Source organism: Saccopteryx bilineata, chromosome 4 (genome assembly GCF_036850765.1).
Source record: "Saccopteryx bilineata isolate mSacBil1 chromosome 4, mSacBil1_pri_phased_curated, whole genome shotgun sequence".
NCBI classification, from domain to species: domain Eukaryota; kingdom Metazoa; phylum Chordata; class Mammalia; order Chiroptera; family Emballonuridae; genus Saccopteryx; species Saccopteryx bilineata.
Window position 1 is genome coordinate 157,669,403 of NC_089493.1, and position 71,920 is coordinate 157,741,322.

Genomic DNA, 71,920 nt, shown 5'->3' on the forward strand with positions numbered 1-71,920 from the left:
TGTTACTCTGGTCTTTCGGACTCCCATGGATTCCAACAAAAATGTTCAATGAACACTTTTTTCAAGTTGAACACATAAGAATTTCCACCATTTGTCAGGCATAGCTCCAGGTGTCTCACATATATGATCCCCTATAACAGAGTCAACAATACAATGGCTTAAGAATAAAGTACCAACTGATCTGTTTACATAACCTGAGCCAGTATAATTATTTTCTTAGGTGTCTCAGTGTGGCTGATGAAAGATATGGAAACCCTACTTAAAGAGCAAAGGACTTTCTATCTACTCACTTTACATTCCAAAGTAAGCATTCCTGCCCTCAGTCCTTTTACAGATTTGCTCTGCAGACTTCAGGGAATGACCATCTGAAGCTGGGCTGCCCAAGTGGAGCTTATCATCAGTGCTTGCTTGCTTGCTTGCTTGCTTGCTTTATTTATTTATTTATTTATTTATTTATTTATTTATTTATTTATGATAGAGAGATAGACTCCTGTAGGCACCCCGTCCAGGACCCACCTGGCAACCCCTGTCTGGGGCCAATGCTCAGACAAATGAAGTCACTGGCTTCGAGGGGAGAAGTGGGAGAGAAGGAGGGGGAGAAGCAGATGGTTGTTTCTCCTGTGTGCCCTGACTGGGGATCGAATCTGGGACATCTACATGCCCGGCTGATGCTCTATCCACTGAACCAACTGGCCAGGGCCGATTTTTAAAATGTTTTAATGTTAATCTAATTCCAATTGTTAAAGAAAAGGCAAAGTGGAGGCTGGAGGCTACAGTTTGAACATAGCACTAAACCAAACACTCATGAAATAAAAATTTCCCTGAAATGCTTATTCTGACCTTAAACAAAACTTAAGCTTTCTTAATTTCAGCATGACTTTACAGCTTCCTAGGAAGAAACTTCCTTACTTTACATGAGTATACAGTGCTCCTACCCTAAAAAGAATGTCAGTTTCTAGTAACCAATCATAATAGACAGCAATGTATTTCCTCATTCACGCTTTGTAAATTGAGCTGTAACTACTGAACACTAAACTTCTAACCACTTCCAGTTTGAAGTCTCCCTGTTCACAATATTTTCTTGCTCAATAAAATATTTCTAACAGTAAAGCTCTCTAGATTTTCTTTTGACACCATTCTAGACTAAGCACAGAGACCAAGGGTTTTTCTTTAACTTCTTATTTTGAGATACTTTAGTCACACTCAGTTGTAAGAATACAGAGATGCTTTACCATGTTTTTCCTCAAAAATAATATCTTGCAAAACTATAATACATTATCATGACTAGGATGTTGACACCAGTACAACCCGAAGATCTTGTACAGATTTCCCCAGTTTTATTTGTACTTGTATATTTGGTTCTATGCAGTGTCCACATTTGTAAGGTTGTGTACCACCAGTCACAATACAGAATAGCCAAGTTTGTTTTTTTCCCACTGTCATTTCCTCCAAAACATAGTACAATACCTGTCACAAGGGTTGAATGAATGAATGAATGAATGAATGAATGAACGAATGAATGAAGTGGTATACTAGCTCAGGTTCTAAGATGCCATAAACCAGCAGTGCAAATGTGATATATGTAATAGCCCAGAGGCAGGATTAGCAGGACAGCTGTGCCATCTGCCTTTTGGCCGGGTGACTGGGCATCCCAGTGTCCCTAGCTGATGGGTAGGGGATGGCAGGTATAACCAGTCCTTACAAGGGCAACACATGAACGTGGGACACATTGCTTCCCATTACATCCCACTAGCCAGAACTTAGTTGCAAGGACAAGTGGCAAAGGAAGCTGAGGTCAGTTTTATTATTTGCCTGCAATTCTTCCTCCCCTCCCTGCCCTTGGCAAGGTTCACCAAGATGGAGATGGTTTCCCCATCCCATTGATGTTGGGCTTTGGCCAGTGGAATGTGGGTAGAAGGGACTATGTCAGTTTTGAGCTGAGGCCTTAAATAGCCCACTGTTTCTGCTTGTCCCACTGTCACAGCTGCCTCCCTCAGTAAGAGTGTGCCCAAGTTAGCCATTGGTCCAGAGGATGCGATACAAGTGGAACAGCCTCCATTTGTTCATGGCCTGCTGACCTGCAAGAAAAATAAATGGCTTTTTTGGTAAGCCCTGAGATACTGGAATTGCTTGTTATGCCTCTTTAGTGCCAAAGAAACCTAATGGTCATGAAGTCAGCCCAAATGAGGAGTTCTATTACTGAAGAAGGAAAGCACCAACATGGATGGAGCAGAGACAACCTGACTTGTGGGGGATCCGTCAGGCATCCAGAGCATTGCCTAGCCAGTTTTGCTGGCCTGAATACAACATAAGGAGGCCTGATATCCTGAGACTAACTTGTGGGTGGAGGCACTGGAGATGGGCTGACCTGGTGCCAGCTAGCATGGAAAGAGCAGACCAGAACACCACTGTCTAGAGGCATCTTGGGAAGAGAGGGCTGGTTGGGAATGGGAGGAATGGTGATAATGGAAAACTGTCACCTTAAAAGGAGTGTGGGAAGAGTTTTCCTGGTGAGTCAAGAGATGGTATTAACAGAGGCCTGAAATAATAGTGCATTTTACCATATCAAATAGTTAATCAGTGTTTGCTTGTTGCCAGTACAGCTGTAGAGAATAATGCCATTCCAATCTGCATCCTATACAAGATTTGGAGTGCTTGAAAAAGATAACTGACGCCTCTACCAGATCAATCAAGATGCACCTGTAAAGCCTCCTTTCCTGCTGTGCTGGGGCCTTGACATGCACTCTGCACACTAACGGCAGCCTTTTCAATACTACTTGCTGATCATTCGGCCAACAAGAATTTGGGTGTGCAAAAATGACATCCAAGTTTTTCCACCTGGGAAATTGCTAGAGACATGCAAAAGGTAAAATCTTTTGAAAGCATAGCAAATTTGGGTGTGAAAATCCATTTTGAAGTGGATGAATTAGTTCCTGATAAAGTATTGGCTACTTACTTGAAACGAATTGAGGAAAATAAAACATAGTTAAAATAAAATATATTCTAAATTTTACCTAGTTTTTGTATTTATCTTCTTACTTTTATTATGAAATATTTAACACACTTAAAAATGTTAAAAGAATAGAGGCATATGTTTTACATTTGCTTTCTTTCCTTTCTTTCCAACCCCCGCTAACACAATGACAACACACATTTTCAAAACAAGTTAGGATGACCTCACTACCCCTAAATACTCTAGCACAGTGTTTCCCAATGTGGGGCCCACACCCCACAGGGGGGCATTTCAATAGTTAAGGGGGGCAATTTGAAAATGGACTCGACATGACTTTAACTCTTTCGCCCCGGGCCATTTAAATGCAATGCTAGATATCAGTGCCAAATTTAACAAAAAATGCAATTCTTAAATAATTGCGGTAAATAATTATTAAGTATAATTTCATTTGACGAGACCAAAATATCAACTGGGTGATTGGCGTCGTCAAGTAAACTTCGTCCTGGGTTCACCGCGGAGTGTGCCGTCTGTCGCGGGGAACCCCGGACGTTTTAAAAACTCGCTAAACAACGCAGTTATTCTCACCTAATTGGCCCATCGCAACTTCTGTAGTGTTTCACATCATTCAGTTGGTGTTAATTAGAAATAAGTGTCAGTCAAAACTGTTGTAAAAGCTCGTTGATTTAATAAATATACATATATATATTGTATAGATATAATTGGTAAGTATTTGATTTTATTTTTATCAATATTAAACTCTTTATTAAGTACTTCTTGCATTGGGGCTAGAAAGCAATAATATTTTATAAATATTATTGGGGCTATAATAGTGCGTGAACGACAATTTTAATTTTAGAAGCATAACTTTCCAGAAAATTTTGTCAAGTGGAAAAAATATAGATACCTTTTGATTTGCGGTGGTAGTGTAGTAAATGTGTTATATACATTTAAATAAATATGAATTTTTAGTATACGTTTACTCTATGTCACATTGAATATATTTTAACACATATTTTAATATTAGTTTTTAATTGATCTTATTTTTATTATAGCCCATAGTAAAATGAGTGGTGCAAGCAAGAAAAAAACTCGTCAATATTCGGAGAAATATTTAAAATTTGGGTTCATACCCGCTGTTCACGATGAGCGGATTCCTTTTTGTCTTTTATGCCAGCAATGCTTGACCAACGAATCAATGAAACGAGGTCGTCTTGAGGCGCATTTGAAGGCGAAACATAGTGCTCATATTAATTCAGATTTGAGTTATTTTAAAACTTTAAAGAAAAATTTTGAAAAAAGAACAATATTAAAGTCTCTATTTACTGCTCATACTTCAACTAATAATCGTGTTCTTGAGGCTAGTTATCAAATTTCTTTATTCATCACTAAAACTGGAGAAAATCACACTATAGGAGAGAATTTAATAAAACCGTCAATATCAGCATTTCTTAAAACAGTTCTTGAAAAAGATGACAAAAATGTAAAAGCTATGCCACTCAGTGACAATACTGTTAGCAGAAGAATAGACGAAATGAGTGAGGATATTGAAAAACAACTTATTGAAAAGCTGAAAACAAGAAAATTCTCCTTGCAAATGGATGACTCAACTTTGAGAGACAGTGAGGCAGTATTGATAACTTACGTAAGATATATTGATAAAGGACATTTTGCTGAAGAAATGTTGTTCTGTAAAAGATTAGAAAGCACCACTACCTCCAAAGATATATATAATAAGCTAAAAAACTACTTAGATGTCAATGATATGCCAATGAAAAATATAACATCTTGTGCTGCAGATGGTGCTCCCAACATGATGGGCAAGAAAAATGGCTGCTTAAAATTGATGAAAGATGCGAATCCAGAAATGATTCTTGTGCGTTGTGTTATTCATAGGGAAAACTTGGTAGCTGAAAACATCTTGCCTGTTCTGAATGAAGTATTACATACAGTAATAAAGTGTGTTAATGCTATTAAAGCTAGTGCCAAATGTGAGCGTCTTTTCAAGCTATTTTGTGAAGAACAAAATGAAGACCATGTGAGACTTACTTCATACTGAAGTAAGATGGCTATCTAAAGGAAACTGTTTGAAAAGATTTATGGAACTGTTTGATACTCTTAGTGATTTTTTAAGCGACAAACCTGAAATGAAGTATCTGTTAACAATAGATGGTAAAGCATTTGTGAGTTATTTAGCCGATATCTTTGAAAAACTAAATATATTAAATAAGCAACTTCAAGGAACAAATAAAACTCTTGTCAATGCAAAAGCAAAGATATTTGGTTTCATTACCAATATTGAGTTATGTCAGAAACATATTAACAACAAAAACTTTAAACAATTTCATTGGCTCCAAAAATGTGAAGTAACTGATACCGCTTTACTTGTTATTGTCAATCATTTGAATATTCTATCGGCTGATTTAAAAGAAAGATTTTCTGATTTAAAACAAATTGATTTCCCAACATGGATGATGCAGCCAATGTTAGTGGATTTGTCTGATATATCAAATAAGCAGTATCAAGAAGAACTCGCAGAATTGCAAAATGATGAGTCAGTTAAAGCTTTATTTAATATCAAAGGAGCGATGGCATGGCTTGTTGAGGAAACAAATCAAATACCCAAATTCAACCAAATGTGCAAGAAAACTGTTGCTACCGTTTCCATCTTCATCTTTAGCTGAATGTGGATTTAGTGCTATAAATGATTTACTGGTAAAAAAAAGAAATCGGCTGGATATAACACAACGTGGAGACTTGAGACTAAAGCTAACCAAATTGAAACCTAATATAAAATCTCTTGTGCAAGCATCAAGCACAAGGATCACACTAAATTAAAATAATAAATTAATATAGAAAAATCTGTATTAAAATTATTTGGAATTTAAATTTCTGTTTTTCATTATATGTTTTGAAATTTTACTTACTGTGTTTTGTTAACAATTTCATAGTGATTTCTTCCTAGAACCTATCATTTATGTTTATTAAGTGAACAAATCAATTTTTTAATGTTAAAAATTATGTATGTTACATAGGGGGGGACATAAAAATTTTAGAAAGGTTAAGGTGGGGCATGGCACAAAAAAGGTTGGGAAACACTGCCATGAATCTCCCAAGAATGGCAATTTCCTGTATAACCACAATGCACTACCACAACTACAAAAGTTAACTATCATTTTATAATCGCAACTAATAGCCAAACTTTCCCAACTCTCCCCTAAAGATTTCTGTGCACTTCCCTTCAGGAACTAACCAAGATTTGTAGATTCTAGAAAACCACTCAGCTTAACTTCTGCTTGGTTTTGATTTATGACATTGGCTTTTAAAGAGTCCAGGCCAGGGGGTTCGTAGAAAGCTGTACATTCTTCATTTGACCTGATTGCTCCTGCTTTTATCTTTTTTTTTTTTTTTTTTTTTTAGAGAGAGAGACAGGAAGGCAGAGAGATGAGAAACATCAACTTGTAGTTGCGGCACTTTAGTTGTTTGATTGCTTCTCATATGTGCCTTGTTGTGGGGGTTGTTCAAACCAGCAACCCTGGGATCATATCTGTGATCCTGCGCTCAAGGCAGCAACCCCGTGCTCAAGCTGGCAACATCAGGGTTTCCATCCAGGACCCTCAGCATCCCTGACATTCAGTCCACTGTGCCACCACCAGTCAAGGTCAACCTGATTGCTTCTTGAAGGTATCCTTTAACTTTTACTTTTAAGCCTGTATTTCCCTTAAAATACAGGAAGTAAGGTTTGGGGGCTTGATTAAATGTGATAAAACTTTTTTTTTTAATTTGTAAGACTACTTCAGAGACATCTCAAGAGAAAGTTCATATGTTGGGTGTTCTTACTACTATGATCTAAGGGTGATTGATGACTTGGCTGGAGAGTGACTGGCATATCTCCATGGAGAAAAATCTGTCTGGAAACAAAGACTGAGGCAAGGTTTACAGGCTAATATTTTATGACAAGTGCAATCTTATGAAAGCAGAAAGGGGAAGAACTAAGGCAGAAAAGACAGATGCAAGGGGGTGGGACAGCTTCATAGGCAGCTTGCTGGGTGTTTGGTCATGTGGGACATCTTCCATGGCACAGTGTGACATCACCACATCCTGGAGGAGTCCTACAGAACAAAAATTAAATACCTGGAACAATAAAGACCAAACCATCATAGGATACAATGTGTCATAACACTGGATGATAAAACAGTTTTATTTGTAATTTCTGAGTCAAGAGCTCATTGTTATAGATATTTTTAAAGTTCAATGTAAAACCATAAACATACTTTTTTTCCTCTTCTCAAGTAAAAGCATGAATGAAATAATGACTCTTTCAATCGGGATAGCTCTGATGAATGAAGCCAAGTAATCTTCAAGGATTGCAAAATTGAAAATCCTTCCCTTTAGAGGAGGAAATAAAACAAATTTTAAAAGCCCATGACTGTTGGACAGCACCTTAATCCCACATCATCACTTATGTTTATTGCCCAAGATTGGGTGCAACAATATTAGGTTCCGATTATACTTTTAGGAAGTGACCACGGCAAAATGAACAAAAGGACAAAACTGGAAACTCAGAGTTTAGTGAAAAACTGGCTGTCCCTGTGCAGGGACTACCGACTCTATGAAAAGGTGAGGTGGTTACAGAAGGTGATTTTTCCAGAACAATGCCAAGCTTGCCCTCACCTGAGAGTATGACACTAACTCATCCAACTCATTTTTACATAGTAATGCCTAAAAGTCTCAATACCGTACCAGAACTTTCAAATATTCTGGACTCTGACGACAGTAAGAATTATCATTAGCCATGTACACACACAGTCACTCACAGAAACAAATTTTTGAGACAAAATACAGGCAAAATACACTGATGTCCTCCTCCGACCCCTACCCTAGCTAAATGCTGGCTTGACCTGGAATCACACCTGTAGTCGTGGCTGGCTGATCACACCAGCCTAGGCAGAATATTTACTTTCCCTTCTTGTCCCACAGCTCCCAGAGGGAAGAGGAATTCAGTGCTATCAGAGGGAATCAGTAACCAAACCCTGGAGCCTGGGGGGCTCAAAGCCATTTGTGGAAGTTGCCACTACTGCTTTAACACTGTCTTCAAAGATACTGAGGTTCGCTTAGCATGTGATCCTGCCTCTAGGAATGACAGCTTTAGCAACAAAAAAAACCGGGATGCCTAGTTACATTTGAATTTCAGATAAACAATGAAGACTATTTTTAATGTATGTCCCATGCAGTGACAGTAATTCCTCATTTATCTGAAGTTCAAATTTAGCTGGGTGTCCTGTATTTTATCTGACAACCCAATTGGTTCTATGCCCGGCCTATCCTATTTTATCTATTTTTTTTAAAGATTTTATTTATTGATTGATTTGAGAGAGAGAGAGAGAGCGAGAAAGGCAGGGGGAGGAGGAAGAAGGAGGAGTGGGAAGCATCAATTTGTATTTGCTTGTATGATGTGTCTTGACCGGGCAGCCCTGGGATTTTTTTTTTTAAGATTTATATTTATTCATTTTAGAGAGAAGAGAGAGAAAGTGAGAGAGAGAGAGAGAGAGAGAGAGAGAGAGAGAGAAGGGGGAGAGGAGCAGGAAGCACCAACTCCCATATGTGCCTTGACCAGGGTTTAGAACTGGCAACCACAGTGTTCCAGGTCGACGCTTGATTCACTGCGCCACCACAGGTCAGGCTGCCCTATCATTTTTCTTTGAAGGTCCTAAATCTTACAGATGGGTCCAGACTGGACAGGATGTGGGCACTGCTGCTAGGAGGAAGAGAGACATCTGGCTGGGCCTCCTTCTGTTCCCGTTTCCATTCGGGCCACATACCCTGCAGCCCCCTGCAGGTTTCCTCATCTGGTGGGCACCCTCACAGATAGGAATTTGGATTGGCAAGGTGGTGCAAACCCTCCTCCTGCTGTGTCCACTGACCCTGGTGTCCTGGAACCTTGGCATCCAAAGTTCAGGGATGCAGACTTTGCCACTGCCACCTCTAGCTCCTAGGCCAAAGGCACAGTGGCCAGCTGTAGTACTTACTCCAGCCCGCTGGGAACTACCAGTGTCACATGGAAAAAACATACTCAAGACACAAACTTACATCAAGAGGAAGAGGGGGAGGCCTCCCAAGGAGGCAAAGAAGACCTTATGAATTTCCTTCTCCCTCAGCTTTTATGGATCAGTAGAACAGAGGTAACAGGATTACAAGAGGAAGGCCAGGTGATCAGGGGAAAGAATAACTAATGGCTGTTTTGCTGACATGGAGAAAGGGCAAATTTGGGTCAGTACGTCTTTTTTCTTTTGCTAATTAACATGCACAAGGGAAGGGGCAATCTAGAACCTCTAGGCTAATTTTCTAAAGCCTGTTCATAGGCATTCCTTTGTGTGTGCACAAAGGTCACTCAGTCACACAGCTTTTTGGTGTTTGCATCCAAGAGACATTCACTCAGGGCTTTTAACTAAAGTTCCCCAATCCAAGTCATAGAGGGTTCAAGGTTAGATGGTTGCTTCCCTACAGCCAGCCCTATCCAGCTGTTGAACAGAATCCCATTTCTCTCTCCTACAGTCACTCCAGGCTCTACAAGCGACCTCTCCATGAGAAAGGGGTCACAGGGAGGACAGGAATCCTGTCCTACTGTACTCCTCCAGTCTACATCCCCTCTCCCTCCTGCCTCCATTGCTATACATCCCATCATAAGTGTGCTTGCCTTTCCATCAAAGCACACTGCCTGCCCACATAGGCCAGCTCTGTTTATCTCCTCAGAATCAGTACCTTTGGACTTAGTTTTTCTTCTCATTCTCCTTTCCTCCCTACTGCCTCTGTCCCTTCTACCCCCAGCAGAAAACTGATCATTGTCTGAAATTGCTGGCAGATGGTTTAGTGAAGGACTCTGACCTTCCCTGACTTTTTGCTTTTCAGGTGGTTCCCTTAACATCTGCTTAATAATAGCAAGGAGAAATGTTAGCTCCTGATCAAGGCTTCTCAAAGATGCCTGGCACTCAGACCCGGATTGAGTGCAGAGGCCTTGCAAGGCCTCCCTTCCCAGCCTGGGTTGTGCTGGGAGGCTGTTGCAGCACCAAGAGAGGGAGTCCATGTTTTCTATCAGCTGCTGCAGCTGGACAAAGAGGAGCACTTGAAAAGTACAGGCTATGATCCTTGCCGTTCTTTCCTTTTGCTTTTATCAAACTTTTTCAGGAAACATATCTATCTTCTTCCCTTTGACTGCCAAGACTTATTGTGACAGCTGCCCAGGCCACAATTCCTCCTGGGCCTTCTCACCCTTTTTAAAAACTTACTTATCCATACTTTTCTCCCAGGGCCATCTGGGTCTTCCAAAGTAATAGATATGTGTATTCCAAACTGCCCTCTTGATGTTCTGCTTATATGTCAGAACTCACCCTTACTGGACTATTGCCCCTGAGACAGAGGAATTCCAAAAAGCTGACAAGCTGCCCCAAGGAGGGGCTCTGGATATACCAGGACTTTTGATTCAACATCCACATGCTCAAAATTCTTCTTGACTCCATATAATTTGTCCCCCTAGCTAGTACTGGTGCTCTTCTCCCGGAGAAGTGCCCTGCAGGATTCCTTTCTTCCTTTCAATAGAGCCTGTTACTCTGGTCTTTTGGACTCCCATGGATTCCAACACAAAGTGGAAAGGAAAGAAGGAAGGGAGGGAGGGAGGGAGGGAAGGAGTGGTATGGAATGGAGGAATCAGCAAAGGAGTAGGACAAGGAACAGCTCTACCACAGTAAATTTCAATACCAGGCAAAGAACCAGCACTGACAGCTACTAAGGTTTCAAAAAGGAAGTGGCATTTGAGCTGGTAATAAAAGACTTCAGTGGACTTTTGGGGGTAGACAAAGAAGAGATGGCACCACCATCCCTGGCCTCTTCCACAGAACAAAGTACCGGTGGTGTGCCAGGCATTGACAAAGCCCAGAAAAAAGTAAATCAAAGACATTTTTGAAATATTCTTCTCACTCTGGGTTATAGCTGAGTAATCTGATCCATTTCACACATCATACCCAGTTCTTTGCTGAAATTCCAATAGTTTTTCACCCATTCAAGATATGTCTGAATGTAAGTAAGCTTGCTATTCCCCCCAATAAGACCTCAAATGGGTCTGATTTATTTAGAAATCAATCATCTGAAAGGTCAGCCCCTTAAGTCATTAGGGATGAACCAGTGACACAGCAGAGAGGTGATTGTCACACAGCAATTAGAGAACCTGGAGCTGGCAGGCAAGAAGTATTACTATCAAAGCCAGTGGCCTGAACAGTTTTCAAATAATCCCTAATGAGTGCTCATTGGAGGTGTTGGATTGCCTTTAATTTACATACTTTCATTCTTCTGAAAGAGTCTAGTGTTGGATCTGAAGAGGGGGAAGGGCATATGTGGACCACATCTTTGTCCCAAAATAAGGTGTAAAACAGTGAATCTAACAAGAGATCAGAGATAGCACTTTTAAAACATTAATGTGTGTTTCCCTTTCTGTTATTAATAAATTATCATATGACAAATAAACTGTGCCTAGTAATTAGAAATGATGCCTTGGCCAGTTGGTTCAGCAGTAGAGCATTGGCCCAGCGTGTGGAAGTCCCATGTTCGATTCCCGGCCAGGGCACACAGGAGAAGCGCTCATCTGCTTCTCCACCCTTCTCCCTCTCCTTCCTCTCTGTCTCTCTCTTCCCCTCCCAAAGCCAAGGCTCCATTGGAGCAAGTTGGCCCAGGTGCTGAGGATAGTTCCATGGCCTCCGCCTCCGGTGCTAGAATGGCTCCAGCTGCAATGGAGCAATGCCCCAGATGGGCAGAGCATCACTTCCTGGTGGGCATGCCTGGTGGATCCTGGTTGGGCGCATGCAGGAGTCTGTCTGACTGCCTCCCTACTTCTAACTTCGGAAAAATATATATATAAAAAATAGCTGTCTGACTTAAACCCCATTTCAAAAAAGATAACAGAATTATGGTTTGGGAGTAACAGTTGTCATCGTTTTCTCCAAAGTCCTTTCCAATTGCTCCTCCACAAGGAGCTGCTGTAAAGGACTGGGAGGGTGACAGCTGGCCACTGTAATCTGACAGCATTCAAGACCAGACACAGGCCCAGCTTAGAGTACAGAGTACACATATTCCTACTGGAGCTCAGTTCTGCTTGAATAAAGGATTTACTACTCCCAAACCAGGGATTCTGCTCTGTTTCCCTTCAAGACCTTCCTGGTGTGAAAAGTGGACATAAGTGGAGCCATTTAAAAACAGAACCAGGGCAGCCATCCCAGAGGAACTGCTTGCATGTCTTGCTCCTTGAACCTTTTGTCACTCTAGGAAACTTCTGAACCTGTAAGAATTCTTATGAGTTTATTTGGGCCAAACTGTCGACAGTTGTTGGAAAGCAGTCTCAACGGATTGAGAAAAGGCTCCCAGAAAATGGTGGTTTTACCACTTATTTTATACATGAGCATCAAAGAGAAGGATGAAAGGGGGGAGGGTTTATATGAAATTGATTGGTAATAGATTACAGAGGCAGGAGAAAGCAAAGGGGAAATCTCTGGGATTGGATAAAAAGTAAAAATGTATAATATATACTGAAACTTCTTTTACATAGGCAGGAATAAGACATTTAAAGAGTTAACAATTAACAAAACAATGAGGCCGTTTGTTGGTCCTGCTCTGGTGGGATGCTGCACTCAGAGAGGCAGGAAAAGATTAGTCTTACATTTTATTTATTTTTTGTGAGACAAGGAGGGAGATGAGAAGCATCAACTGGTAGTTGCAGCACTTTAGTTGTTCACTGATTGCTTCTCAAATGTGCCTTGATGGGGGTGGGGGTGGGTTCCAGCTGAGCCAGTGACCCCTTGCTCAAGTTAGAAACCTTTGGGCTCAAACCAGCAACCTTGGGGTCATAGCTCTCCCATGCTCAAGCTAGTGAGCCCATGCTCAAGCTGGATGAGTGACCTCAGGGTTTCAAACCCGGGTCCTCAGCATCCCAGGTTGACACTCTATCACCTACACAACCACCTGGTCAAACCAGCCTTAGTTTTAAAGACATGTTATCAGTTACGTTACTGTTGAGGAGCCACTGCACTACCTCACCCGCAGGTGTTGTAAAGTACCAAAAGCTACAGAATCAATATTCATATTTTAAGAGGCCTGAAGAACATTTCTTTAATTTGGGTTAAGGTGTGCAGAGAAATTGTGAGAAATAGTCTCTGTACTGTGTGATTGGTATGACCAGGATGGCCCTTGGCATTGTATTGTAAATGCAAAGGGGAGAAAAACATGGATTCCCAGACATTCCACCACGCCTGTGGGGAAAGGGGTGAATGGCTAGCCAGGTACAGGGAGAGAAAAGCCAAAATAAACCTAATGAGCCATTTGCGGGCATTTGTCCCCACAGAAACTACATTTCCTATGTAAATGCGTGTGGTTAACACGTACGACTCTGGACAGAGAGATGGCAGAGAAACACTAGATAATATAGGAACACCTTTTAATATGTAAAGAGACATCTTTCTACCATTGTGTTGGCTTGCAAATTTTGTTTTCTCCAAAATGATGTATGGCTTGCAAATTGAACATGGTCCTATCATGTTAAAGGACATATGACTATAACCAATAGTGATAAAGGGCTCCTAATTACAATTTTTGCTTCTGTACTTCCCACTTACAATACTATAAAAACTAGGTAGAACAAAGGGCCAGCGCGCACTCCCTCAGATTTCTGTCGGAGTTGCCGCTGCTTGGTCAAGCTAGACAATAAAGCTTTGATGTGTAATCGATGGATTTTCTTCGTGTCTTCAACATTTCGAGTCCCTCCGGATTAGGCTTAACACTGTAGATGCAAAAGACAACAATCGTTTTGAGAGGGGAGAGACCAGAAGAATGCAGAAGGGGCCTGCAGGAATGACTGGCTCAGCCAGTTAAAGACTATCCATATCTTTAACTCTAACAGTATATTTCTAACTGATCTCTTGGAGACTCTTATGTGGGACAGCTGTTAGGCTTGCTTGCTGGTGTACCATTTGCTTGATTAATGCGTGAGCATGTGGCAAAGGCACTGAGCATGTGGCAAAGGCATGTGTATATAACCCCATATAAGGCTATAGGTGCTTGGGGGGAGGAAGAGGGGAGAGGGGAAGAGGGGAGAGTGAGAGAGATATGGGGGGCTGCAGATGCGTGAACTACCTGCTCGCCACTGTGAGAGGCCATTTTGCCATTTGTTTGCCTGAGAGGCAGCTTCCCCTGCCTGTGTGCTTGTCCACCACTGTGAGACTTCATTAAATGAAAAGGCCCAACACTTTTACCACTCTGCAGTTTTTCTGCCATCTGCCCAAATCCAAAGTGGACCTGCCTGGCCTCGGCCACTGGCATTACACTCTCACAATACATACAAGAGAAACAAGATCTGTAAATATATAGATAGGGCCAGGGGTCCAGAAACCCCTTCCCCCTTGCTCTCCCACCCCACCTTGAGCCAGGAGGTGCATATAGGACCTCAGACAAAGGAATCACACGCCCCTTGCATGGACACTGTAAAACAGTGGTCTCCAAATCCCAGGCCGTGGACCGGTACGGTCCGTGGGCCATTTGGTACCAGTCTGTGTTGCATCCACCAAGTGTGAGAACAAACGTCAGAGACTTTCAGGGGTTTAGATCTTACTTTATTGGCCAAGTTTAACCTGCGCAGGGGCAAACTCTCAAGGCGTCCGGAGACACCGTACCCACAAGGGGCTGCAAACAAAGAGTCGCGCCTGGCGCTTACAACTAGGTCTTTATATATCCTAAGTGAGCAAGCATTATACAGAAGCAGATGTGGCAGTTCGCTATTCGCTAGGAGGGTCGCGCACAGCATAGCAACAGGGGAAGGGTTTCGCTCAGTGGCGAATTTCAAACATAAACTTCTGATAAGGGTCTCTGACTCATAGAATGCAGGATGTTTGCCCAACTCTGTGCTGATCTCTTTGTTCTCAGCCTCACAGGGACCCTGTCAGCACTTCCCTGTTCCTGCTCCTCCAAGAGTTAGACTCTGGCAGCCACAGCACACCTCCCTGAACCTAACAGTCTGCAGAGAAAGAATAAATAACTTACATTATTTCTGTTTTATTTATATTTAAGTCTGAACGATGTTTTATTTTTAAAAAATGACCAGAATCCCTCTGTTACATCTGTCTAAGACTCACTCTTGACGCTTGTCTCAGTCACGTGATACATTTATCCGTCCCACCCTAAAGGCCGGTTCGTGAAAATATTTTCTGACATTAAACTGGTCTGTGGCCCAAAAAAGGTTGAGGACCACTGCTGTAAAAGGTATATAAAAATGTAAAAAATCTAACTTTGGGGAACTCATGCTTTGGTGCTACTCATCCCCATGTGCTCCATTGGTTAATAAGTTCTTCCTTCAATGAGTTGTTTGGGCATCTATTATCCTCTATTTGCAGGCCACTTCCTGCTACAGTTTAAGGTAAGCATCAGCCTTTGTTTAGAGAAATATACCACCTGTTGGGTAAACAAGTGTTTTTCTTAGGTTTGCTCATTTGTATTGGGGCAGTGGTGTGTGTGTGTGTGTGTGTGTGTGTGTGGTGTCTATGGAAGGCTGCAGGGTGCTTTCCCTCAGGGCAGCAGATTGCAAATTGCAGACTGCCTTCCTGCTTGGGAGGGGCCATTGTTTGCTGGAGAGTGCAGAGCGAGGCTAAAGAGAGTGCTAAGGCTGGTGGGGCCCTGAGCCGAGGGTGAGTCCAGAGCAGGGGTTGGGAACCTTTTTGGCTGAGAGAGCCATGAACGCCACATATTTTAAAATGTAATTCCGTGAGAGCCATACAACAACCCATGTATGTTACGCATTATCCAATAAAAATTTGGTGTTGTCCCGGAGGACAGCTGTGTTTGGCTCCAGCCATTCACAACCATAAACATGAGAATATTTTATATTTTTAACATTTTTTTTTTATTAAAGATTTGTCTGCGAGCCAGATGCAGCCATCAAGAGCCACGTCTGGCTTGTGAGCCATAGGTTCCCGATCCCTGGTCCAGAGGAAGAGTCTGAGTTGTGGCGCCTGAGACCAAGGCAGGGTTGGGAGCCCTGAGGGAAGGAAGTAGTTTTCCCTATTTGCTCGTCTACCATCAGGAGACTTTAATAACAGAATGGCCACCATTTTCTGGCTCCACAGTTCTTTTACTATCTGCCCAAATCCAATGGGAACCTGAACTTGCATCTTTCGTGGCCATGGCAGCAGTGGCCACTGGCCCTACACCATCCTAGGACATTGCCTACCATGCACTGTGTTTAGTTAGAAAGTTTTCATTTCAGACCATCCTGTGTGGTTACTTTTAGGTCTCTGAGTTTGTAAGGACACCATGCAGGACTCACCTGAGCTTCTCAGGTTTATCGGTAGCCCTGTTTTTGGTTGTTGTTGTTTTTAGTGTCTGTTGGGCAAATGAGTTTATAAAATGTGTTTTTTGAGTTTGCTCACTTTTATTGTTAAAAATGGCACTGGGCAGCGACAGGTATTTATGTCTGTGAAGTTGCAAATTACTTTCCTGCTTGGGAAGGGCCACTGTCTTGCTAATATTTGCTGGAGAAGAAGTGAAAGAGGAAGAGTGCTGAGAAAGAAGCCAAGATGGCAGGAAAAGAAATATAAAGTTTTGTGCAGAGAGGAGACAGTGTGCAGAACTAGAGGGGAACTAGAGGTGAGAAGCTTTTGCAAGCTCCGCTGAGACTGGTGGGGCCTTTGATTCTAGGAAAAATCGGAGAAGATTCTCCTGGTTGTGGAACCAGGAAAGGTGTTGGTAGCTTTGGGAGCCCTGTGTTTGCTCATCGGCCAGTGCGAGGTTTGAATAAAAGAATGGCCCACTATTTTTTGGCTCCACTATTTCTTAACCATCTGTCCGAATTCAATGAGAACCTGCATGATCATGGCCATGACAGCCACAACTATTGGCCACACAGTATCCACACATTATACTGCTTGAATTGGACAAAATAATCTTTGGACTGGGCCAACGCAACACGACCTTACAAATAACTGTTTGTAAAACTAACAGGAAAGCAGACATCCTGACCACATGGGCGGGTGATTGTGGAATCTTTCTGAAGGTGGAATCAGTAAGCAGCCATGTGTAGCTGAAGAGTAACACAGCTTTTCAACACCACTGGGAATTCTTCTCTTGTGTCGTTATTTCCCTTCCTAGTCTCATAAAAACCCCTTCCCTTCACCTTATAATGGAGACACAATTTAGGTTCCTGCATGAATCTTTGCCCACAGATTACAATTCTGGGATCTCAAATAAATACTTGTTGCCTCTCACTTTGGCTTTTTTTTCCCCCCCAGAGACAGAGAGAGAGAGTCAGAGAGAGGGAGAGAGGGATAGACAGGGACAGACAGACAGGAACAAAGAAAGATGAGAAGCATCAATCATTAGTTTTCATTGCGCGTTGCAACACCTTAGTTGTTCACTGATTGCTTTCTCATATGTGCCTTGACCGTGGGCCTTCAGCAGACCAAGTAACCCCTTGCTCAAGCCAGCGACCTTGGGTCCAAACTGGTGAGCTTTTGCTCAAACCAGATGAGCCCATGCTCAAGCTGGCAACCTTGGGGTCTCGAACCTGGGTCCTTCGTATCCCAGTCTGACACTCTACCCACTGCGCCACTGCCTGGTCAGGCTGGCTTTTTATTTTTAGGTTAACATTGATCCACCTACACCCTGAGGTATAGCTAATTAACTTTATATCCCTCTAAATAATTTTTTTATTTTAATTTTTGTTAATTTTTCTGAAGTGAGAAGTGGAGAGGTAAAGAGACAGACTCGCACATGCGCTCAACTGGGATCCACCCGGCATGCCCACTAGGGGGCCATGCTCTGCCCATCTGGGGTGTTGCTCTGTTGCAACCGGAGCCATTCTAGCACCTGAGGCGGAGGCCATGGAGCCATCCTCAGCGCCTGGGCCAGCCTTGGCTGTGGGAAGGAAAGAAAGAGACAGAGAGGAAGAAGAGGGGGACCGGTGAAGAAGCAGATGGGCGCCTCTCCTATGTGCTCTGGTGGGGAATTGAGCCTGGGACTGCCACACGCCAGGCCAACGCTCTACCACTGAGCCAGCCAGCCAGGGCTAAATAATTCTTTACATCAGCACTTCTGAATTGTCTTCATTTTTTGCTTGTAAGTTTCTTTGTTCTTTGTGGAGAATGAATCTCCTTCCTGTGAGCAGACAGATCCTGAAGGCAAAAGACACTTCCATTTTGACCTACGCTCCTTTGACTGTTCCCTTCTCCCTCTCCTCCCCTCTCCCCACCATCCCCTGCCATTGGAAGCCCAGTGCAGGAAAAATAGGATCCAAGGTTTCAAATACTCAATAGGTAACTGGACAACCCCCACTGAGGGAGCTGATCTAAGGAAATACTGAACTGAACAAATGCCCCTGGGTTAAATGCAAATTTAAAAGCCAACCCATCAACCCAGTATTATAACCAATGTATAATACAGTTAAACAAAGGTGTTTAAAGCATGCTGGCTTTCGGTATGGCATAGTCATATTTTGAGAGCCCTGAAAAACAGGTGAGACACAGGAGCAGCTTTCTTTTTTTTTTTTTTTTTTCTGAAGCTGGAAACAGGGAGAGACAGTCAGACAGACTCCCGCATGCGCCCGACCGGGATCCACCCGGCACGCCCACCAGGGGCGATGCTCTGCCCACCAGGGGGCGATGCTCTGCCCCTCCGGGGCGTCGCTCTTGCCGAGACCAGAGCCACTCCAGCGCCTGGGGCAGAGGCCAAGGAGCCATCCCCAGCGCCCGGGCCATCCCTGCTCCAATGGAGCCTTGGCTGCGGGAGGGGAAGAGAGAGACAGAGAGGAAGGAGGGGGTGGGGGTGAAGCAAATGGGCGCTTCTCCTATGTGCCCTGGCCGGGAATCGAACCCAGGTCCCCCGCACGCCAGGCTGACGCTCTACCGCTGAGCCAACCGGCCAGGGCCAGGAGCAGCTTTCTAAGGGAAGGGATGCTCAGGGCTGTTCTCAGGTAGAGGCACTGAGCGACCCCCTGAAAGCTCAATGTGACCCAGCACCTGGCCTTTGATTGCTCTCTATAAATTTCTGAACACCATATTTACATAGCTCTTTCAATTTTAAAGGGGTTCCCACATCATTGGTTTAATTTGATACTCTTGAATACCTGGCCAGGCCAAGGACAGCTTTTAGTGTCCTCACCTTGGTGGAAGAAACCCAATCTCCCAAGTCCACAGAAATCAAGAGGAGCCAGGACCAGAGCCCGCAGGTGATATTCACTGAATTGAGTAAATGCAGAAAGAGTGTTTTAAGATAAACAGGATCTCTTCTCTTATGAAACTCATAATCTATTTGGGGAGAAATGCCCCAAATTGGCAATACGAAGACTATGCTCTTTCAGGGATCATTTCTATAAGTTGTTACTAAAGAGGATTCTCCAAATGTGTAGGGCACCCAAAACCAGGAGGAGGCAGCATTCTTCCCTGAGCGTAAAGCCAGCTCTTGGTGCTGCTTTTGCAACTGCTATTGGCCACTGATGACTGTTCTTCCTTTTCTTTGGGAGTGAGAAGGAAAGGACGCAGTCTGAGTGGTTAAAAAAAAATTTAAGGCAAGACTGGACACTAGACAAAAACGCACTGTGCAAGGAGGCATCAGTGCTATGATTTCAAGTGTACTGAAATAACTTCCAGTTCCTGACTGAACTGAAATTCCCCTGTGTCCTCGACCTGCCAGTCACCTTCATCCCAAGTTTCTGCTTCATTCCCTGGGTTTCACTCAGATCCCTTACAACACCTATGTGGTCTCCAGCTTCACTCCTTAGCTACGGGGAAGTCTGGCCTGGTCACATCCTCTCAGTCCTGCACGTGAAGAGTAATTACGGTCCTTTTCTTTTAAAGCCACAAGGGACATGAAGACAGCTGTGGGAGATAGGCCGTCAGTACTCCAGAGAAGCCCACCCGCACACTCTGGAACTACTGAGAAGAGCAGGTTTTATAAAACGGTCCGAAGACTAAAGACTTACACACAAAGAAAAGGACAGAGGAGAAAGGCGTTTCAGGAAAGCACACTGACAGGCCAGGGGAGGCTGAGTGAGAAGACAAGGAGAAAGTCAGAACACGCCCATGGTCAGGCCTGTCTCCACCTGACAGAACACAGTGTGTGAGGGTTATGTATATACTACCAGGAACAGCATTTCCAAAACCTAGGATAGCACTGGCCCACACCTACTGCCCTCCAAAGAGCACAAATCCCCCAACCACCGCCCAAGTACCTCCTCTTTCATGTGGGATTCTGTACATTTTATGGAAGGATTGTGGTCGTTTCCTATTCACTCTTTATATCACATTGGCAAAAACAGATGCACAGTGGAAGCAACTCAAATGTCCATCTAAATGAAAAAAAAAAAAAAGGTACATCCGTAAAATGGAATTGCTATTCAGTCACAAAAAGGAATGAAGTGCTGATACATGCTATAACATGGATGAACTCTGAAAACTAGGCTAAGTGAAGGAAGACAGAAGTATATGTATGATTCATTTCCAACAAAGTGTCTAGAATAGGCCAACTGATAAAAAGTCAAACAGTGGTTGGCCAGGGAATAGGGGAAGAATGGGGAGTAACAGCTAACGGGTAGGGAGTTTCTTTCTGGAATGAGGTGTTCTGGAGTTAGTGATGATGGTTGTACCACTCTGAATATACTAAAACCCCACAGATTTATACACTTTATAAAGGTGAAAAAAAGAGAAACAAAACAGTTTTAAATTTAATGAAAATGTGGGGAAAAGAATTATTTCCCTAGAAATATTAGACATAAGAAACAAAGATATAAAAATGCATGAAAGATAATTCAAATGAATTCCAACATATTGGTATTCCGAAAGAAGAGAATATAACTTTTTAAAGTGCTACATTGAAACTTTCTGAATTAATCATAAAAATAGAAACCGACATTTATTAAACACTTACTAAATATTCTGGGTATAGTTTTAAGCACTTGACATGTATGATCTCATTTATGTTCACAACTATTGAATACGGTTAGATCTATTACCATCCTTACTGTATTCATGACAAAACTAAGGCATAAAGAGGTTTAGTAAATTGCCAAAGGAATAAAATAAAACTTGAACCTGCATATTTAATGGGTATAACGTATCTAGGAAAAGGTAATTTTACTAAATCATTCTGGTAAAGTTTATGGAACTTCATAGATAAAAGAAAACCTACATAGACAGCCACAATGAAAAATTCAAGTTTCTCCCAAAGGGAAACATCAACTTGGCTTCAGCTTTCTGCTCAGCATCAAACAGTATCAGAAGGTTGAGCAAAGCCAACAAATCCTAAGGAAGTATGACTCAAGACTTTTATGGTTGGCCCTGTTGTCCTTTAAGTAGAAGGCTGAAACTATGAGGTTTGCTACCTGAGAGAAAATTCTTGAAATCAGTACATCTTGGGAAGAAGCTGGTTGGTCAGGCACGGTCTTATGCCCCTCAATTCCCATGACCAGAGCAAGAGATATCATGACCAGCCAGCTTGGGAAGAGCACAGGGTCATTAAATAACCGGGAGATGAACTTCACAGGGTGTGTTGACTGACAAGATGTGGGAACTCTGGGTAAGACTTCTGGGTTTCTGACACAATCAATTGGTTTCATGATGGAGCCACTTACTGAGAAGCAGAATATTAGAAGAGCTGAGAGGCATACTGTTGGGTTGAAGTTTGGACACTTTAGTCAGAGGTATCCAGGAGAGGACCAAGTTGAGAAGTCAAGCAGGCAAGTGGGTATATAGGCCTTGAGGGCAGAGGAGGAGGGGCTTGGGGGACTTACTTGAGTGTCCCTAGCACAGAAGTAATAATGGAAACCGTATGACTTCTGTGGGATCACCTAGAAAGAAAGTTGGGTAGAGAAGAGAAAGGCACGAGGGAAAGCTAGTTAGGAAGCCTGAGGAGTGGTCAGAGACGGAGGACATCCAGGAGAGTGGTGGCATGGAAATCCAGGACCAGGAGTGTTGGAAAGAGAAGTGCACCATCAACTGCGTCACAAGCTGCTTAGAGGTACAATAAGATAAAAGGAGAAATGAGTGAGGCTATTTCCTTAAGTCAGAATTTTAAAATATGTTCCAGGATAAAAAAGCATATGACAAATGGTAAACATACAAACTGCCTCTTGTACCTATCAGATTTTGGACTAAAGCAGTACAAAGAATACTTGCCAAAGTAAGGAAAAGCCCAGTAAATCATAAAACAGTTCTAGTTTTTTTCTTTTTTTAATTCAAAATTATCATCCTCTGAAAAATATGCCTAAAAAGATATATATATCTAAAAGATAGATTTGTGGCCTGACCTGTGGTGGCGCAGTGGATAAAGTGTCGACCTGGAAATGCTGAGGTCGCCGGTTCGAAACCCTGGGCTTGCCTGGTCAAGGCACATATGGGAGTTGATGCTTCCAGCTCCTCCCCCTCTACTCTCTCTCTCCTCTCTAAAATAAATAAATTTAAAAAAAAATTAAAAAAATAAAATAAAGTTAAAAGATAGATTTGTGAAAATGGCCAAGAAAATATCGAAAAACAAGGCAGCATGGGAAGAGTCTTCCTGCCAGGTGACAGAAGAGATAACGATCTAACCAGGCTGGAAGCCTGCGCATTAGTTTGCTGGGGACTGGATTCGCTCCTTGGTCTCTGGCTACCTTCTTTCTAGTTGGAGAGCTTAGAAATCTAAGTCCCTTGCAATTAGGTTTGGCCCTTAAGTGAGATCTGGAAGGCAGAAGAAAGGTGGAGGCCATTTCTCCGCTGCTTCTGGTAGAAATATGAGGCTCCATGGGGAGGAGGGAACTACCTGGTGCAGACAGCCCTTAGTTCCCCCCAATCCAAATGACAGGCCAGGAGACTGCCTGCTGGTCCTCTCGGTGGAGTCTCTGGTACAAAAATCTCTATTTATTGATATTTGAAGTTTATTTGAAGGCAGAGCATGTGCAGAAGACTTCTTTCTGGCTCAGGGGCTTAGGCTCCTGCAATGTCAACAGAGCACACAGAGTTCTTGCAAATGAGTGAGACAAACACCAGTCTAAATGGGAAAGAGATGAGCAGGCAATTCACATAAGGGATGCCTAAGAACAACTTTGACTTTACTAGTTATTAATGAAATATAACTTGAAACAGCAATGCACAACCACTGTTCTGAGATTAACAAAGATTACAAATGATTAAGATGGTCTGGCAGGGTGTAGATAAAAGGAACCTTCTGCCAGCTGATGTCAAGCAGTTCCACATTTCTGTAGGTCTGATGACAGCATGATTCATAAGCCTCTACAATGAGTGCACCAGTTCCAGAATTTTATTCTGAAGAAAGAACTAGAGATGTGCACAGGGATTTAGCTATAAGATTCTCATGTTCTGCAAAAGTGAAAAGTTGGAAACAACATAAATATACAACAGGGATGATGATTTTGGTTCATTTGCATAATAGGATATAATGCAGTCATTAAAAATGCCATAGGAAAAAAATTTCATAGAAGTATATTTTGTGATATGGAAAAATGTTTGCCATATATTAAGCAATAAAATCTATTTTTTAAAATAATTTTTTAAAAGACTATTCATTTTAGAGAGAGAAGAGAGAGGGAAAGGGGGAGAGAGGGAGAGAGGAGAAAGTGAGAGAAAGAGAGAAGGGGGAGGATCAGGAAGGATCAATACTTTATCTACTACACCACCACCAGTCAGGCCCAATAAAGCTAGTTATAACATGATCCCCAAAATGCATCTATATGAACAGAATAAATCTAGAAAGCTTGATTATTTCTGGCTGCTGCATTTTCATATGGTTTTTATTTTTTCATTTCTCTTATTTATAGTTTAATATTTTCCTGTGATGAGTGTCCATTTCTTTTATAATAAGTTTTAAAAACTGGCAATTAAATGAAGGTGAAAGAAAGGATATTAATAAATTCTGAATTCACTGGAATTAAATCTGACCACTAATAAAGAAGCAAATTATTAAGTGGTAGCATTTACCTTGCATTAACTAAATTTAGTTTTTGCCATCAGAGGGAATGAGGTCTAAAATAGAAAGTGACTTGAGTTATAGAAAACAAAGTTATAATTCAGGCATACTTGTATTTGAGCTGTGAAATTTACACCTGTTGCATATGTATGTGTGTGTGTATAGAGAATATTTGAAAGGATACCCACTAACTTTTAAAATGGTTCCCTTCAGAAGGGTGGGATTAGAGGAGGAGGGAAGATATGTTTCTTTACACAACTCTGTATTGTTAGACTTATTATAACAAGCATGCAATAATCTAAGTACATTTAAAAAGCAAAAAGTTATAACTATGAAAATACTTAGAAACATCGATAATATCCACGATTTGATGATACAAAAATCATAACGCAAAACATGTAAACTATGTTTATAACTATGTTTATGTATCTGCATGTGAGAGAGGCCTGGCTGGGAATACTCTATCATGCAAGTAGTTGTTCATGTTCATTCATTTATTCCACAGATGTCTGTTGAGCACCTTCTATGGGCCATGCACATGGCTGTTCTAGGAACTTGGGCGTCAGCAAGGAATCAAACAACCAAATACACCTCCCCTCATGGAACTTACATTCCAGCAGGAAGAGATAGACAGTAAGTAGTAAACATAATAGTTGATTGAGTGCTGTGAAAAAAATGGAACAGGGTAAGAAAGACTGGCAGTGTGGTGGGTGAGGCCAAGGTTAAATAGGTTAATCAGGGAAGGTCTCATTGAGAAGGTGACATTTGAAAATTGATTCAAAAGAGGTGAAGGAGTGCTATGCAAATATCTTGAAGAGTTTTATACCCAGAGGGAACAGCTAGTGCAAAGGCCCTGATGTTGAGTTCAGGGAGTAGAAATGAGGGCAGTGAGCCTGAGACAGTTAGCAAGGAGAGAGCAAGTCAGAGGGAAGCAGGCTAGTTAATTAGTTTTGCATTCTGTAGACCACCCTAGGGTCTGTGGCTTTTTATTCCAAATGAAGTGGGGAGTCACTTTGGGGTTTTGAGCAGAGAAATGCCAAGATCTCTCTGGCTGCTGTGTGGAGACTAAGATACTGGGATTGAAGGTGCAGGAGGGCAGAGAGATCTGGTTGTCCAGGTGAAGGATGAAAGTGGCTGAGCAGATGCTGAAGTGTAGGATCCTAGACACAGTTTTGAAGGTAGAGCCAACAGGACTTCTAGACAGATTGGGTACAGGATATGAGAAAGAGGAATATAAAAAAGGCTTTTGAGGTTTTGTCCTGAGTAAGTTAAATGGAGTTAATATTAATTAGGATAAGAAAGGCAACTGGGTGGAATACCTTTGGAGTTGGGGAAAGATCAGGAACTTATCTGTGGACCTGTTATTTTTGAGGGTAGCAGCAATATAAATTTTGTTTGCAGAATGTTTTAAGGGGAGAATAAAGGTAAGGAATATATAAAATGAAATCACTTTAACCAAGCTGCTATAATTATTCACATTATGAAGACTGAGGCATGAGGAAAGACTATTCTTATTCTAAGTAGTCTGGGAACTTAAAAACTTTTTGAACTTCCCAGTCGTGTGTCAATGCCTGGACATGCATGTGGATATACACCAGACCTCCAGAGAGCCCTAAGTCCTGGCAAGATTCCATATGTCAGTAAGTGGATGACATATGAACTCCAGAAATTAGTAGTAGTTCCTTGAGAATTCAGCTTGAAGAGAAGGTGAGACCAATATACAGGGTGGGACAAAAATAGGTTTAGTTGTTCATACGGAAAATAATAAACAATACAAAAATAGACTGTTTCTACTACTCACAACTGTAAACCTACTTTTGCCCCACTCTGTATGTAGTGGAAAAACTAGTCTTTCCTCCTGTGTCGCCTTTACTACTCAGAATACTTCACTTCTGACACCAAATTTGTGGGGTGTCAATCATTACTCTGTGACACCAAGTGGTTGTCCTACAAGTTAACTCAATTCTGACACTATGCACTTGGAAACATCTAGTGTCAGATCCCACAGGGTAAGACCTCAGTCTCATTAGACTGCCCCCACCTTCAGCTGCCAATCCTAAGTAGTGGGTCCCCAGGTTATTCATAACTTCTGTACAACTTGGGATACAATTCAGAGGTTCCCATGACCCACTTCCCCTTGAATTTCATTATTTGCTAGGACAACTCAAAGAACTCAAGGTAATATTTATGCTACTAATTTATCAAAGGATATAAGGGATACAGAAGAACAGCCAGATGAAGATACATAGGGCAAGGTCTGGAAGGGTCCTGGGCACCAGTTTCCTTTCCGGTGGAGTTTGGGTGCATCACCCTCCCAGTAAGTTGATGTCTTTACCAACCTGGAAGATCTCCAAACCCCATACTATCGGGATTTTAACGGAGAGTCCATCACAGTAGGCATGATTGGTCACTGACTCCATTTTCAGGACTTCTCCTTTCTCAACAGACTGATAGGCGGGGCGGTTGAAAAATCCAATCCTGTAATCATGGCTTGGTCTTTCTGGTGACCAGCCCTGATTCAGAAGCCACCTCATGGCAACAAGACACTCCTATCACCCAGAAATTACAAGTATTTAAAGAGCACTGGGTTAGCAACAGCAGTTAAGACCAAATATTAGAACAAAAGATGCTCCTATTGCTCTTATCACTTATAAAATCACAAGAGTTTTAAGAGCTCTATGTGAGAAACAAGAAGGGTGGGTAGGATGGGTGGACTAAATACATATTTCTTAAAATTAATCACAACATCACAGAAGATATGCTGGAAGAGTGAGGTTTCAGTTTTCAAAAAGGGGAAAACAAAACAAAACAAACAAACAACACAGGGTCTGCTAATCGACCCATAGTCCTGGCAAGATTCTAGAACATGTCATTAAAGGATGACATATGAACTCCAAAAATTACCAGTAACTCCTCTTGGATTCAGCTTGAAGGGCTGAAAAGTCACCCCAATATATTTAGGAAAAAGCAACGAGGGCAATTTCAGAACTTTTAAATCCAATGTTTGAAGGAAGGCAAAGGTTTCTTTGTAACAGACAAGTCTCAGGTGCAAGCAACAGTGGCTAGTGTTTCCGACGTGACCGCCAACCCGATGGGAGGTTCGCCTCCCGCCTCGAAGTCTTTCCAGTCACCTCATCGTGGGCAAAGCTCTGCTGCTCAGGGGATGGTAACCATGCTCCCGATGTGGCCGCACAGAGCTGGACAGAGAGGGGCTGTCTCGTTGGGAAGGGAGAGTTATTTTGATTATTCTTATCTTTTCCTTTCTCTTTTTACATCCGAAGGAGATCCTGCCACAGCGAGAAGTGCAGAGAGAAAATAAGCGAAAACTTTCCTCTGGCACTGCCACAGAGGTCTCAACACAGGAACCGTAAACACAGGCCTTAACACTTTCTGAATAGTTTTTCACCGTGAGAGACCGCCTTCCAGAGACAGGAGCAGCCGGACGCTTTTCCAGAACCCAGGTCAAGCGGGCAGTTGCTAGGCGACCTTAGTTCCGAGGGAAAGGGACTCGAGTGCACCGTGCCGGCTCCGCCCCCACTTCCGCCCTCCTCGCCCGCCAAAATCCCGCATCAACGCTGGCGACTAATCGAGGCGCCTGACGCGTGCGCCCTCCTTCCCGCGAGCGGCTGGAGGCGATGCGCCCTCCAGTCTAGTCACGCTCTCTGCCCCGCCCCTTCTTGCTCTGCAACAACTGTCTCCCCTTGCTCTGTTCTCACCTAGACCCATTCCTGCCCACACCTTGACTTCAATCCCGTTAACAGGGACTGTAGAACAACCTCAAGCCTTGCAGACCCACGTCCTACACACCATGTTGGCGGTGGTGAAAGGCTGGGACTCTGGGGTAGAAGAAGGAGGGATGAGGGGAAGTGGCAGGTGCTGCGGCCTCACTTCCGGAGGACGGGCGGAAGTGGCTGCGGAGGATGAGAGTGGGGCGGAGCGCGAGGAAGGGCCGGCTCGCCGGGGGTCGAGGGGTGGGGCCTGGGCCGGCTGTGGGCGTCCGTGGAGGGTCCTGGACTCCGACCTGGGCGGACGACGACTTCCTGCAGAGACGGGGCGGGCGGGATCCAGGTACCGACCCCTCGGAAGACAGGGCGAGGGTCGTCTGGGCGGTGGAGAGTTAAGGGTCGGCGTCTAGGGAGGGCCTCAGTCTAGGGAGGGTCGCTGTTATCTTCCCGGTGAGCACGGAGCACTGCGTTCTGAGAACAGGGTGGGAGGGGCTAAATTCTTAGCGGAAGGGCGGAGGGTGTCATGTGGACGCCACGCCTCTACAGGAAGGAAATGAGGGAGAGAAAGGATTTAGAATAAATTTAGAAGGGAGGGGCGACCGGATGGGCTTCCGGACTGAGGAACTGGAACCCTGGAGTTACTGCAGGCTGGACCTGGGCCGCAAACATTCCGGGAGTGTTCTTGGGAGTAGCCCCGGGAAGGAGTTTGACAGCGATTAGGAATTATATCCCTGGCACAGTTTTGGAAGCAGAGGGGGAGGTGAGGGGAAGGGAAGATAGCAAAGAATGCATGTGGAAGGTGCCAGCTACTAGGTCTGGAATGCATTTATTTCAGTCGGGAGAGCTAGCAGATGAGAACACTGAACACCTTAAGCTTGGGAGATAGGGCGGATAATGTGTGGCACTAGCAAAACAAGGAGGATGTATATTTCCACATTTCTTAGAAGACAGTTTCCACACAAGTCAGTGCTTTCGGTTACATTTCTGTTGTGAGAGTAGGTGCAATCCTTTTTATCCTGAGCCGTATATGTATATACATATTGATGAGGTGACTGTTTTGTAGGGCAATGTGTGAGCGAAGTAGGGACTTGTATACCTTGTTTTCATGGTAGAGCATAGTAAAGGGATCAATTTAGGTAGGGAGTCTTAGGAAAACATTTGGAAATATAATAGTGTCATAATGTTTAAATATTCTGCAGGTTAACACAGAAATCAGCCTCCTGGGCCATGCCGGTTCTAAGGCATGTTTCTCCTCATAAGCCCCAGCAGAGGACAGACGAGCCAGTTCTCACAGTGGATGACTTCCCCTCCCTGACCAAGAGATGGGATAGTAGTACCTGGGATCTGCCCATCGCCAGACTCCGGGCTTAATAAACCAGCTGAATGAAGGGATATAACAGATCCCTGGGAGGGACACTGAAGCCTGCAGTGGGGGGAAGGGGCCTGGGCATACCCCTTCCCCCCCAGACTCCTCCCCCTCAGAGTACACTCAGCCATGGACTTTGGACTTGGATCAGAGGAGAAAAAGCTGCACTTTGTCTGGTGTCTCTGATTTGGGATTCTCAGTTTTGGAAATGGAGTGCTGGATGGGGGTTTGATGATCTCCAGGGAGCCCTGAGAGAAGAGAAGAAAGGTAAGGTTCCTGTCTCATTTTCCACTTGTTGTCTTGGTGCTTCTGTGCAGAGTGTTGAGTGGGGCAAGTCTGGGGACACTGCCACTGAGGAAGTACCCTGTTGAGAATCCTTCCCCTGCGGGGTACACTGGAAGCTTCACCTCCTCTCCCTCTCCCTCAACCTCTCTCTCTGTGCAGACTTGCTCCCAGCTCCTCTCACCCAGGAAGTAGTACTTTGTAAAGGGTTGTGAGCAATGGCAATTTTAAGGTTAGTCCAAGGGGAACATGAAAAGAATTCAGCCCTCTGAAGGTAGGTTGCATTGGGTTATCTGTAAGGGCCTTTCCAACACTGAGATAAATAGGATTCCAAATCTCTTGGGGTTAAACTAAAGCTCTGGAATGGATTACCCAGGCCGAGGCAGGCTGTTCTGTTTTCAGGAGCGGAAGGACATGGTCTAGATCAGTGGTTTTCAATGTTTTTACACTTGGGGACCGGTGAAAATAGAATTATTTCAGGGACTGCTAAAGTAGAAATCACTCTGAGCTTAAGCAGATTCGACTAAGATCATTGGATCTAAACTCTTCTTATGACATCAGGGTGGTTAACTTGTGGACCAGCATGAAATTTCTGGCGAATCAGTTGCAAAACACTGGTCTAAATAATCTCCTAACTTGTTTCTCCTCCTCCTAAAAGGAAGTTTAGGCCATGAAACCTCATGGAAAGAGCAGAGGAACAGGACACAGGATTGGGCATCAGTAGGATTTGTGTTCTAGCTGTAATGTAGAACTCTAGATATGTTGGCTAATCTCTGCTGTGTTCGCGTCACCTGCAGCATGGGAACAACTAGCTTTCCAGGTTCTCACAGATTGTTAAAAGGAGCACAGGGAATGATAGATTTTGAAAAGTGTCCAGAGCCATGCAGTACATATAATTCAGTAACATTGACATTGCTCGATATGTTTGTATAATTAAAAAGCTCTGTTCTTTTTTTTCATCAGAGACGCTTTCATATTTATTATTATTAATATTTTGTTAGCATTCATCTTTTTTGACTCATAGCTGCCTGGTTTTTTTCTGACCCATTTTTTATTATTATTAATTTTAATGGGGTGACATTGATAAATCAGGGTTCATAGGTTCAGAGAAAACATCTCCAGGTTATTTTGACCTTTGATTATGTTGCATACCCATCACCCAAAGTCAAATTGTCTTCCGTCACTTTCTATCTGGTTTTCTTTGTGCCCCTCCCCACCTACCCCGGAAAAGCTCTGTTCTTTTATTAAATTAGTTTGCTGGCAAAGCTTTAGATGGCCTTAATTAAAGCCTACCCTGAATTTGTCTCTTCTTGTTGTTATTAAACAATACCTGGGATCACTGAGTTGAAGAAAGGTGTATGGGTCCAGGAACTTCGATTGAGAGATGCTGGTCCTCAGGGCTCTCCAGTCAGTGTGACAAGTGTGCCTCTTCAAGAAGGGGGAGGAGAGTTTAAGTTCCAAGGCCAAGTTTCTGGTTAGGAGCCGGAGCTCCATTTCTTGCCGTGAGCCCTTGGCTTTTTCTTCCTGTGCCATATCCTAGTTAGTTTTCTCTCTTGCTCTTTAAGATGACAGGTTCTTTTCTGACTGGCATCTAGTACCCCTTTTTATTTTCGAAGCTCCGTTCCCACTTAAAGGACACTTGTTCAGAGTTATCTTCTCACCTCCTGCCTGTTCTTTCTTGGAACTTCAGTTTAACTGGGCCAAGATACCTGTTTTTCTCAATGACAACAAAGGAGAAAATATTGGGAGAAAGGAGAGGTGTTTGGAATTCTGGTAGACAGTGGTGTATGGTGGTCTGGGTGAGGGGTAGGAGGCTTGGCTTTTAGCATCTCTCTGCCTTTCACTAGCTATGTAAACATCTGGGTGGAGTCACTTGTCCAGAGCTGTTCCTTCTCCTGTGGTCTCATGTCTAGGGGAGCCACTTTTGAGGCCAGGTTTCTACTTTAGAAGGTGTCCTCCCACATTTTAGGGAGGACACCTCTCCCAGATTTGCCCAGCATATTACTGGTGTCAGTCATTGCTTAGGCACTGGGATCACAGCAATCCCTCAGGTAGGTGTGGTTTCCAGGATGCCACTGTGGCCCTCATCCTACCTGGGAGGCCTGTGAGTACTTCGAAACACTTGAAGTATCATGTAGTTGTGCTGTATTTGTATACTGTTTACATTATGTGAATTGTCAGTTCTTGTCACCACATTGTTGTGAGGAGAAAAGAGAGGGGTTATTTCTCTGGTTTGATATGTGAGGGGAAGTTACAGAAGCACTGAGCAGGAAGGGCTTGCCTGAGTATGGAGTAGCAGGCCTGTGTTTGCCTGCCCAATGCGGTGCTGCTTCTGTAAACCCTCAGGGACAGGAACTTGGTCCCTTCAGGCAGCCTCTCTGGTAAGACATTTCCTTTTTGGAGAATTCCTTTTACCTATCACTTCTACTAGAAGCACTAGTGCTGCCCTTTGCCTGACCCTTCCACAAGACCACCTTCTCAAGACATCTGTTAGCCTTCTTACAGAGGCACCAAGGATGCTCAGGCCCGTAGCAAGGCCCGGTGACAGACTGGACTAAATGTGGTATGTTTTAACTGAACTTATTTATACCCTGCTTTTTTCCAAAAGAAATTGTAGGTGGCTCATGAAAAGTTTCACTTCACACACATTGCTCAGTAACAATTGCTAATTGTTTCTTCATTCGATCTGGATGAGTTGAGTTTCTGGGTCTTCATGGGGAGTGGGGACGTTGGGAGGAAGGAAGAGGGAAAAATAGAAACAAGATTGATTTAAAACATTACTTTTACTTCTGATGGTTTCGAGCCAAGATCTGTCTTAAGTGCGGAGCATGAATTCTTTCCAAATTGTAAATAAATTCCAGTTACATTGGCATGGTTTCTGGAAGGCAGTTTCCTGGAACAGTTTCACTTCCTTCTTATCTCTCTGGTCATCTTATGGAAGTGGTCAGAGGTGGACAGGATACAATATTACCCCTTCTATTCTCACCTTATAACCAAAATTTTCTATTTTTTCATTTTGACACAATCCAAGGCCAAGTTTCATCCCCGGAATCAGCCTCCTTGTTTCTTCTATTCTTTTCCCCCTATAATTCCTTCCCATGAAACCTCCATCAAGAGTCCAGAGCCTTGCCTGACCAGGCAGTGGCACAGTGGATAGAACGTCGGACTGGGATGCAGAGGATTCAGGTTTGAAACCCTGAGGTTGTAGGCTTGAGCATGGGATCAAAGACATGACCCCATGATCATTGGCTTGAGCCTAAAGGTTGCTGCCTTGAAGCCCAAGGTCACTGGCTTGAGCAAGGGGTCACTCACTCTGCGGTAGCCCTCCGCCACACACACAAGGCACATATGAGAACGCAATCAGTGAACAACTAAGGAGCTGCAGTGAAGAACTGATGCTTCTCATCTCTCTCCCTTCCTGTCTGTCTGTTGTTATCTGTCCTCTCTGTCTCTGTCACACACAAAAAGAGTCCAGAGCCTCTTTAGTTTGGCACTCATCATCCTGCTCTCAGACCAAATTTTTCCTCTTGCTTCCATCTAAAAATTAAGACCATCCCAATTCTCTGAAGGACCTTTCTGCTTGGGACAGTCCTCTTGCAGTTGGTGAAACTTGGGTCTTCCTGTGAGGTTTGGAATTTAAACAGAGGTGTGAGTGCTGGTGCACAGTCCTCTATCTTGTTCCCATTGAACTGCCTTTGATGGAGAAGAATTATTGTTAGAGGTGGGTATCTGACATCTCATGGCTGCTATGTCTTTTGTCTTGGAGAGTTATTTTTTCTGCTGATATCTTGAATCTACAACCAGGTTTCCCAACTTTTCACACTGTTAGGAAATTTTATTATTTTCTTTCTTGGCAAGACCTGGAGTGTGAGAGTGTAGGTCTCCCATATCCCCTACATGAGGAAAAGCTTAGAGAGGACAGGTACAGACACTGGTGGTTGACTGGCAAGTGAGTGTAGGCTCACATCTCCTGCTGTAGTCCACATAATCAGCTAAGCTGGAGACCTTCTTGGACACACACACATAGTTTAGCCTCACTGATGTGTCAGCTGTCCTGTCGGCACTGAGCTCCAGCGGCTTCTACCAAGATTTCCCTGCTGCCCCACTCTGTGCCTGTCCTGCTGGACACAGCATCTCAGAGAGCACCTGCACTCAAGGATGCATGAGGACTCTGGCTTTGGAGGCACAGGTACCTGGACCTAAAACCCAGCCTGGTCCCCTGCTAGGTCCTTTGACCTCCCACAGTTGGCACTTACCTGAGCCTCAAATTCCTCATCTGTAGAACAGGATGGTAATGCATACTCTGTAGAGCTGCTGGGAGGGTTAAAGGAGATAGAGAGAGGCTGAGGGAAGGTCTGGCATGAGGAGGCCTCAGTGTAATTTTGTTTTAGCAGCTCATGTCCATGCAGGCGCCTTTAGGCATGCTCTGCCTTTTTTTTTTACTTTAGAACCCTGCATAATTCCAGTTTCATGTAGAAACAAGTTAGCCAGCAAAGTCAGTGAGTAACCACACAGCACAGACCTTACACTTGCTCTCTTCACCACCAGGGAGGGAAGAGGATGGGGGAGGGTCTGCTGACAGCCACATGTTAGGGTTGGCCCTGGACTCAGTTCTTCTCAGAAAAGTCATCTACAGAGCAGCCAATACTCAGCTCCTCACCCTCACTTCTCAGGGTCCGATACAGGCATCTGGTTTTTCTGTATTCTGTCCCCCATCCTCTTCACAGGGCTACTACAAAATTCTGTCATTGAGTGCTTTCCTCCTTAGTCTGGGTCTTGGGGACATGCCTGTCTCTCTGCTTACATTCAGAACTAACCGTTCTCATTCCCCACCCCCCACCAGCTGAATGGAAAGAAACCACAGCTGGCCCTCCCCTGCCTTTGGCAGCAGGTGTTTCCCCCACCGGTTTCCCTTTTGGCGCCCTAGTTCCTGTTCTGACATCCCTGCACCAGGGCCACTCTGTTGTCCCTGACTCCTTTTTCCCGGAAGCTAGCATTTGGGGGCGTTCTAGAGAGCTGGCCCCAGACCCTTGGCCTGGAGTTTGGCGAACGCGCTTCCCAGGGCTACCCAGCTTCTCAGGCTGGGCTCTCCGCAGGTCCTAGGTTCTGTGCTCCAGGGCCGGGGAGGGAGAGATGCCTGCGCAGTCTGAACTGGAAGGGAGGGGCTGAGGGTGTGGTTGTGGGTGGGTATCAAACGCGCAGTTGCAGTCGGGAGCAGTAAAGGGCCCAATGGTAAGAGCTGTCTCCACAGCGCCTCCCGAAGTTGGGGACCCGGGAAAACTTGGGCTATCGGGGCGAGAAGGCGGGCTCGTGAAGGGGCGGCCCTGGCGGGTCGCGGTGGATGGCCCCGCCCCGCCTCCGGGGAAGGGCCACATTGCCCGGCCCCGCCGCCCCCTCCCGGGGAAGGGCCACGTTGCCGGGCCCGCCCCGCCTTCCCGGGGAAGGGCCACGTTGCCCGTCCGGCCCCGGCGCGCCGCAGGGAGGGCGGGCTAGGAGGAAGGCCCCGGCAGCCGCGCTAGCTCCGGGGACGCGCCGGGGCGCTAGGCTCGCTTCCCACGGGCCGGAGGCAGGCCGAGTTTCGAGCCGTGAAGTTGGAAGGTCCTGGTGAGTAGGGGCTCCGGGAAGCCGACGTCCGGCCCTCGGGGGTCTGTCCCGGAGAGGGGACGGGGTCTGACTGAGTGGAGAGGGCGCTGCAGGGCTGTGCTCCCGGCTTGAGCAGGGGCATCTTTCCGAGCCCTTCGTATCCCCCGACAGTCCCGGTGTCCATGAGCCCCGGCCGTGAGGGCCTGGCCCGGTCAGCCCGAGTCCCGCCGCCCCTCCCGACCTGGGAAGTGGCACGGTGCGTCCCGCTTTGGGAATCTCTGGCCTCCAGCTGTTGGAGGGCGGGCGGGCTCCTCGGGGAGGGAGGCCGGTTTGGGAGGCGGAGGTGGGGGTCGCTGGAGAGGGCTCTGGTAGCCAGAATGGAAGGTGGCCTTTCCCCAAACCTACCCCAGCGTCCTATCCACAAGTTATAGGGGCTCTTAATGTGGAAGTGTGTTGTCAAGAAAACTTTTTTCCTGTTTGCTAATGTGTGTGGAGTAGGGGCCCCTAAGACATGTAAGGTCCTCATCTTGTAAACCCTGGAGCAGAGGAACTGTAGCTGTTTTGTGTCTCCACAGAACAGTAAAGACCCTGGCGTGTGGCTCCACCTTGGTTAGCCTGTGCCCCTGTAGTGTGTTTAATTAGTCTTTACTTTAGAACATTGATTTTCAACCTTTCTCATCTCATGGCACACAAACTAATTACTAAAATTCTGCGGCACACCAAAATGTATATATTTTTTGCTGGTATAATTTTGACTCATTTACACTGGACAGCTATTGTTGTATGGGCTGTTTTTATTTTTTAATTTCACAATCTAAGGGAAAGAGGTCAGAGCCCCTGGCTAAATCGTTAGGTATTGCGTGTTTTAAAAGTTCTTGCAGCTCACTTTCCAGAACATGTAACCTTTCCTCTAAAATGCTCATACCCTCTGGAATCTGCCTCCCCTGGTGTATCATTGCCGCCTGACCCCATTACTGGAGACTATTGAACTCTCCCGGGCCCCACTTCCATGTCCTTTTTCTCATAGTGGTACATGTGACCAGTTAAACTCACTTCCTGTTTGGGATTCAGAGAAATTGTCACTGTCCTTCTTCTTCATCGTTAGAGACCAAGGACCTTGATAATCCATATCATCCCTCTCCCTGTTTAAATGAGGGAATCAAGTCACAATGGGGTCAAGTGACTTGCCCAGCCTTACCTGGTTTGCTGGTAGTGGATTGCCTGAATCCCAGGACTTCATGCTCTTGCTGTGCTAGCATTGTACTTCCCCCTTGCCTTTTCTTTTCCAGGATGAATAACCTGCACCTCGTCTATCCTAGGTCTTAGTCTCTAAGCCTTGAATTATTTAGTATATCTTCTCTGACTCCCTTTCAGTTCTTCCATCCTTCTGAAATTATGGAGCCTGGAATGTGATAGAGAAGTCTAGTGGAAGTCTAATAATGAACAGGAAAGTAATTCAGTTAGGTCTCCATTACCTAACTGTGTTCTGTGCTTTCTGGATATTTTAGGCGGTGCTTTTTAACATATGCAGCAAGACAGAGATAGAAGGGAAAGTCTGTCAGTATTCCTTCAATCCTATGCTTTTTAAAAGTTAAATATGACATCTCCATTATTGCTCACAACGGGAAGTTGACTATGTGGGGTTGGTTGTCTTGCTGTTTAAGAAACATTTTTACCAGAGAGAAGGAACTGGCTAGAGAATGCCATGGAATCAGAATGTTAGGAAGGGATTTCACAGTCCGTACACAGCCCGTACATACGTCCTTCACATGAAGAAACGGAGACCCATAGGGGTTGGGACCTGCCCATTACCTCCTGGGTTTTGACTGAGGGTTTTATATACTAAAAAGGTTCCCATCACGGTACAGGTGTCTTTGTACTTGGTGGTGTGGACCAGCTATATGTCATTTCCCTAAAGAAGTTGTGAAAACTCTAGCAAGTCAAAAACAGGTTTGTTTTTTTACAGAGACAGAGTGTCAGAGAGAGGGATAGACAGGGACAGACAGACAGGAACAGAGAGAGATGAGAAGCATCAATCATCAGTTTTTCGTTGCGGCACCTTAGTTGTTCATTGATTGCTTTCTCATATGTGCCTTGACCGCAGGCCTTCAGCAGACCAAGTAACCCCTTGCTTGAGCCAGCGACCTTGGGTCCAAGCTGGTGAGCTTTGCTCAAACCAGATGAGCCCGTGCTCAAGCTGGCAACCTCGGGGTCTCGAACCTGGGTCCTACCACATCCCGGTCCATCGCTCTATCCACTGCGCCACCGCCTGGTCAGGCAAAAACAAAAAACAGTTTTAGCCTGACCTGTCGTGGCGCAGTGGATAAAGCGTCTACCTGGAACGCTGAGATCGCTGGTTCAAAACCCTGGGCTTACCTGGTCAAGGCACATATGGGAGTTGATGCTTCCTGCTCCTCCCCCTTCTCTCTCTCTCTCTCTTCTCTAAAATGAATAAATAAAAATTAAAAAAACAGTTTTAAGTCTGTGTCTTGCAGAGAAGTGTAATTAACAACAGAACAAATGTCAATAATAACAGAACATTAGAGACTCAGGTCAGAGTTATGGACTGTTGATTTATTTTAGAAAAGGAAGGTGTGGCAGATTGTATTTTCCCCAAATGGCACACCCATAAATATCCCATTCCATGTGTTCTTACAACTGTACATTGTCCTCCTCCCACCCAGTGGTGGGATTCGTGTTTCTCTTGCCTTGAATGTGGGCAGGGACTGGTGATTCCCCTGGCCTGTATGTAAGGCAGATGTGATCCAAGGCCTTGAATTCATGAAAAGGATACTTGGCTTGCTGTCTTCTTGGGACTCTCACCTTTGGAACCCAGCTGTCATGTTTAGAGGAAGCCCAGGCCACATGGAGAAGCCACGTGTGGAAGGTTCCAACCAGCACTCCAGCTACTATCTCAGCGCACGCCAACATCAACCTGCAGACATGTGAGAGAATATGCATGTAGGGGAGTCCACCCTCCAGCTTTTGCATTTTCCAGCTGAGGTCTCGGACATTGAGGAGCAGAGGCAGGTCATCCCCTCTATGTCCCACCGTCCAAATTTTTGACCCATGGAAAAACTGAGGGAATAAATGATTGCTATAGTTTTAAGCCAGTAACTGTTCCCATTATTCAGCAATGGATATCTAATAAGGAAGGAGATGTGAGTAGACACAGGCCCTCAGAATTTGGACGTGGAGCCTAAGCACAGAAGGCAAGAGAGCTCTTGTCCAGCTTGGCAAGGCTACATAGATTGTTTTACTCATTATTTCAGGTACTTATTTCTTCATAACAAATCACCCTAAAAATTAGTGGCGCAAAACAACAGAATCATTTTAGTCCTACCTCAGCAACATAGTTCTTGCTCCTGGTCTTTTGTACATTTGCAGGCATATGAACTGGGATCATATGCAAGACTTCCTTCATGTCTAGTGGTTGTAGCTGGCTTTCAGCTGGGACCTTAACTGGGGTTGTCAACCGGAATCCAACAGGTGTCCTGTCCATGTGGCCTGGGCTTCCTCTTGTGTTAGTGACTGGTGTCCAAGAGCAAGCATCTCTGGAACGCCAGGTAAAAACTGTATTGCCTTTCATGAACTAGTTTCACAAGTCACGTATCAAAGAGAGGGAACACAGACCCCCACCTCCCTTACCTGTAGAGAGAGGACTATCCTTACCTTATAAAAGAAGCTTGGGATTTATGGTAGTCATCTTTGGAAAATGTAATCCTTCATTCTCATGCTGCTGGTTTGGTCTTATTGTGCCCTAATTTAGTTAATAATGCTAGCAGGTCTCCTTCTAAGTATTTGAATTTCATTCATGTGGCAAGCACTGTGATAAGCTTTAGAAGTCATAGAGCCATTTTTCTAAGGAGCAATGTGAGAGCAAGGTAAGACACGGCCACAGATTCTGTTATAGTGTGGAGGAGAGAGACAGGAGGTATGGAGAGAGTGTGGAAAGAGTGTAGTCATGGGAAGGCCTGGCTCTGCAAGGGATGTTACAGAAGGGCTCACCTGACCTGGGCTCTACAGAATGTGTGAGTGCTTGCATGTGGGGCTGTGGACAATACTTCAGGATGAGGGACCAGCCAGAGCAAAGACAGCCGCGTTACAAGTATACTTATGGGCAAGTACATAGCCTGCTGAAGCCCAAGTGTGGGGTTCATGGAGAGTGGTTGGAGGTGAGTTTGGAAAGGGATGCTTGAGTCAGTTTGTTGTGAAGGCTGTGTCATAATAATGAGTTTGAGTTTTATTCTGCGGGTAGTGGCAGCCTCATGGTTTTTAAGATAGGTGACCAGACATGTACTTTAAGGAGGATGATCTGTTGCTTCTAGGAAGGTTGCTTAGAGGAAAGCAAGGTTCGTGATAGCTAGGTAGGCTCCATCAATAATTCAGGCTTAAAATAATAGAGGGTTTGAGGGCTTGAAATGGGATGGTGGCAATGAGTAACTTTCTCTTCCATTGTCATGATTATGAAATTTTTGGGGCTGGATATGTTTCAGAATTTAAATTTTTTTGGATTTAAAAAATAAGATCTGTTGCATTTATGATGTAGTGTAAGGTCTAGAGCAGCACACCATAATCCAACAGATTTATTTCTGTAGCAAAATGTATGAATAGTCACACTAACTGGGATAAATAAAAAAACTAAATAGCTCATATTTGATTAGATTATATTTCACCAAATGAGATTAAGTCTGATTTTACTGCCAAATGAGTATAGAAAACTTCTGTTTTTCAGCTCTTTTTGGACTTGGGAATTGCAGTTAAGGGATTGTGGAGGTGTGTGACATCTACACTGAAGTCAGTTTTTAGGTTACAGGCAAATCTCTGGAATATTAAGGATCCCAGCACAGCAGCTTGGGACACTGGGGCAACTGTCCCTCATCCTCAAGAGCTTGTAGCCAAGAGGAGGTCTGACAGATGTTGAGCAAGAGGTGCTGGTGTTGATGGTTTGAAGGGGAGGTGGACCTCACTTAGTTTTAAGACATCAGGTAAAGTGTCCTAGTAGCCACATGAGTTAGAGTTTACTAGATAGAAATCAAGGAGAAGCAGATCAGGCACACAGACATGTACAAAGGCCTTGAGGTGGGCTTGGTTGTTTAAGGGCCTGGAGGAAAGCTAATGCATTGAAGCAAAGAAAGTCAGCAGAAAGGGCACAAACGAGTGACTGGCTAGTGTTTATGTTGTCATGTGCCAGGAACTGTTCAAACATCTGATGTGGATTATCTCAACCCAGTGAGGTATTTGATGAGATTAGAAAATTGAGATGTGAAGAAACGTGGGGTGATGATGCCCAACATTGTCCTAGGCTGTCTGGCTTGCCCTTAAAACTCCCTTGTTCTTATGATGGTAGGACTCAGAGCAGTGCTCCCTGGAGGAGGATGTGGGCTCTGCTGACCAAAAGCCTGGCCTTCTGGGCTTGCTCATCTGTTGGGGCACAGTCAGTTACTGGAGAGTATGCTCGTGTGTGTGCATGCACCACTAACTTCCAAAGAGAGTGGGCAGTTTTGCTCTGAAGAATATGTGGATAAGCAGTAAGAGATGGCACTGGGACTCTGGAGGAGCCTGTGGAGAGAAGCTGTGGGGTCTGGGATTGGGTGTGTTGTGTTCTTTTATGGGAAGAGGAGTAAGTTCTATTTGGGAAGTTAGAGAAAAGGATTATGAGCTGGACAACAGGGCCTGAGTGCTCAGGTGGAGGCCTGGTTGAACTGTGGCTGCTGTTAGCCTGTGGTCCATTGGGCCACTCACATATTTACAATTGTGTTGAGAATCCAGTCTGCTGAGGAGCCTCCAAAGATCACTTTAATCTGCATGGTAAAAGTTCCAGCACTGACCACATCCTGAGGAAGAGACTGGCAATCCATGGGTCTGTCTTTCCTAGGAAACCTTGATGTGATCACTGATAAAATGTAAGTTTATGACACTGTAAAACGAAAATGGACTTAAGGTTTCTGAGAAGACTGGTGTTGTGGAGTTGTAGGATGGGTGATTTCTGGGAGGAAGACAGGTGTTTTGGTGCTGGCAGGCACTGGGGAAGTCTCTCCCAGGAAGGAGACAGAATCTAGTCCTAGAGGCCTTCAGGATCAGCCGTTGGGTACTGTCTGCCTACTTGAGAGCCAAGGCGAGCAGAGATTACATCTATGACCAAAGTTTTGACTAGGATTACAAAACTGGGTTGTGAGGCAGAGTAACTGGCAGAGCAGCTGGCATAGCATGGCACAAACCTGAAGGTTTGGGGTGTAAAAGGATGAGACCAAAGGCAGGAAGGTCAAGGAGAGAGTCACATGGTCAGGAACAGCAGCTATCCAGGAGTTGGAGGGTATGGTAGATCCTTTCAAGTAATAAGAGTCTGACAGAGTGAGGGGGGTGGTGGAACATGCTTTTCTCTTTCCTTCCTTCCTTCCTTCCTTCCTTCCTTCCTTCCTTCCTTCCTTCCTTCCTTCATAGATAGATAGATAGATAGATAGATAGGGACAGACAGGAACAGAGAGAGATGAGAAGCATCAATCATTAGTTTTTCGTTGCTCAGTTGTTCATTGATTGCTTGCTCATATGTACCTTGATCGTGGGGCTACAGCAGACCGAGTAACCTCTTGCTCAAGCCAGGGACCTTGGGCTCAAGCTGGTGAGCCTTGCTCAAACCAGATTAGCCTGCGCTCAAGCTGGCGACCTCGGGGTCTCGAACCTGGGTCCTCTGCATCCCAGTCTGACTCTCTATCCACTGTGCCACCTCCTGGTCAGGCTGCTTTTTTCTTGTTGGGTGTGTGTCCCAGTCCCTTTCCAGGGCCTGGCAGACAGCAGATGTGTGATGCATGTCATTGAGTGATTGAAGAATTCAGGCCAGATGGATTGTCTCATTGCTCTTAACTGCTGTGTCCAGGTGGGGTCATTTGGATGGATGAAGCTAGTCAGCACTGTGGGCCATTCCCCATATTTGATTTTTAAAGTTTTTTTTTTTTGTTTTTTTTTTTTTTTTTTTTTTTTTTTTTTTACTTTTCTGAAGCTGGAAACGGGGAGAGACAGTCAGACAGACTCCCGCATGCGCCCGACCAGGATCCACCCGGCACGCCCACCAGGGGGCAATGCTCTGCCCCTCCGGGGCATCGCTCTGCCGCGACCAGAGCCACTCTAGCGCCTGGGGCAGAGGCCAAGGAGCCATCCCCAGCGCCCGGGCCATCTTTGCTCCGATGGAACCTTGGCTGCGGGAGGGGAAGAGAGAGACAGAGAGGAAGGAGGGGGTGGGGGTGGAGAAGCAAATGGGCGCTTCTCCTATGTGCCCTGGCCGGGAATCGAACCCGGGTCCCCCGCACGCCAGGCCGATGCTCTACTGCTGAGCCAACTGGCCAGGGCCCCCATATTTGAATTTTAAAGAACTTTATTTGGAAATAATTTCAGACTTACAAAAAATTACAAGAATTAAAATGGTATAAGGACACAAATACTCTGTACTCAGCTGCAGATACTGTTAACATTTTGCACCGTTTGCTCTCTCCATATACATGTATGATATTTTTGTTCTGAACCATTTGAGAAGTTTCATCTATTATGGCCTCTACCCCTGGTTACTTCAGTGTGTATAACCAAAGAATTAGGATATTCTTTTACATAAGCACAGTCTGGCTATCAGTCAGCAGTGATACTTTAAAACTATCTATATAGGGGTGCGCAAACGTAGCTTTACAGTTGTTTGTGTGGAAAATAGTACAATAAGTAATACAAGAATAAACTGTTCCCTTGGATTCACAATTGTAAAGCTATTTTTGCCCACCCTGTACTCCAGTTTTGTCACTTGACCTAATATCTTTTTAAAAAAAATATTTCATTGAGATACAATTGATACATAGTAAAATGCACATATTTATCTATTTATTTGTGACAGAGAGAGAGAGGAACAAATAGGGACAGACAGGAATGAAGAGAGATGAGAAGCACCAATTCTTCGTTGTGGTACCTTAGTTATTCATTGATTGCTTTCTCATATGTGCCTTGACCAGGGGGCTACAGCTGACGAAGTGACCCCGTGCTAAAGCCAGCGACTTGGGGCTCAAGCTGGTGAGCCTTGCTCAAACCAGATGATCCTGCGCTCAAGCTGGTGACCTCGGGGTTTTGAACCTGGGTCCTCTATGTCCCAGTCCAGCGTTCTATCCACTGTGCTACTGCCTGGTCAGGCAAAATGCACATATTTAAAAAGTATAATGTGATAAGATTGGACAGTTGTATACACCCATGAAACTATTGGCACATATCCACCCACCCAAGTTTCCTCATCCCCTTTGTTATACTGCCCCCACTGTCCTCACTGCCCACATCCCCAGGCAACCCCTGGTTTGCTTTCTGTCACTATAGATACTTTGTATTTTATTGAGATTTCTGTAAGTGGAATCATAGTGTATGTGCTTTCTTTAAGTATACAAATTATCCATACTTGACTTGTGGATATCAGTAGTTTCTTCTTCTTCTTTTTTTTTTTTTTTTTTGTATTTTTCTGAAGCTGGAAACAGGGAGAGACAGTCAGACAGACTCCCCGCATGCGCCCGACCAGGATCCACCAGGCACGCCCACCAGGGGCGATGCTTTGCCCACCAGGGGGCGATGCTCTGTTGCGTCCAGAGCCACTCTAGCGCCTGGGGCAGAGGCCAAGGAGCCATCCCCAGCGCCCGGGCCATCTTTGCTCCAGTGGAGCCTTGGCTGTGGGAGGGGAAGAGAGAGACAGAGAGAAAGGAGAGGGGGAGGGGTGGAGAAGCAGATGGGCGCTTCTCCTGTGTGCCCTGGCCGGGAATCGAACCCGGGACTTCTGCACGCCAGGCCGACGCTCTACCACTGAGCCAACCGGCCAGGGCCAATAGTTTCTTCTTTTTTATTGCTGAATTTTATTTCATTTCATGGGTAAATACAATTTGCTTATCCATATTCCCCAGCTGATTGACTTTTGGATTGTTTCCACATTTTGGCAGTTATGAATAAAACTGCTATAAACATTCCGTATAGGCTTTTGTTGGGCATATGTTTTCATTTCTGTTGGGTATCTCAAGCATGGACTAGCTGGCTCATGTGGTAACTGTCTAGCATTTTGACAAACTACCATAAAAGGATGTTAGTTCCATACCTCACACCATATACAAAGATTAACTCAAAATGAATTAGAAACCTAAATGTTAAAATTAAAACTGTAAAATTAAAATAAAAAAAAAACAAATCTTTGTGCCTTTTCAGTGGTTGGCAAACTCATTAGTCAACACAGCCAAATATCAACAGTACAACAATTGAAATTTCTTTTGAGAGCCACATTTTTTAAACTTAAGCTATATAGGTAGGTACATTCCTTATCAAGGTAGCGCCCGCACGTGGTATTTTGTGGAAAAGCCACACTTACAGGGCCAAAGAGTGCATGTGGCTTGCGAGCCACGGTTTGCCAACCACTGGTCTATGGAGTATTGGCTCTTTATCTGTGATGTATGTTGCAAATATTCTCTCCCAGTTTGTCATTTTACTTTTTACTGGGCTTATGTGTTTATTTTGCATCAGGATTTTGAATGGTGCTTAGGAAGCATTTCCCTGTATTTAGGTTATAGAGGAATTGACCCAGGTTTTCTTCTAGCACTTGTTCAGTTTTATTATTATTTTTTTATGTTTAGATCTCTGAGCCACTTGGAAATTGTTCTTGCACAGATCTAATTTTTTTCCAAATAGCTATGTAGTTGTTATGACACTGTTGAAAAGACCTTATTTTGCCCCAGGATTTCTAAATATCATCTTTATCATACATTAGATTTGTATGTGTAGTTGGGTTTCTGGAGTTTAAATTCTATTTCATTGAATCATTTGTTTATTTATATACCTGCACCACATAATTTTAATTAGAGAGGCTTTGTAATATATAATATTTTACTATCTGGCAGGGCTAGTCCCTCTTTGCAGCTCTTTTTTTTTTTTTTTTTTTTTGTATTTTTCTGAAGCTGAAAATGGGGAGACAGACAGACTCCCGCATGCGCCCGACCAGGATCCACCCGGCACGCCTACCAGGGGGTGATGCTCTGCCCATCCAGGGCGTCGCTCTGTCCCGACCAGAGCCACTCTAGCGCCTGGGGCAGAGGCCAAGGAGCCATCCCCAGCGCCCGGGCCATCTCTGCTCCAGTGGAGCCTCGGCTGCGGGAGGGGAAGAGAGAGACAGAGAGGAAGGAGAGGGGGAGGGGTGGAGAAGCAGATGGGCGCCTCTCCTGTGTGCCCTGGCCAGGAATCGAACCTGGGACTTCCGCACGCCAGGCCGATGCTCTACCACTGAGCCAACCGGCCAGGGCCTTTGCAGCTCTTTTTATTATTTTCCTAGATGTTCTTGCAGGTTTATTTCTTTCATGTGAACTTTAGTATCAGTTTCTCTAGCTCCATAGGAAAGTATTATTTATTGAGATTTTTGATGATGCTGAGATGTCCTATGCATGAATAAGGAATTTTTAAGTCTTTTGTGTCTTTCAGGAACTATAGTTTTATTTGTATAGGTTTTGAATAGTTCTTAAGTTTATTGTTTTCACGGTTATTGAAATAAGGTTTTCTCACTCATTATTTCTTCTAATGAGATATTTGTAAAAATAAAGACTATTAATTTTTGCATGTTAATTTTTATATCCTGTTATCTTGGTCAATTCTTTGATTGTTTGCGTTGGTTTTATCATGGATTCTCTTACAGTTTTTTAGGCACAACTCACAGAGTCAGCAAATAGGGATTGTTTGCCTCTTTCCCACTCCTTCACCTTTAATTATGTTCTGTATTCCAGTTGCACTTGCTTATCTCTCCAGCAGAATGTTAAATAGCCATGTAGCTCATGGGTGCTTGGCTTTGCTCCTGACTTTTGTGGAATGCTTCTGGGGTTTCCTTATTAGTTAAGGTGCTGGCTTTAGTCCTGAATTGTGATATTTGACTTTTTAATTCAGTTATCTGTGGGCAACCTGATTTGATAATGGAAGGCAGATGGTCTCACCCACCTCTCGCCCTGAGCTCCGGATAGGAGATGGGAAATGAAATCTGTCAGGTAGGGAAGGGGACGTGGGGTTCCTTTGCTCTTTCTCTTCTACCAACATCCTTCTACTTCCCCTTCAAACATAGGCGTATTGCTTTCCTGAGGACCCAGGTACTCATTTTGGAGTAAAGAAGCATGTTGTCCCAGCCCTATTGTCCCACTCAGATGACCACTCAGATTAGGGGACAGGCCAATCTTTTCTAAGAGAGGCCTGGAGTTACCTCCTGGCTTCCCGCCTTCTGCACTTTTCCCCTGTTCCTGGAATAGTGTCCCCTACTCTGCCACCCCAGGGCTGCCCATGTCTTTGTGATGATGGTTCCTTTTCTCACTTCTTTCCCTAGGTGCATGGCTGCTTACTAACCCCAAAGCCCAGAGAACACATCTCTAGAACCGTGGGGAGTGAGCCCAGCCAGCAGGGCAGCTTGGAGTCCCCTCCCGTGCCTCCCCCGCGGGGGCCAGGATGCTGAGGAAGCAGTCTGCAGGGCTTGTGCTGTGGGGCGCTATCCTCTTTGTAGCCTGGAACGCCCTGCTGCTGCTCTTCTTCTGGACACGCCCTGCGCCCAGTAGGCTGTCTTCTGATACTACTCTGGATGACGACCCTGCTGGGCTCACCCGGGAGGTGATCCGCCTGGCCCAGGACACTGAGGTAGAACTGGAGCGTCAGCGGGGGCTCTTGCAGCAAATCTGGGAGTATCATGTACAACGGAGCCAGCGGTGGAGGGCGCCCTCTGCTGCCCCGCCTGTGCTGCCACACAGACCTGCGACCTCGCCACCAGCTGTGATCCCCATCCTGGTCATCGCCTGTGACCGCAGCACTGTCCGGCGCTGCCTGGACAAGCTGCTGCACTACCGGCCCTCGGCTGAGCGCTTCCCCATCATCGTTAGCCAGGACTGTGGGCATGAAGAGACAGCTCAGGTTATCGCTTCCTATGGCAGCGCCATTACGCACATCCGACAGCCCGACCTGAGCACCATCGCGGTGCCTCCCGACCACCGCAAGTTCCAGGGTTACTACAAGATCGCACGCCACTACCGCTGGGCACTGGGCCAGGTCTTCCACAAGTTCAAGTTTCCCGCGGCGGTGGTGGTAGAGGATGACCTGGAGGTGGCCCCTGACTTCTTCGAGTACTTCCAGGCCACATACCCACTGCTGAGGGCTGACCCCTCCCTCTGGTGTGTGTCTGCCTGGAATGACAACGGCAAGGAGCAGATGGTGGACTCGAGCAAGCCTGAGCTGCTCTACCGCACCGACTTTTTCCCTGGCTTGGGCTGGCTGCTGTTGGCAGAGCTGTGGGCTGAGCTGGAGCCCAAGTGGCCCAAGGCTTTCTGGGATGACTGGATGCGGAGACCTGAGCAGCGGCAGGGCCGGGCCTGCCTGCGGCCAGAGATCTCCAGAACTATGACCTTTGGCCGCAAAGGTGTGAGCCACGGGCAGTTTTTTGACCAGCATCTCAAGTTTATCAAGCTGAACCAGCACTTCGTGCCCTTCAGCCAGCTAGACCTGTCTTACCTGCGGCAGGAGGTCTACGACAGGGGCTTCCTTGCCCGTGTCTACCGCGCCCCTCTGCTGCAGGTGGAGAAAGTGAGGACCAGTGAGCTGAACGAGCTGGGGGAGGTGCGGGTGCAGTACACCAGCAGGGACAGCTTCAAAGCCTTCGCTAAGGCCCTGGGAGTCATGGATGACCTCAAGTCGGGGGTCCCAAGGGCCGGCTACAGGGGTATCGTCAGCTTTCTGTTCCGGGGCCGCCGCGTCCACCTGGCGCCCCCGCAGACCTGGGACGGCTATGATCCGAGCTGGAATTAGCAGCGCCTGCCTGGCCCTCCTGGGCGCCTTCCTTGCCACCTGATGTGCTGAGACAGACCAAAGGTCCTGGGCTGCATCTCTTCTCTGTTTCTCTCTTGGGCTCTTTTATCTTTTCTTTTTCTTTTTTAAATTTTTTGAGTGGCATTCGAGTGCACAGATGATAAGGTGGAGATGATTCTCCCATTCTCAAGGTCAAATCAGGGGAAACATTCTGGGGTTGTTGGGAGGTATTAAGCAGGAACTCACTGTATGGTAGGGAGAAACTTGGGCTTTCTGGGGCCACAAACTTCTATGTGCCAGGTTTTCTCCCAAGCATCTTTTCTCTGTCCTGGCTCTTAACAGCCAGGGGATGAGCCCTCCTCGTGTACCTGGCCCCTCCCCCCAGTTTGAGGGGGAGCTGGGATAGGCGAGAAGGGAATATATTTGTGGTCAAAAAGAGAGTAACCAAAGGGGTTTTATCGCCAGTGTCTGGGTAGAGCTGTTAGGTTGTCAGGGTGAATGCCTCCTGCCCATGTCAACCCTCTGTCCCTCTTTCTTGTCCCTGACCCCCTCACCACTTTTCTTTCCCTGCAGCCTAAAAGTTCATGATTCCAAGATGAAAACTTGAAAGGGGAAAGCAAGACCTCTCCCCAACTCATTCCTTGCAGTGGGGGAAAGTAGGGGGGGAGTCTTGGTATACTGGAGCATCTTCCCTTATCCTGCCTCAAAGAAACAGACTGTTCCCACTCCTGTCCTTCCTAAAAACTGGTCCCTTCCCTGTCACTCTGGGAGGGTTCTGTGCTGGCTAGGTGGAAGAGACATTAGCTTGTGTTCCTTTTCCCCTGGGGTTTGCTGCACACACTCCTCCCTGAGACCGTGGTTTCTGCAGGCCCTCTCAGGGTAAAGCAGAGAAGCCAGGAGGGTGGCCGGCCTCTCTCCCCTCCCCCCAGACACCCTGTGTCTGTTCAGATTGAGATGCAGATGGCAGGTTGGAGAGCAATGTCTGTTTTTGTTTTTTGCCTGACCTCAGTTCTTGAAAGAAAGTTGAAGCTGCAGAATTATTTTCAAAAATAAAAGGCTGACTTGTCTGAAAAACATTGTGTGTATGTGTCCTGGAAAAGGAGGTGAAGGGTAGAAGGAAGAAAGGGAAAGGGAAGAATGAAGACTATAGGAAGGTGTGGGCAGGCAAGAAGTGGATCAGTTGAAGGTAGGAAAACAAATGACTGAGGGGTGGGAGTGAGCCACAGGAGAGCCAAGGAAGAATCTAGTGTGAAATAGTCCAGCGTGGCCTGACCTGTGGTGGCGCAGTGGATAAAGCGTCGACCTGGAAATGCTGAGGTCGCCGGTTCGAAACCCTGGGCTTGCCTGGTCAAGGCACATATGGGAGTTGATACTTCCAGCTCCTCTCCCTCTTCTCTCTCTCTGTCTCTCCTCTCTCTCTCTCCCTCTGTCTCTCCCTCTCCTCTCTAAAATTAATAATAATAATAATAATAAAATACAAAAAAAAAAGAAAGAAATAGTCCAGCGTGAAGGTGGGCAGGTTCAAAGCTACACACCCCTATGGCCAGTCTTTTCTAAACGTGGGCTATGGGGCTCCAGTGGACTTGGGCTTGGTCTGAGCCTTGGGGTGGGGGAAATCTCTCAAGGACTGGGTGCTGTGTGCTCAGGCAGCATTTCCGGGCATCATCCAGGACCTGCCCGAGCTCCGGAATGCAGAACTGATACCCTGGTAAGTTCTGGTAGTGGCACTTAGTGTCCTGACTTTGACCCCATGCAAGTCAGAATACACATAATAGCAATTCTGAGAGTGTCTGCCAGGTTTTTAAAATTCTCCTTGTGACCTACCAATTTGATTTCATTAATAGATTTGAAAACCCCAGGCTAGTTGACTCTACTGATAGAAACCATTGGGAATTTCACACCAGATGGTCAGCCATCAAGGAGGTAGGAATCACTTGGTCACTACTGGGAGCAGCTCAGGAATTCCCAGTATCCTCAGGGAATTAGAGTCAGACATTTATTTTAACCTTAGGTTTTTGTAGAGCTAGTTTTGTCTTCCCATGTGCTTCTAAATGGATTATTGAACCTTATTTAACCCTGTTTTGGGTCTGTGGATAGGGAAAGCGGTCTTAATGGGGCACTGAGTCCCCTGGCCCAGGGCAGCTGCAGGGCTATTTAATCATTGTTCACCAAGTGCACTGTTCTGGGTGCTTTATGATTAATATTAATTTATTTAATCCACAAAGCAGTTGTGGGTAGTAAATATTGCTCCTGTTTTACAGGTGAGGGCATGGACACATAGAGATTCCCTTGCTCAAGGGCACACTTGGTTGGGTAGAGCAGGGATCTAAATGGAACCCACGCTGGAACTACTACCTAGTACTAGATTGTTCCTTTCTTTCCTTTTCTATCCTTTTCCACCTTCATCTAAGGCTGCCTCTGCAGCCTCCCTCATGCTCTGGTCTCCCCTCTCTCAGGCCACAGGGTGGTGGTAGGTCTAGATTTCCAGGCCAAGCAGCAGGTGGTCTGCTGGGACTGGGCAGGGGCAACCCTCCCAGAGAGGCTGCCAAGGAGGAACCTCTCAGAAGATACAGGCTATTCTCTCAGATTTCTCCTAGAGTGAGAAGCCCTTTCAGGGGTTTCTGTGTCCTTTTTTCCCTTCCCTTTGTGTGGGTCCCAGAGAGTCCACATTCACCATGGCAAAGCATCCTCAGGTTTGGTTCATGTGTGTATCACTGACACCCCTGAAAATCCCTGATCCTCCTGTGAAAACAAAGCAAGCAGAAATTCCATATAGTAAAATACCATACTGTTAAATACGATGAAATTCTGTTAAAAACTTGAGTTGGAAGATTTTTAAAGACAATTTCACTGAGCTCAACAGGCTCCTCCAGCTCCCAGTCCCGGTGGCCCTGGCTGAAACATGGAATGACAACGGCAAGGAGCAGATGGTGGACTCGAGCAAGCCTGAGCTGCTCTACCGCACCGACTTTTCCCCCGGCTTGGGCTGGCTGCTGTTGGCCGAGCTGTGGGCTGAGCTGGAGCACAGCTTGTACTGGTTGCAAGACCCCATAGTGGGAGGTCTCAGCTTCCTGTAGGCAGCCTCTTGGGGACTCACTCTGTTTGTGGGCCCAACAGCAGCTTGGGCCAGCCCACCATCCTTCACCTTGACCTTGGCATTTCTGCCTCTTTCCAGACCCACAGGCTTTTCCTCCACCACTTCCTTGCCATTCTCCTGCTGCTGGTTCCTGAGAACTGCTCTTTCCACCTTCCCTCCACTCAGTGTGTCTCGCAGCCTTTGCCCTCCCCTTTTACCAGGGTGAATCTGACAGGATCTCACTTGTAGCGTGAGTCATCCGCAGTGTGGACAACTTGTTGGGTGGGGTCTCAGGGCAGGCCTCCCAGATCATTCAGTTCTATGTCTCATACCTTCCTCCACCAAAAAATATATCCTGTTTTTCACATGTAATCATTTTGCTTTATTCTCATTATTTTCCAGTGGTTTGTAAAAACCATTTTTAATTTTGATAAAGGAGCTTACACAGCAGTTTCTATTGTTAAAAGATCATTTTCCCCCTTTTGTTTCTGTGAGCAATGTTTTGGGTATTTACATTTCAAAGACATGATAAGACAGAATTTTCAGAGACTAAACTTTTTTGCATTTATATTAACATATCTATGTAGATGTAAATCAAAGGTTTAACATAATTCATTTGATAGTGCTTTCCATGTAAATTAACATACCAAATAAGCCTAATTAGTTTAATTTCTTCCTCATTTAAAGAGAGAAGTTTATTTTAAAGTGTTATAGGAATTATTCTGAAAAACTCCAAAGATCTTAAAAATCTCAAAGGTCAAGAAAAAGATTATATTTTAAATCTTGGGATGTCTGTCAATTATAACAAAAGTTTTAAACATTTGGTTGAATAAAGTCATAGGTCATTGTGGAACAAAAGTTAATTGTTTAATCATGGTGACAATGAATGACTTTGCAGACAAATACAGAAAATTAAATAGTTGTAAGAAAAATTTAGCTCTTTAATATTAAGAAGACTCAGTTTACTTAAGCAATTGAAGACCTGATTGATAAGGAATACAGAATATGATTTAAATAAAATGAAATATTTGTTTTCCCTTTGTAACCTCTTATTAAGAGTATGCCAATAGTATAGGAAATTATGGGGTTTTTTTTAACAGAAATCACACTAAGTTTTAGTTTTATATAAGTACATCATTTATATTAAAACTTGATTTTTAAAAGCCATTATAATAATTTAATTTTAGCCAGAATACTTCTAAGGCAAAATTCTCTGTTTTGAAATAACCAAGACAAAATTCTCTTCATTTTTCTCAATGAAAGCTGTAATGCCAGGAGCCGCCATCGTGGCCATTCACATGCAGGTTCCCATTGGATTCGGGCAGACGATAAAGAAATGACGGAGTCAGAGGATGGGGGGCCATCCTATTTATTGGTGTCTCACCAAGACAGGCAAACCACAAAAGAAGACAAGGGAAAAGCAGAAAACCAGCTCTTCCCATGAAGGGCAAGGGATCAGGGAAGCCCCTGCAATTGTGATAGCAGGAACTGTGTGTCCAAGCTCCTGGTCTGTCCCACTTTACAGTGCAGAAAACCAAAATCCCTTAATCCAATATACAAACAAGGAAGTCCCTGATACAAAGTCACTTATCCAAGGCATAATTGGATTCCTCATGAGAGTGCACCACCCAGATCATACAATCAGTCAAGGGTGTGGGGAAAAGCTTAGTCCCAAAACCAAACCTCAGGCTACAACGACCTGGCTTGCTCACAGCCTGTCCTCCACACCCAATATAAGTCACAAGCGAGCAAACATATATATCATATTTACAAACTTATTTGACCAACAAAAGCATATCTCCATATCTTATCCCATCTTTTATTGAAAACACATATCAATTCTTTCCACATTATTTAGAATTTTTAACCCTAACAGATAGCATGAACTTATATTTTTGTATATCCAGATAAAATGAAAATATTATATGTTGCTAACTTTAAAGACATGTTTGTTTTAATTAAACCAACAAACTTAAGTTATCTTTAATATTAAATAATTTCCCAGACCTTATGATCCTGAAAAGCATACCGGGAATTTATGTAAACAGTTTCTTTAAAGCAAAGAAACGAGTTCTTCAAATAAACTGCCTCTAATAATTTCCTCTGGAGATAGACACATTTATAGACAGACACAACCAGATAGTTTCATTAAAAAAAATTTGTCCTGGCCGGTTTGCTCAGTGGTAGAGCATTGGCCTCGTGTGTGGATGCCCTGGGTTCAATTCCCAGTCAGGGCACACAGGAGAAGCACCCATCTGCTTCTCCACCCTTCCCCCTCTCCTTTATCTCTTGCTTCCCCTCCTACTGAGTGGATCCTGGTTGGGCACATGCGGCAGTCTGTCTCTCTGCCTCCTCGCTTCTCACTTCAGAAAAATAAAAATTAAAAATTTTTTAGACCCTGGCTGGGTAGCTCAGTTGGTTAAAGCATTGTCCTAATACACCAAGGTTGTGGGTTCAATCCCTGGTCGGGAAAAACAAATTGATGTTTCTCTGTCCCTTCTGCTCTCTAAAAAAATTAAAAATTTTAAATCATGAGAGAACTACAATAAAATAAAACTTACTAGCTTATAACAGTTGGAGTAAATTATTACTTTAGATGGCTGTTTTTAAGATTTTTATTTGTCCTTGACAGTTTGCTTCTTTTCCAAGTGAAAGGAGGGGAGATAGACACCCACATGCACCTGACTGGGATCCACCCGCACCCCCTCCCCCCTTTTAGGGCTGCTGCTTTGCCCTTCTGGGGCCATGCTCACAATTTTTTAGTGCCTGAGGGGAGGCTCCAGGGAGCCATACTCAGCACTCTCAATAATGTGCTAGAACCCATCAAGCCCTGGCTGCGGGGTGGAGAGGTGGCTGCTCCTGTGTGCCCTCACTGGGAACTAAATGCAGGACATCCACACGCCAGGCAGTGCTCTACTACTGGGCCAACTAGCCAGGGCCCATGAACAGTTTTTAAGGAGATTGGGTGGGGTGGCAAGGGAGCCTTTTCAGCTGCTTATGACTTAAACTTTTTTTCCATTTTATTTCCTTTCGTTGGTTGTCTTAGGCAGTGGTAGGCTGTGTTTATATTTCTGGTTATGGGTAAGAACTTGAAGGTTACTGAGAAGACTTTGAAAGAATTCTAATCAGCTTCTAATTTTGCCAGATTTATCATCATGGTTTTCAAAGTTTTCGAAATATCTTGTCAGGTTTCAGGCAGGACAAACAGTAAGCAATTTTAAACTACCCAGATGGGAAATTATTTTGTCTTTTAGAAACTTCCACTTAGTAACTGAAGAATGTATTCCATTATCCAGGAGAGGTTTGGATTCCTCTCCTTATAAAATTTCTTTTTATGACAAACAACATAACAGACAAGAAAGGAAACAAAGACGCACAATTAAATGAGTGCTTACTTATCCAGAAAATGGCATCCCAGAGGCTTAGCTCCAGAGGCATCTCACAGGAGATGGTACCTGGGGCAGTCGCGACCGCCTTACAGGAAAAAAAAAAAACCCAATAAAGGAGGGAGAGCCAGACACAAGAGGGCTTCCGGGTCAGGGAGACAGCAAGCACTATATGAAAGCAAGAGCACAGAGAGGCTGTGTAGATACATACTGATTTCAGGGACGCTGGACCACTTTATGTTCCTCTGTAATCGCCAGTTATGCTAACCTAAAAATAAAGGCTTTTCAAAGTTAGAGGCAATAAGCATTTATTTGGATCATATGAAGAGCTGTTCAGGAGTCACTGATTCAGGAAGAAACCTAATGTTTGGATTAAGAAACAAAGGTGATAGGTATTTTTGAAAAAAGGAAAGGGAACAATTACATCCGTAGCTGGAAGGCATTTGATGCAGAGGACACAGCAGTGATGTTAATTCTAAACATTGTTTTTACTTTTCAGTCTGAACCTAGTAGTGATAATAACTGCTTTCTCATTAGCTTTGCAAACAGCTTTGGGGCACAATAGTGCTTTAGGCCCAGTCCAAAGTTATTTTGTCCTGTTCCAACATTTCAAAGGTTTGAGGTGAAAGACGTGCAAGGCAGTTCCTCTGGCATGGCAGTTCCAGCTCCATTTTAAAGTGGCTCCGTTTATTTATTTTTTTGACAAGTGGAAGGTATCATTTTTTTTTCTTATTACAAAAGTAATGTATGTGTAAAAGCAACAGCCCAAGTTTAGAGAAATCTGTCCCAGTGCTCTCCTACTTTTTCACTTTTGATCCCCGCTTTGGCCTTCTCTGCATAGATATTGAGAGAAAGGAACCAGAAAAGTCTAAAGACGCCTGACCAGGCAGTGGTGCAGTGGGTAGAGCGTCGGACTGGGACGCTGAGGACCCAGCTTCAAAACCCCGAGGTTGCCGGCTTAAGTGTGGGCTCACCAGCTTAAGCCAAGGGTTGCTGCCTTGAGCATGGAGCCTGAGGTTCTATGTGTCCATTCCCAAGAGATTTAGTTGTTGACCCCAAGAATGAATGCACCTGTTGAGAAAGGCTCCTGGCAGCTAACTGGGCTCAAACTTAAAAACAGAGCCTAGCAGCCATGTTTCAACAGGGCCTCTCACTGTGTTCCTGCCACCTGAGCTAGCCCTTATAAAGGAGTTCCTGGAATCTTATTTCAACCAACAGGACTATGTTCCTGGTCCAATCAGAACTGCATAGCAATAGTCCTATTAGCATCTTCACTGATCAATCAGAATGTTTGCACTAATTGGGACTGTGCTTTTTGAAGCAATCAAACTGAGGATTTGGAGTTCTCATTTACATAAATATAGACCAATCAGGGACTAGGGATGGGGACTTCTTTCTACATACCATATTTCCCCATGTATAAAATGATCCCATGTATAAGACGCGCCTCAATTTGGGGGCCCAAAATTAGAAAAAAACAACAACAAACGTATTACATAAAGTTACTGAACTCAAGTTTTAGTCATCATAAAATTTATACAACTCATCACTGTGACAACTATCCGTTAGCTGTGCTGATCTGTGTCTGATGACGAATCACCGTCAACAATGAGTGCAAAAGCAAGTGTGAAAAAGCAGGAAATGCAAGTGAAAAAAATCTAGAACTATTGTATAAGACGCATCCAGTTTTTAGACCCCAAATTTTTCCAAAAAATGTGTCTTATACATGGGGAGATACAGTAAGTCATGTCCTCACTCAGAGAGTGCTCTTTCCCTTTATATCAAAGAGTAAAGCTTGCAATAGTGGTTGGAACTGAAACACTGATGTTGCATTGCTGGAACACAGTAGAGCAGAGCAGGAGGAATGGAGCAGAGCAGTCTAACCAGAGTCCCCCTCACCCAGTGGTTGTCTCACAGCTATGCTGTTCCACATCCATTCTGTATCATAATTGAGCTGTAACAATATTGAACTCCTCTATAGCCCTGTTCTTCTGCAGCTGTGTTATATCAATTGAACTGTTTGCACTGAGTAAAGTTTACTCCATCACATGCCAAATTGGGGATTCCTACTGGTGTTGAGTTGATGCCAACAAGCAGGAGTTGACACATAGTACACCTGTATTGAAAACAGAGGACCTTTATCTGATAGGGTACCAGTTTGGCAGCTAGAACAGAAACTGAACATAATTGTGGCCTAAGTAATATGGTTTATTTCTCATCCACTCAAAAGTCCATGTGGGTGGTGTTTTGAGGATTCTACAGCAGATCTATACCCACCAGGGACCCAGGCTTCTATTTTATTATCCTACCATTTTCAACACATGGCTCCTAGCTCTCAGTTGAGGATGGTGCCCTAGTTCCAATCAGGAAGGAAGAAAAGAGACAAGGAGGGCAAGACTCTTTCTTTTTAGAATGAAACCAAAAACTTGTACATATCATCTTCCCTTACTCCCCTACTCGCCAGAACTTGGTCTCATTCCACTAGTTGAGGGAAAACTGGGAAATGGAGTGGCAGCCACATGTTCAATGAAAACTTACCATTGAGAATTGTCTGCCAGGCCCTGTCTGGTTGGTTCAGTGGTAGAGTGTTGGCCCAGTGTGTGGAAGTACCAGTTTCAATTCCCAGTCAGGACATGCAGAAAAAGCGCCCATCTGCTTCTCCATCCCTCCCCCTCTTGCATCTATCTATCTATCTATCTATCTATCTATCTATCTATCTATCTATCTATTATCCATCATCTTCCCCTCCTGCAGCCTTGGCTCAATTGGAGTAAGTTGGCCCCAGGTGCTGAGGATAGTTTCATGACCTCCACCTCAGGCACTAAGAAGAGCTCAAACCTGAGCAACAGAGCAATGACTCCAGATGAACAGAGCACTGGCTTCAGAATGGGGTTGCTGGGTGGATCCTGGTCAGAGCACATGGGAAAGTCTGTCTCTCGTCTCCCCTTACCTCACTTGGAAAAGAAGATGAAGAAGAAAAGGAGGGTCTGCCTTCTCTGGGTTTGAGCAATATGCCAAAAGCTGTCAAAGCTTCTCCTCACAGTTTGTTTGCTTACTTTTCAAAGTTTCTTTTTAGAAAAAGGCAGCAGTCCATCAGGATCCCAGAGTGGGTGTGTAAGTGGCAATCAGGCTCACCAGGGCGCTTGATGCCTTCCACAGTGGGCCAACCGACGTGGCCTCTGTGAAGCTGTGTGGTAGGCTGCAGTGAAGTCAGGTCATGAGAGGAGACCAGGCTTCTGCTCGAGCCTGAAACCTGTGTGAAGTTTCCAGGTAAGAAGTCAGACAACGCTGAGACTGCCTTGGTGGAGAGGTCACAGCCATCTGACTGAGCCACCTGTGTATCCAGGCCAGGACCTGTCAATAGCCCCGCCACCGTGTGGTAGACATGGCCCTTGAATTAATGGGTGTGAATTCCTTGTTTTTACTCCCAAAACTTTTTTCAATTTTTTTTTCAATTTTATATTAAAAGTATTCCTCTAGTTTTTATTAAGAAAAATTTCAGGCCCTGGCCAGTTGGCCCAGTGGTAGAGCGTCGGCCTGGCATGTGGAAGTCCCGGGTTCGATTCCCGGCCAGGGCATACAGGAGAAGCGCCCATCTGCTTCTCTACCCCTCCCCCTCTCCTTCCTCTCTGTCTCTCTCTTCCGCTCCCGCAGCCAAGGCTCCATTGGAGCAAGGATGGCCCTGGCGCTGGGGATGGCTCCCTGGCCTCTGCCTCAGGCACTAGACTGGCTCTGGTTGCAACAGAGCGACGCCCCGGATGGGCAGAGCATCGCCCCCTGGTGGGCATGCCAGGTGGATTCCCGTCGGGCGCATACTGGAGTCTGTCTGACTGCCTCCCCATTTCCAGCTTCAGAAAAATACAAAAAATAAAATAAAAAAAAAATTCAAATCCATAGGGAAGTTCAAAGATTAGTACCAAGAAGACTCACTTCTTTCCCTGAGGTGGTACAACAATGAATATTTTGCCATGACAAATATATACAATTTTCTTTATTATTTGACAGAAAGTTGCAGAATAAATATCTTATGTTTAAATAACATTTTCACGATTATGTAACAAATATAGGATCATTGTATAATCTTGTAAAATATAGAAAAATAAGAAGGAAAGAAAGTTTATCCAAAGCCCTGTTGCCTATGAACTGTCCTGATTCTTGGCCTAAGGAGCATTTCTCATCTGAATTTACTTTTCATTGAGCAGGGCTGCCCTCTACTGTGAGCTGGGGGAATTGTCAGAAAGTGGGACATTTACACAGCCTTTTGTGTATTCTGGTTAAATTGTTTCCTCAGACTCTTCATTTATGAATGATTTTTTAAAAAATAGGTTTCTTTTTTTTTTAACTTTTTTGTTTTTCTTTACAGAGACAGAGGGAGAGAGAGTCAGACAGAGAGAGAGAGAGAGTCAGAGAGAGGGATGGACAGGGACAGACAGACAGGAACGGAGAGATGAGAAGCATCAATCATTAGTTTTTTGTTGCACGTTGCAACACCTTAGTTGTTCATTGATTGCTTTCTCATATGTGCCTTGACTGCAGACCTTCATCAGACCGAGTAACCCCTTGCTTGGGCCAGCGACCTTGGGCTCAAGCTGGTGAGCTTTTGCTCAAACCAGATGAGCCCGCGCTCAAGCTGGCGACCTCGGGGTCTCGAACCTGGGTCTTCCGCATCCCAGTCTGATGCTCTATCCACTGCGCCACCACCTGGTCAGGCTGAATGATTCTTTTTTTTTAAATCTGAGTTTCTGAGTGATGTCACGGAAATGGCGCCGTGAGCAGCGCGTCCGACAGCTCTCCCCAAAATCACAACAAATTTATCAACTAGAAACAGAAAAATTTATCCTCGGAGCATTCCGGAGTTCCACACAAACTGAAAGCAAAAGGACTGTTATCACTTGAATCTGAGAGACGAGGGTGTAGAGGAAGCTAATTACCGCAGGGACGTTCATTCAAGCCGTGGAGGGAGTGCGCCTGTGGTGAGTCGGCCCACACTCAGGGAGCGGCAGCCTAAGCGCTGCGAGCAGCTGCCAGCGCGCGCCAGGTGCCGCGGTCCGGTCGCAGAGCAAGCACCGCTAGCATTCCCAGCGGCCCGCGCACTGCAAGTGACAGTCCCCAGCCACCGGTGCCCGGAGCACCTCATTCACGCGTGTGCCCTGGGCATCCCACGCACCCAGAGCGCCCTACTGGCCCGCACACCCAGGGTGCCCCATTATCCTGCGCCTGGTGCGCCCCAGCCGCCAGCGGTGGGGCGAGCGGGAGAGGCACCAGGGCAGTCTTTCCTACTTGGGAGATTCTCTCCGTGGGCGGGGCACCTCACCCAGCCATTCAAGCTAACAATCAAGCTTTGGGGGAGGGGTGCGCAGGCAGCCTGAAATACCTTCGGGAGCACAGCTGCAGACCCAATCACTGAAATTAGCTTAACCCATGAAATCTGCGCACCCACGGGGCTCTAATTGATAAGATCTCTCTCAGTTCAGCGATCCAAGACAAGAGGCGTGATATTTTTTAGTGCCTCTCGCTAAAGGGGCGGGGGCAACTTCTGATTGATAGAGCCTCCATATTCAGGGATAAACGCTAACAAGAGGGACTTGACAGATAATAAGATCTATACTACATTAGTCGCAAGCAGAGACTAGTGCCTCTTCTTCCCAGCCAAAACAGGCTACAAAGTGTGGAAAGCCTGGGTTGAGTGGTCCAACTGAATGCTAGGCGCTGAACAGTCACCTTGACAACAATTGACTCCCACCCCCGCCTGATTACACTGGAGGCTCTGACTGCCAGAGCCTTTCCCAAAGCCTTGCGCTGAGTGGGGATAGAGTGGGGATTTCCTAGCTCTTTGAGCCTCTTACTCCCCAGGCAGAAGCAGTAGCAGCCTTATAGCTGGATCACCAGGCTGCTAATTCAGGAAGGGGGGACTAGGAGAGAGACTCCAGGAAAGCAAACTCTCTCATCGTTGGACCCTGCAAACGCCAACAAGCCTCAACTACCAGCAAGACTAAAGCCAATTATATGACATTGCCATAAAATCCCATCAACTGCAAATCCCTACCTAAGTGTGACACAGGGGCAGAGCCTGGGGTACAGAGTCACCGACCAGGAAGAGGGAGAGAAAAGAAAAAGGAAGAAGTTAACCTCTCAAAATCAAGAAAAGTCCACAGACTTTACAACTTGTTCCACTAATTTTTTTGTTGTTGTTTGTTTCTTCTATCTTATTGCCTTTATTATTATTATTTCTATTTCCTCCACCTTGGTCCTTTTATTCTCTGCCCATCTTATGCTTCCTTTTCTTGAACTACACTACCCATGAGTGTTACATTTTATTTCTTTTCTTCATCCTCACCCTCCTTTAAGGTTATACTCCAAAACACTTAACTCTCACTCTCTCCTCTTTTGTTTTATTTTATTTTGCTTTATTTTATTTTTTTCTCTTCCTTTTTTTTCTTCCCTCGTTTTTCTCTTTTTCTTATTTTTTCCTTTCTATTTGTTTTTTCTTTTCTCGTTTTACTTTTCCTCCCATTTAATCCTCAATCACGAGCAAATTATTTAATTTGGGACTCAAGGTTTTTTTTTGGTTTTATTTTTCTTTTTTGCTTTTGTTTTTGTTTTTTGTTTGTTTGTTTGTTCATTTTTGTGGCATTTTGGGTACTTTTTACATTGCTTTTTAACTCATTAACATTCCTCCCAACCCAAGGTCTCCATTGTATTTAGTCTTCGCTCCACTTAATACAACAGATTTTTACTTATTATTTTTATTTTTTCTTCTTTATTATTCTTTTTTTTTCTCCTTTTTTCTGGTTCCCTCTTATCCCTCTCATTATATCTCTTAGTCGACCATCACTTACAAGCAAATCATCTAATGCTTGTCTAAGATTTTCTTCTTTTTTTGTTTTTTTTTTTGCATTTAGTAGGTCCCTACTCCCTTTTTTTGCCCCTTGAACTCTTCACCCCAAATCAGGCCCTCCATTATAGGCAGTTTTTGTTCCATTTAGCATAATATAATTCACAGGTCATCACGATATTTCCCTGAGGAGGGGAGAAGAGGGAAAGAGAAGAAAGAAAAAAGGGGGAAATAATAAATTATTACTGTTTTTTTTTTGTGGGGTGTTTTACCTTTTTTTTTTTTTTAATTTTTTACTCTTTATTAATTCTAATTAGTGCTATCAACAAGACCACCCTCAGATGCCAATAAGAAAGAGGAAATCGAATATTATGGATACAAAAGAAAGAGAGGTAACACAAATAGATGTGGAAAAATCTATGGAGAAAAGACTTAACATATTGGAAGCCTTGGAGCTAAATGACAGAGAATTTAAACTAGAAATCTTAAAAATACTCAGAGATATACAAGAAAACACAGAAAGGCAATATAGGGAGATCAGAAAACAACTCAATGAACACAAAGAATATATTACCAAGGAAATTGAAACTATAAAAACAAATCAAACAGAAATGAAAAACTCAATTCACGAGCTGAAAAACGAGGTAACAAGCTTAGCTAACAGAACAGCCCAGATTGAAGATAGGATTAGTGAAATAGAAGACAAGCAACTTGAGGCACAACAGAGAGAAGAAGAAAGAGACTCAAAAATAATAAAAAATGAGAAAGCCCTACAGGAATTGTCTGACTCCATCAGAAAGAATAACATAAGAATAATAGGTATATCAGAGGGAGAAGAGAAAGAAAATGGAATGGAGAATATACTCAAACAAATAATAGACGAAAACTTCCCAAGCCTGTGGAAAGAACTAAAGCCTCAAATTCAAGAAGCAAACAGAACACCGAGTTTTCTTAACCCCAACAAATCCACTCCAAGGCACATCATAATAAAGATGACACAAACCAATGACAAAGAAAAAATTCTCAAGGCAGCCAGGGAAAAGAAGAGTACAACATATAAAGGAAAGCCTATTAGATTATCATCAGATTTCTCAGCAGAAACTCTACAAGCTAGAAGAGAGTGGACCCCAATATTTAAAGCCCTGAAAGAGGAACTTTCAGCCAAGAATACTTTACCCATCAAAGCTATCCTTCAAGTATGAAGGAGATATAAAAACATTCACAAATATAGAAAAGATGAGAGAATTTATCAGCAGAAAGCCCCCACTCCAGGAAATACTAAAGGGGGTTTTCCAACCAGATTCAAAGAACAAAAGAAAACAAAACCACAAGTAACAGCTCCACCAAGAACACAATAAAACCAAACTTAAACTGTGACAACAAAAGAAAAAAAAGGGGGGAGAGGATGGAGATTAACAGTAGCAAAGGACGATGAAGTGCAGAAATACTCATAAGAGAGGGTACTACAATGAATATGGTAGGTACCCTTTTCATTACTTAATGGTAACCACCCTCGAAAAAACCACCACAAAAACATTTGACTTAAAAAAGGTAGCAACAGAGGAAAGAAGTATGGAACACAAACAAACAAAAACAAATGATAGAAAAACAAAAGAGAAGAATCAAACAAGATACAAAACTAACAGAAAGCAATTTATAAAATGGCAGTAGGGAACCCACAAGTGTCAATAATTACACTAAATGTAAATGGATTAAACTTACCAATAAAAAGACACAGAGTAGCGGAATGGATTAAAAAAGAAAATCCAACTATATGCTGCCTACAAGAAACACATCTAAGCAACAAGGATAAAAACAAATTCAAAGTGAAAGGCTGGAAAACAATACTCCAAGCAAACAACACCCAAAAAAAAGCAGGTGTAGCAATACTCATATCTAATAATGCTGACTACAAGGCAGAAAAAGTACTCAGAGACAAAAATGGTCATTTCATAATGACTAAGGGGAAGTTGAATCAAGAAGACATAACAATCCTTAATATATATGCACCAAACCAAGGAGCACCAAAATATATAAGACAGCTACTTATTGACCTTAAAACAAAAACTGACAAAAATACAATCATACTTGGAGACCTCAATACACCGCTGACGGCTCTAGATCGGTCATCCAAACAGAGAATCAATAAAGATATAGTGGCCTTAAATGAAATACTAGAAGACCTGGATATGATAGACATCTACAGGACACTTCATCCCAAAGCGACAGAGTATACATTTTTCTCTAGTGTACATGAAACATTCTCAAGAATTGACCATATGTTGGGCCACAAAGACAATATCAGCAAATTTAGAAAAATTGAAATTGTACCAAGCATATTTTCTGATCATAAAGCCTTGAAACTAGAATTCAACTGCAAAAAAGAGGGGGAAAACCCCACAAAAATGTGGAAACTAAACAACATACTTCTAAAAAATGAATGGGTCAAAGAAGAAATAAGCGCAGAGATCAAAGGATATATACAGACAAATGAAAATGAAAATACGACATATCAGAATCTCTGGGATGCAGCAAAAGCAGTGATAAGAGGAAAGTTCATATCACTTCAGGCCTATATGAACAAACAAGAGAGAGCCGAAGTAAACCACTTAACTTCACACCTTAAGGAACTAGAAAAAGAAGAACAAAGACAACCCAAAACCAGCCAAAGAAAGGAGATAATAAAAATCAGAGCAGAAATAAATGAAATAGAGAACAGAAAAACTATAGAAAAAATCAATAAAACAAGGAGCTGGTTCTTTGAAAAGATCAACAAAATTGACAAACCCTTGGCAAGACTCACCAAGGAAAAAAGGCACAGGACTCAAAAAAATAAAATCCAAAATGAAAGAGGAGAAATCACCACAGACATCGTAGATATACAAAGAATTATTGTAGAATACTATGAAAAATTATATGCCACCAAATACAACAATCTAGAAGAAATGGATAAATTCCTAGAACAATACAACCTTCCTAGACTGAGTCATGAAGAGGCAGAAAGCCTAAACAGACCAATCAGCAGGGAGGAAATAGAAAAAACTATTAAAAACCTCCCCAAAAATAAAAGTCCAGGCCCAGACGGTTATACTAATGAATTCTATCAAACATTCAAAGAAGACTTGGTTCCTATTCTACTCAAAGTCTTCCAAAAAATTGAAGAAGAAGCAATACTTCCAAACACATTTTATGAGGCCAACATCACCCTCATACCAAAACCTAGCAAGGATGGCACAAAGAAAGAAAACTACAGACCAATATCTCTAATGAATACAGATGCTAAAATACTAAACAAAATACTGGCAAACCGAATATAACAACATATTAAAAAAATAATACATCATGATCAAGTGGGATTCATCCCAGAATCTCAAGGATGGTTCAACATACGTAAAACAGTTAACGTAATACACCATATCAACAAAACAAAGAACAAAAACCACATGATCTTATCAATAGATGCAGAAAAGGCTTTTGATAAAATACAACACAATTTTATGTTTAAGACTCTCGACAAAATGGGTATAGAAGGAAAATATCTCAACATGATAAAGGCCATATATGATAAACCATCAGCCAACATCATATTAAATGGCATAAAACTGAGGACTTTCTACCTTAAATCAGGAACAAGACAGGGTTGTCCACTCTCTCCACTCTTATTTAACGTGGTGCTAGAAGTTCTGGCCAGAGCAATCAGACAAGACAAAGAAATAAAAGGCATCCATATAGGAAAAGAAGAAGTAAAGGTATCACTTTTTGCTGATGATATGATCCTATACATCGAAAACCCGAAGGACTCCACAAAAAGATTACTAGAAACAATAAACCAATACAGTAAGGTCGCAGGATACAAAATTAACATACAAAAGTCCATAGCCTTTCTATATGCCAACAATGAAATATTAGAAAATGAACTCAAAAAAATAATCCCCTTCACGATTGCAACAAAAAAAATAAAATACCTAGGAATAAACATAACAAAGAATGTAAAGGACCTATATAACAAAAACTACAAGGCATTATTAAGAGAAATAGAAAAAGACACAATGAGATGGAAAAATATTCCTTGTTCTTGGATAGGAAGAATAAATATAATTAAAATGGCCATATTACCCAAAGCAATATATAAATTTAATGCAATTCCCATCAAAATTCCTATGAGGTTTTTTAAAGAAATGGAACAAAAAATCATCAGATTTATATGGAACTATAAAAAACCCCGAATAGCCAAAACAATCCTAAGGAAAAAGAATGAAGCTGGGGGCATTACAATACCTGACTTTAAACTATATTATAGGGCCACGATAATCAAAACAGCATAGTATTGGCAGAAAAATAGACACTCAGACCAATGGAACAGAATAGAAAGCCCAGAAATAAAACCACATATATATGGTCAAATAATCTTTGATAAAGGGGCCAACAACACACAATGGAGAAAAGAAAGCCTCTTCAACAAATGGTGTTGGGAAAACTGGAAAGCCACATGCAAAAGAATGAAACTCGACTACAGCCTGTCCCTGTGTACTAAAATTAATTCAAAATGGATCAAAGACCTAAATATAAGACCTGAAACAATAAAGTACATAGAAGAAGACATAGGTACTAAAATCATGGACCTGGGTTTTAAAGAACATTTTATGAACTTGACTCCAATGGCAAGAGAAGTGAAGGCAAAGATAAATGAATGGGACTACATCAGAATAAAAAGGTTTTGCTCAGCAAGAGAAACTGATATCAAAATAAACAGACAGCCAACTAAATGGGAAATGATATTTTCAAACAACAGCTCAGATAAGGGCCTAATATCCAAAATTTACAAAGAACTCATAAAACTCAACAACAAACAAACAAACAATCCAATAAAAAAATGGGAAGAGGACATGAACAGACACTTCTCCCAGGAAGAGATACAAATGGCCAACAGATATATGAAAAGATGCTCAGCTTCATTAGTTATTAGAGAAATGCAAATCAAAACTACAATGAGATACCACCTCACCCCTGTTAGATTAGCCAATATCAACAAGACGGATAATAGCAAATGTTGGAGAGGCTGCAGAGAAAAGGGAACTCTCATCCACTGTTGGTGGGACTGTAAAGTAGTACAACCATTATGGAGGAAAGTATGGTGGTTCCTCAAAAAACTGCAAATAGAACTACCTTATGACCCAGCAATCCCTCTACTGGGTATATACCCCAAAACCTCAGAAACATTGATACGTAAAGACACATGTAGCCCCATGTTCATTGCAGCACTGTTCACAGTGGCCAAGACATGGAAACAACCAAAAAGCCCTTCAATAGAAGACTGGATAAAGAAGATGTGGCACATATACACTATGGAATACTACTCAGCCATAAGAAATGATGACATCAGATCATTTACAGCAAAATGGTGGGATCTTGATAACATTATAAGGAGTGAAATAAGTAAATCAGAAAAAAAAACACGAAATACATGATTCCATACATTGGTGGAACATAAAAACGAGACTAAGAGACATGGACAAGAGTGTGGTGGTTACCAGGGGTGGGGGGAGGGAGGACATGGGAGGGAGGGAGGGAGAGAGTTAGCAGGAGGGGGAGGGGCACAGAGAACTAGATAGAGGGTGACGGAGGACAATCTGACTTTGGGCGAGGGGTATGCAACATAATTTAATGACAAAATAACCTAGACGTGTTTTCTTTGAATATATGTACCCTGATTTATTAATGTCATCCCATTACCATTAATAAAAATTTATTTAAAAAAAATCTGAGTTTCTGAAACCACAGAACAATCTTCCATAGCCCATACCTGAGAATTTATCAAAGTCTTGGCTGAAGGCTCATCTGAAACAGGTTGTCTGACTTATCTGTCCTTGCTATCCTGCTCCCTTTAATTAGGGCCCAAAGTAGTTTTTTCTAGATTCTTTTTCTTTTTTTGGTTTATCTGTCTTATCCTTTTTTCTCCCCTATCATCTTGTCTTGTTTACACTTTCTATCTTTTTGGGTGTCTGGTGTAAATTCACTTCACTTTTATTCTTTTTTCATTCTACCAATTTATGTCTCATTGCAAATTAATATATTCAAATATTTGTGTTTGTGTAACAAAAATCTATAAAATTTATAAAAGAATCTTCTCTCTTTCTCTCTCTCTCTCTCTCTCTCTTATTCTTTCTGCAGGAAGTCACACTCTTCCTACAAGCAGTAAATAAAGTAATTTACAGATGTCAAGGTTTACTGTTATTCCTCCTACCAGGGAAATAATAGTCTTTGTTGGAGTGTGGGGAATGGAGTGAAAGAGGAAGTGAAACATCTGAAGATTTAAATCACTGGCAGCATTAATTTAGAGTGTGCTGAAATGCAGTGAAGAGCTAGGATCAGTCACTCTCAGCTTTTTTGGTCAACCATCTTTTCTCTTTGCCTCATTTTTTAAAAATTATTTTTAATCATTGATTTTTAGAGAGACAGAGGGGGGAGAAGTGGGAAGCATAAACTCATAGCAGTTGCTTCCCATATGTTCCTTGACTGGGCAAGCTCAGGGTTTTGAACTGGCGACCTCAGTGTTCCAGGTCAATGCTTTATCCACTGCACCACCACAGGTCAGTCTCACTGCCTCATTTTGACTTATGTTAAATAGCTCCTTCTCAAGGGGATCCAGAGCCTCATTCAATGGAAGATGAGATCTCTAACCCTCTGCTTTCTTGGCCCAATCAGAGAACCATGATGTGACTGCCAAAATAGTGACATGACTGCTCGAACAATGACATTGTCACTAGAGGAGATGCATTTCTCATGGTGCTCTCCACTCAAGCTAACCTGAACATGCTCTAACCTTCCCTCCACTAGCAGGTGGGAAGCCTTCTTAGATACTTGACCTCTGTCACTGCCCACAATGTCGTACTTAGTTTTCAGTGCGTCCTAGACAATTTCCCTGCTTCAGGTCACCCAGAGTTCTTTGAATTTCAAACATGTGGAGATAAATAAGCTTCATTTAGACAGGTATCAGGTCCCTGTTCTTGTTTTTCAAAATATTCTCCTTCCACCTTGGTCTGTCTGATGTTTGGCAGAGTGATATACATAAAAAATTCTATATTTGACCCTGAGTGAGAGGTCATATCAACTCAATAATTGTGATTTCCATTGAGCATCTTCATGTCTGGCCCTGAGTAATGCTGAGGATCCATCAGTGAAGCCACCAGCCCAACCTCATGGAGTTCACAGAGCTTGGTGGGACTGGGTTGAAAAACACCAATGAAAATTCTAGAAATAAAAACTGTGATTTTAGAGATTAAAAAACTAAATGAATGGATTACATATATCTCTATCCTTGGGATGAAGAAAGATTTCCCTTGCAATAAACTCTACTCATAAACAGAATGATGGCTAAATCTGACCTTATTAAATGTAACCTTGGTTGTCTAAACATACCTTTAAAGAAGTGAAAAATCAGGTCACAAGCTGAGAAATGATCATTGTAATATATAGACAAAGGATTAGAACAAAAAAAATAAAGAACTCATATAGATCCAGAACTATTCAAACAACTCAATATTCTGAAAAGAGAAAAAACTTTTAACCTGTAAATATATGAAGTGATCCCTAAGTCCTTATTAATCAGGGAAATGAAAACTGAAACCACAATAAGGTAATTATATAGGCAATTCATTGGTAAAATTATGATGTTTGAAATGACCAAACATTATAGAAGTGGATCCATTGTTGGGGGTCAAGAAAACATGAATTGGTGTAACCTCTTGGAAAACAATTTGGCATTATTTTGGATGGTTGAACATTCACAGTATGAAGTATTTGGTTAACACTTTTATTTTCATGAAAACATTTTATTTGATTTTTCTTTGAAAATTACAAAAGACCATAGATTCACACACACCTCATACACAAATATTTCATAGCAATGTTATTTATAAGAGCCAAATGGTAGAAACAACTCTACTGTCCATCAACAGTTGAGCAGGTAGAGAAAATGTAATATATCCTGTTAACCAATAAATATTTGAGGCTGTAAAACAATTTAAAAGTTTACTTTGGGTCATCAAAGAGTCAAATCCAGGAGACACAGATTCAGGGGAAGGCTTGCAATGTGCTCCGGGGGTGATAAGGAAAGGCAGGATTGATAAGGGCAAAACCACAGTGTAGTTCCTTCATACAAATTAAGGATTTCTGGCTAGGTCATCATGGTTTGATTAGTTCCAATATGCAATTAAGAGAGGTGAAAACTCCAAGGGAGAGGTCAAGTCTATGTGTGTCCATGCAGCTGTTCCAGGATGTTTATGGCTCAGTCTTGAGCTGAGTTTAGAAACAGATGAGCAATTTAATAGCAGCTCTGTGAACTGAGGCACAAGATGTGCATTAGCCTCACTTCCTTAAAATACTCACAGCTCATTTAAGTGAGTTTCTTAGCAATGGTGATTCCATCTTATTTTTTTTCCATTATTAATCTATACAATGGAAAGTTATTTAGTCATTAAAAAGTAATGAAGTGGTGATCCATGCTACTACATGTATAAACCTTGAAAACCTTATATACTAAGAGAAAGAAGCTAGACACAAAAGATCACATATTTTAAAAGTTCATCTGTGTGAAATGTTCAGAAAAGGCAAATCTGTATAAGTTACATCAGTGCTTGCCTGAGGCAGAAGTTGAGGACAGGAAGTGATTACAAATGGGCGTGAGTTTTTTGGGGTTTTTTTTTTTCCAGAGTGATGGAAATGTTCTAAAATGATGATACACAATTCTGAATATACCAACAGCCATTAAATAGTACACTAAATGAATGAATTGTCTGGTATGTGAATTATATTTCAATAAAGATGTTTAAAGTAATATATGCTAATTTTAGCAAATAAAAATGTTGTATAGAGAAATATTAATCAATATCTCACCACCTCTCGTATGCAAGACCTTTCAAATAAGAGCATAATTATGATAAGTGTGGGGGTCCACACTTCCCCCTTATTTCTTTATGCTTGTATAATAGCACTCTCTCTCTCTCTCTCTCTCTCTCTCTCTCTCTCTGGCTCTCAGACAACACTGTATACATATATCACCAGATGCCTGTTTTGCTTATTCATACCTGGGTTTAGAGCAGGGGTCCCCAAACTACGGCCCGCGGGCCACATGCGGCCCCCTGAGGCCATTTATCCTGCCCCGCCACACTTCCGGAAGGGGCACCTCTTTCATCGGTGGTCAGTGAGAGGAGCATAGTTCCCATTAAAATACTGGTCAGTTTGTTGATTTAAATTTACTTGTTCTTTATTTTAAATATTGTATTTGTTCCCATTTTGTTTTTTTACTTTAAAATAAGATATGTGCAGTGTGCATAGGGGTTTGTTCATAGTTTTTTTTTAATATTTTATTTATTGATTGATTTTTTATAGAGAGAGAGGAGTGAGAGAGAGAGAAGAGGGGAGCAGGAAGCATCAACTCCCATATGTGCCTTGACCAGGCAAGCCCAAGGTTTTGAACCGGCAACCTCAGTGTTCCAGGTCGACGCTCTATCCCACTGCGCCACCACAGGTCAGGCCTGTTCATAGTTTTTTTTATAGTCCGGCCCTCCAATGGTCTGAGAGACAGTGAACTGGCCCCCTGTGTAAAAAGTTTGGGGACCCCTGGTTTAGAGTCTAACATTGGGACTTCAAAGCTATGCAACTGTGAAAAACTTAAACTCTTTGTTTTATAGTGCCCTCTTTTTTTGAAGTCATTTTTAATTTTTAAATTATAGTTAATATATAATATATTAGTTTCTGGTGTACAACCCAGTAATTAGACATTTATATAACTTACTAAGTGATCATCCTGATAAACCTTGTACCCATCTGACACCATACATAGTTATTATAATATGACTGGCTATATTCCCTATGCTGTACTTTACATCTCCATGACTATCCTGTAACAACCAATTTGTACTTCTTAATCCCTTCACCTTTTTCACCCTGCTCCCTAACCATCTCCCACATGACAACTGTCAAAATGTTCTCTGTATCTATGAGTCTGTTTCTGTTCTGCTTGTTTTTTGTTTGTTTTTTCAGATTCAGTTATTGGTAGATATTAATTTATTGACATTTTATTGTTCATATTTTTTACTCTTCTTACCTCCTCCTCCTCCTCCCTCTCCTGCTCTTCCTCTTTCTCCTCCTCTTCTTTCTTCCTCTTCTTCTCCTTTAAGAAGACCCTTTGATGTTTCATGTAATACTGGTTTAATAGTGATAGAATCCTTTAGCTTTTTCTTATCTGGGAAGCTCTTTATCTGTCCTTAGATTCTAAATAATAGTTTTTCTGGGTAGAGTAATCTTGGTTGTAGGTTCTTGCTTTTCATCAATCTGAATTCTTGCCAATCCCTTCTGGCCAACAAAGTATCTGTTGAGATATCAGCTGACAGTCTTATGGGAGCTCCCTTGTAGGTAACTAACTGCTTTTCCCTTTCTGCTTTTAAGATTCTCTTTTTGTTTTTAATCTTTTGCATTTTAATTATGCTGTGTCTTGGTGTGGGCCTCTTTGGATTCATCTTGTTTGAGACTCTCTGTGCCTCCTGGGTTTATATGTCTATTTTCTTCACCAGGTTATTTTTTCAAATAGATTTTCAATTTCTTGCTCTCTCTCTTCTTCTTCTTCTGGCATCCCACTGATGCAAATTTGTTGTCCCAGAGGCTCCTTACAATATCTTCATTTTTTTTTTGGATTCTTTTTCCTTTTTGCTGTTGATTAGGTCTTTTTTTGCTCCCCTATATTCCAAATTACTAATTTGATTCTCAGCTTCATCTCTGCTACTATTGATTCCCTGTAAATTATTTTTTATTTCAGTTAGTGCATCCTTTATTTCTGACTGGTTCTTTTTTATGTTTTCCATGTCCTTTTTTTTTTTTTTTTTTTTTTTCATTTTTCTGAAGCTGGAAACAGGGAGAGACAG

At 43.4% G+C, this 71,920-nt stretch overlaps 1 protein-coding gene, 1 long non-coding RNA gene and 1 other non-coding gene across 6 annotated transcripts; 2 read left to right on the forward strand and 1 right to left on the reverse strand.

Annotated features, from left to right (window-relative positions):
- Positions 1-14,590: 14,590 nt before the first annotated feature.
- On the reverse strand, positions 14,591-26,964 carry LOC136333367 (uncharacterized). Its single transcript, XR_010731022.1, has 3 exons — positions 26,834-26,964; positions 20,228-20,318; positions 14,591-14,999 (listed from the first exon to the last, which is right to left on the reverse strand). It is a non-coding gene; the product is annotated as an uncharacterized lncRNA (long non-coding RNA).
- LOC136336837 (small nucleolar RNA U3) lies at positions 19,314-19,522 on the forward strand. Its single transcript, XR_010731616.1, has one exon. It is a non-coding gene; the product is annotated as a small nucleolar RNA U3 (small nucleolar RNA).
- Positions 26,965-27,864: 900 nt separating the features above from the next.
- MGAT1 (alpha-1,3-mannosyl-glycoprotein 2-beta-N-acetylglucosaminyltransferase) lies at positions 27,865-51,482 on the forward strand. 4 transcript variants are annotated; one of them, XM_066272418.1, is made up of 3 exons: positions 27,865-27,997; positions 28,854-29,287; positions 46,239-51,482. In XM_066272418.1, the coding sequence occupies exon 3, from the start codon at positions 46,358-46,360 to the stop codon at positions 47,699-47,701; it is 1,344 nt and encodes a 447-aa protein (XP_066128515.1). In that variant the 5' UTR covers positions 27,865-27,997; positions 28,854-29,287; positions 46,239-46,357; the 3' UTR covers positions 47,702-51,482. The 4 variants fall into 4 exon arrangements, with proteins under 4 accessions (XP_066128515.1, XP_066128516.1, XP_066128517.1 ...); XM_066272419.1 differs by lacking the exon at positions 27,865-27,997 and adding an exon at positions 28,244-28,414; XM_066272420.1 differs by lacking the exons at positions 27,865-27,997; positions 28,854-29,287 and adding an exon at positions 34,738-34,906.
- The last annotated feature ends 20,438 nt before the right edge of the window (positions 51,483-71,920 follow it).

Excerpts from the sequence above, each read along its gene's own strand:
- MGAT1 (XM_066272418.1), top strand. The coding sequence starts at position 46,358 with ATGCTGAGGAAGCAGTCTGCAGGGCTTGTGCTGTGGGGCGCTATCCTC.